The sequence below is a fragment of the Myotis myotis genome, unplaced genomic scaffold (assembly GCF_014108235.1).
Source record: "Myotis myotis isolate mMyoMyo1 unplaced genomic scaffold, mMyoMyo1.p scaffold_m19_p_9, whole genome shotgun sequence".
NCBI lineage: Eukaryota > Metazoa > Chordata > Mammalia > Chiroptera > Vespertilionidae > Myotis > Myotis myotis.
In genome coordinates, this window is record NW_023416401.1 from 62,570,547 (window position 1) to 62,641,972 (window position 71,426).

At 43.5% G+C, this 71,426-nt stretch overlaps 4 protein-coding genes and 1 pseudogene across 11 annotated transcripts in view; 4 read left to right on the forward strand and 1 right to left on the reverse strand.

Moving 5' to 3' along the window:
- Positions 1-864, forward strand: part of LOC118663096 (putative protein ZNF720) — a 10,503-nt gene extending 9,639 nt beyond the window's left edge. The window contains exon 3 of the mRNA XM_036322444.1: positions 453-864. Within this exon, the coding sequence (XP_036178337.1) occupies positions 453-565 (113 nt within the window). The 3' untranslated portion in view covers positions 566-864. The remainder of the gene's footprint in view (positions 1-452) is intronic.
- A 1,940-nt stretch (positions 865-2,804) lies between these two features.
- On the forward strand, positions 2,805-7,647 carry LOC118662453 (putative zinc finger protein 876). Its single transcript, XM_036320958.1, is given in 3 exon segments — positions 2,805-2,813; positions 3,812-4,129; positions 4,132-7,647. Coding segments are annotated over 3 exon segments (1,029 nt in total). The 3' UTR covers positions 4,834-7,647.
- An 18,054-nt stretch (positions 7,648-25,701) lies between these two features.
- On the forward strand, positions 25,702-54,145 carry LOC118663088 (zinc finger protein 682-like). 8 transcript variants are annotated; one of them, XR_004969989.1, is made up of 8 exons: positions 25,702-25,868; positions 37,495-37,687; positions 41,125-41,251; positions 41,863-41,955; positions 45,657-45,730; positions 46,351-50,269; positions 50,730-50,824; positions 52,582-54,145. XR_004969989.1 is itself a non-coding variant. In XM_036322434.1 (7 exons), the coding sequence occupies exons 2-6, from the start codon at positions 37,673-37,675 to the stop codon at positions 50,235-50,237; spliced, it is 366 nt and encodes a 121-aa protein (XP_036178327.1). In that variant the 5' UTR covers positions 25,702-25,868; positions 37,495-37,672; the 3' UTR covers positions 50,238-50,269; positions 52,582-54,145. The 8 variants fall into 8 exon arrangements, 3 of the variants coding, with proteins under 3 accessions (XP_036178327.1, XP_036178325.1, XP_036178324.1); XR_004969988.1 differs by having other exon boundaries at positions 50,730-50,820; XR_004969987.1 differs by lacking the exon at positions 52,582-54,145 and having other exon boundaries at positions 50,730-50,982.
- Positions 36,425-37,369, reverse strand: LOC118662454 (annotated as a pseudogene).
- Positions 54,146-64,571: 10,426 nt separating the features above from the next.
- Positions 64,572-71,426, forward strand: part of LOC118663091 (zinc finger protein 253-like) — a 17,778-nt gene continuing 10,923 nt past the window's right edge. The window contains exons 1-2 of the mRNA XM_036322442.1: positions 64,572-64,696; positions 69,141-69,302. Of these exons, the coding sequence (XP_036178335.1) occupies positions 69,240-69,302 (63 nt within the window). The 5' untranslated portion in view covers positions 64,572-64,696; positions 69,141-69,239. The remainder of the gene's footprint in view (positions 64,697-69,140; positions 69,303-71,426) is intronic.

A 71,426-nucleotide genomic window follows, 5' to 3' on the forward strand; every position in this document is an offset into this window, starting at 1 on the left:
AAGTGGAACTCAAGATTTGAAAACTTTAAATGTTGTCTCCAGTATAGTTAAAGGTTCTGTCAGAAAATAATATTTTGGAAAATAATTTTTTATGATATTCTGGTATTCTACAATGTCCTTTCTTCTTACTTGAGCACAGAGCTGATTGGAAATTGGAGATTCTCCATTGAACCCATGTTTCTTTTTTTTTTGTAAGTTTTTGGTTGTTGTTTTTAATATATTTTTATTTGATTTCAGAGAGGAAGAGAGAGGGAGAGAGAGGTAGAAATATCAGTGATAAGAGAGAATCATTGATTGGCTGCCTCTTGCACATCCCTTACTGGGGATTGAGCCTGCATCCCAGGCATGTGGCCTTGACCAAAATCAAACCAGGGACCCTTCAGTCCCCAGGATGACACTCTACCCAATGAGCCAAACTGGCTATGGCCCATGTTCCTTTTTCTAATAAACAGGTGTGTCTAAGCCAGACCTACTCACCTTTTTGGAGCACATGAAGGAGCCCTGGGAGTTGAAGGGAAAAAAGACAATACCCATCCAGCCAGGTAGGTGGAAATCAAGGAAATAGATGATCCAGGTGAGAGGCCGAAGATCGGGTATTATATAATGGTTTGGAAACATCTGCTTCAATGGGACTGATTTTCGAGAGGGTCACGATTATTTCTATTTCTGGCTTCGAGGGACAGATCCTCTCCATCATCATCTAAGGATTCTCTTTCTGCTTCCATCACATTTGCAGTGAGAGCCAAAGTCCTCCTGTAACAGTGTAAGGGTGGCATGACCTGGCTACTATTGGATTTCTTGGTGAACTTGGGGAAGTCTGTGCATGTTGCTGAGGAATTTTAAATTAAACTAGTTTTAAAGTTCTGTTTTCTGCCTCTGAGTAATTTGGGAGGGAAGTGGTTGAGATACTGTAATTTGGTTCCCACATCCCAGGAACACTGTGGGTCAGTGTCCAAGTTGTCTTATCCTTCCTTTTGCTTGATCAAGTCTTTTCCTAATGTTTCTATTGTATATTTCATTCAGATACTAACTATATTCTTCAGTTCCCAATATCTGTTTGGTTCTTTCTTATACTTTCTGTCTGCTTGCATTTTTATTATTGTCATGCCTAATTGTGATGGCAATAGTTTTTTATGTTTTTTTCAATTGAGCCCTTTTAAAGGTTTTTTTTTCTTATCTTTGTCAGGTAATTAACATATGTTTATTAAATTAGGGCCAACTTATGGAGATTTATTTTGTCCCTCTGGTTGGATTGCTTTTCTGTTTCTTCATAAGCCTTGTGATCTTTTGTTGCGATCCCATTCTTTATAAACTTGATTTATACAGGAAAACAAAAATAACTATCAGCTGTGGTAGGTTTTTAAAGGCCTGTCACACCTATTCTGGAAAGTGTAATTGGTGTGTGTGTGTGTGTGTGTGTGTGTGTGTGTGTGTGTGTAACTCATTAAAAAAATTTTTCAATTGTAGTTGCCAATATAATATTATATTAGTTTCAGGTGTACATCCCAATAATTAGACATTACATAGTTTCCGTGCTGGGGCCACTTAGCGAGAGTTATGGGGGGTACACTGGGGCCAGATCCTGCTTGTTTAAGACATTGTTGTAAAGACTGAAGCATAAGACAATTTAGGCTGTTTGTATGGAATAGCCACTGGAAACAGCTTTGGTGGTCCCACATGTTGATGGGGTGAGGTGTCAGGAAATCTTCAGGGTGTGGTGAAAAGTGTGAGCCAAATTGATGGAGACTCAGCTGTGGCTCCTGTTTGCCAGCTATGTGGGTGAAAGGCTCAGAAAAGAAACAATGGCTTCTACCAAGACTTATGCCTGGGAGAAAGCTCCTTCTACAGCTCTCATCCTTCAGGTCCAACCTGTATGTCCCTGGTGCCATTCAAGCTGCTGCCACAGCACTGGAGCTCACAGGGCATGAATCTGAATAAGTCAGAGCGTGAGCCCTTTAAGAGGAATTGCCTAGGACTCCATCAGCTCTCCGTCTCACTCAACCACAATCCTTGCTAGTTTTTACAGCCAGAGTAATAGGAACATCTCTCTTGGCATTGGAACCCGACGCTTGAGGGCCTTCTGTGGGCTGTGACCCTTCACTCCTCAGATGCAACCTCTGAAGCCGATATGCCACTGGTGATTTTTATCCACCATGTGAGCCCAGTCCATTCTGTGATGTTGCACCTCCTACCAGTCTGGATAAGCCTTCTTTATGTCCTTAGTTTTAGAACTTCATTCAGTTAGGTTTCAGTCAGTTCTGAGAGATGGTTTTCCTGTAGTCCAGTTGTATTTTTTTTTATGTGGTTGTGGGAGGTTGCCAGTGCCACAGTTACCTACACCTCCATCGAGACCAGAAGCCTGCGTGTGTGAGTTTTGTGTAACTTTCCAGTTTAAAACATATTTTGCTTTTATTTAGAGCCCATGATATTTTCCCATTCCTGGGTCAGAAGGGTGAGCAGGTATTGTGGGTAAATGTAACTGGTTTCCCTCTTTGATATGACTTTTTTATTTTGTGCTTTCTGGTGGGTATTGTGGTCTTTGAACTGGCTTCTGAAGTACTTTAGAAGGTAATTGGATCAGTAATTGTTGGTAAGTTAACATTTCCATGGAGGAAGAAAGTTTTTGTGCTTCCTGTTCTTCTGTCTCACTGAAGTCTTCTTACAGGTATTAATTCTGTACATTAAAATTTAAAGAATATTTACCTGCGTGTATTTTATAATTAATTTGTTATATTTCAGCTATATCTTCTCAAGTCACCCAGGGTTTGTTGCCAAAGTCAGGTGTAGAAGTGTCATTCCAGAAAATGTTACAGGTAAGATATAGCAGATGTGGCAAATAATGAAAAAATTTTAAAAGTATATATTCTCTGCTCTGGCTGCTGTGGCTCAGTTGGTTGAAGTGTCACCTAGAAATGTTGTGGGTTCAGTGCTGGTTGGAAGACATGTAGATTTAGGGTTCTATCTCTGGTCTGGGTGTAGGCAGGAGGTAATTGATCCATATTTCCCTCTCATATCAATTTCTCTTCATCTCTCTCTCTCCCTCCCCCCTTTCTTTCTCTCTAAAAATCAATAAGCATGTCCTCATATGAAAATTAATATAAATAAATGAATACATATTCTCTGAAGTAAAATTTCTAATATCAGAAAAGTCACCTAGTCCATTTTGCAAATAATTTTTGAATGAATTAATGTAGCATTTGATTAAACAGTCAAATATTTCTAAAACTGACATATTTTAAAAATGAAGATATAAGTTATAAATGAATTTGTAAACCCCTTAACCAATTTTGTATTATTGTTTCATGGGAAAATATTTCTTTTTCCAGAATCTATAATTTTCATAACTATGGGAGGATATATATATATACACACAACCGTCATGGTATCAGAATAGGTAATTGAGAACAATTGTACATGTGCAATGATATTAGAGTCCTCACTAAAAGTTTTTCTCTCTTAAATTATTATCAGAGTACATATAATGAAGAGAGAAGTCACCAATGTAATGAATCTCAGAAAAACTTTAACCAAGGGTCAAATTCTAATAACCATCAAAAAGCTCAGCTTCCACAGAACAAGCATAAATGTCCTAAAGTCTTTGAAAAAAGGTCAAATATTTTTATACCTCAGAGTATTCATACTGTAAAGACAGAAAGTTTTAGTGAATGTGCCAAGTCTTCCAAGCAATCATCAAATCTTACTGAACATAAAAGTACCCATATTGAGGAGGAGTCTCTCCCGTGTAATCACTACGTGAAAGTGTTTAGTCAGTCTTCTAAGTTAAATATACATAAGGAAATCCATACTGCAGAGAAGCCTTACAAATGCAAAGAATGTGATAAAGCCTTTAAGTGGCAGGCAAATGTTATTTTACATCAGAGAATTCATACTGGAGAGAAGCCTTATAAATGTAGAGAATGTGGCAAAGCTTTTATCCAGAGCTCACATCTTACTCGGCATCAGATCATTCATTCTGGAGAGAAGCCTTATAAATGCAGAGAATGTGGCAAAACTTTTATCCAGAGTTCACATCTTACTCGACATCAGATAATTCATTCTGGAGAGAAGCCTTATAAATGTACTGAATGTGGCAAAGCTTTTAGCCACTGTTCAAACCTTAGCCATCATCAGAGAATTCATACTGGACTAAAGCCTTATAAATGTAGAGAATGTGGTAAAACCTTTATCCGGAGCTCAAATCTTACTCAACATCAGAGGATTCATTCTGGAGATAAGCCTTATACATGTAGAGAATGTGGCAAAGCCTTTACCCAGGGCTCACAGCTTACTAAACATCAGAAAATTCATTCTGGAGAGAAGCCATATAAATGTGGAGAATGTGGCAAAGCCTTTACCCGGGGCTCACATCTTAATCAACATCAGAATATTCATTCTGGAGAGAAGCCATATAAATGTGGAGAATGTTGCAAAGCCTTTCGCTGGTATTCAGCCTTTTCCAAACATCAAAGAATTCATACTGGAGAGAAGCCTTATGAATGTAGAGAATGTGGCAAAACCTTTACCCGGAACTCAAATCTTACTCAACATCAGAGAATTCATTCTGGCGAGAAGCCTTATACATGTAGAGAATGTGGCAAAGCTTTTATCGAGAGTTCACAACTTGCTAAACATCAGAAAATTCATTGTGGGGAAAAGCCCTATAAATGTAGAGAATGTGGCAAAACCTTTACCCGGGGCTCACATCTTACTCAACATCAGAATATTCATTCTGGAGAGAAACCCTATAAATGTACAGAATGTGGCAAAGTCTTTAGCTGGTATTCAGCCTTTTCCAAACATCAGAGAAATCACTCAGGACACAAACCCTTATAAATGTGTAGATGTCAAAATGCCTTCACATCATATTTAAACATTTATAGCATCAAAGGACTCAGCTATGGAGAAGCCTTAGAAACACAGAATGTGGCAAAGCCTTTACCCATTGCTCAAATCTTACCAAAGATATGAGAATGCATACCTGAGAGAATCTTTACAAATGTGAAGAGTATGACAAAGCCTTTAACCTTGCTATAGCTGTACTCAATATTGGGAAATTCATAGAGAATAGAAACAATCTATGTAATAGAAGCCTAAGCAACTTTTACAGCAGAACATCCAGAAGGACTGGCTGCTATGATGCTCACTGACCACCACGGGGCAGATGCTCAACATAGGAGCTTGCTCTCTGGTGGTCAGTGCACTCCCACAGGGGGAGCACTCCTCAGCCAGAAGCCAGGCTCATGGCTTGCAAGCGCAGTGGTGGTGGTGGGAGCCTCTCCTTCCTCCGCAGCAGCGTTGAGGAGCAGCGAGCCAAGTGGTAAGAAGCAGTGAGCAGGCAGGTGGTAAGTAGTGAGCGGTCCTGGACTGCGAGTTGGATATCCGACTGCTGGCTTAGGCCTGTTCCCCGTGTGGAGCAGGCCTAAGCTAGCAGGTGGACATCCCCCAAGGGGTCCTGGACTGTGAGAGGGCACTGGCCGGGCTTAAGGACCCCCCCCCCACTCCAGTGCACAAATTCTGTGCACTGGGCCTCTAGTATAAATATAAAGAATATGGAAAAAATTCCAACCATTGCCCAAAGCTCACTAAATATCATACCAGAGAGAACGCTAACAATGCAGAGAATTTGATAACACCTTTACCCAGTGTTGAAACCTTAATCAATATCACATAATTTATGCTTTACTGAAAGAATACAAATATAAACAATGTGGCAAAACCTTTTACCATTGCTGAAGCCTCAGTGTTCTTTAGAGCCGCGGTTGCCAACCTTTCAAACCTCATGGACCACCAGTGGTCCGTGGACTACCGGTTGGCGACCGCTGCTTTAGAGAATTTATAGTGGAGAGAAGCCATGCAAATATAAAATGTTCAGCAAATATTGTTTTCAGCATTTATAGGTACATCTTAACTGCCACATGAGTATTCTTACTGGAGAAAAACTTAAAATGTTAAAGAATGTGCAAACCCTATACCTGAACCTACAATCTTTCTTCATATCAGAGAATGCATACTCATGAGAAATTCTACCTTTGATATAAATGGTAAAAAATATTTCCTCACAATACATACTTCAGAAAACCCCACAGCATTTGTGCTTGGAAGTGACTTTAATAAAATTAAATGTATAACATCAGAGAATTCACAGTAGAAAGTAGTAAGTCAGTAACACTTTTCAAATATGACTTTAAATCAGAATACTTATTTTAGAGAATCTAGTAATGAAAGTTACATGATTTTTTAGTGTAAATCAGAATAGCAAGGGGATGAATATTAGGACAAATGTAATTGTCTCCACTGAATTCTTTTTTGTTACAACAGTTATAAAAGTTTGTGGCTTTTTTTAAACAAAAGTATTCATGTGATTTCTATCTCAATTCATTTCATGATCTTTGAATGCTTGTAATGTGTATTTCAACCCTAGGCAATATATTGTGCTTGCAATACTTTATTTAGACTATGTGTGGACTTAATATGTTCATTAATAAAGATGAAGTAATTGAAATATGTTACCAGTGATGTGTAATGAATGAGGTGTTGACATGCCATCAGTGTTAATGTTTACCACCCTATTCACCATTGTGGGTAACAATTTGTAATGCAGTGGAATGACATTTACTCACAGGCCTTAAACCTTAAATAATGTGTGAAGAGTTTACCCATAATTTATTTTTTTATTCATTGTACCTGCTGGGAAATTATGATGGTTACAAAAAAATATGTAGTGGGAGTATTGTTGTGAGTTTATGTAAAAGTCTGTGGTGTTTCAGCATTATCATTTATTTTGTGTAGTTAAGTAAAGAACTGAACTCCCATGAATCCCTAGTGTATACAGGCACCAGCTTACAGTGTCACAAATGAATGTAAGTTTTTGATAGGACTTCTCCAGCAGTCCTTGTGGAGTCTTTTGTGCACCCCAAAGCCTTCAGTTTGTATGCCCCTTATGTAAGATTTCTGAAGAGCTAGCCAAACCTTGCTGGTTATGCTTTGAGTTGAACAATCTGGACCTAGCTCAAGAATCCCATGGCACTCCACATAGTGATCCTAATACAAGCCTACACTCTGTGTACTGCCACTCTCTTCCTGCATCCTGTCTTGTCCTGCCTGTGTTAGCCCCTGCAGGCATGCTGTGTACTTCCTCCATGCTTGTGAGTTATAAACTTTTATTTCCAATTTTTCTGTAGGATTTTGAGTAACTGCTGGACACCATCCAGTACCAGTGGGCTTTCCTTACAAATGCTAATTGAACAAAATCTTAAAAAGTATGATTAGAAGCCCTATTTTTTTATTTCTGCATCTTCATAATATTTTATCATATCCTATATAATAAAAGGGTAATATGCAGATCGATGGACTGTGGAACGACCCATCTCTGTGACGCGCACTGACCACCAGGGGCCAGACGCTCAACTCAGGAGCTGCCCGTGGTGGTCAGTGTGCTCCACAGGGGGAGCACTGCTCAGCCAGAAGCCCAGAAGCCGGGCTCACTGCTGGTGAACGCAGCGGCGGTGGCGGGAACCTCTCCCACTTCCGTGGCAGCTCTTAGGATGTCCATGGGGAGCGGGCCTAAACTGTCAGTTGGACATCCCCCGAGGGCTCCCAGGTTGTGATGAACAAGGACAGATCCAGAGACGGAGAGGCATTGATTGGACTGTCAGGCCTTGGAGGGAAGGTAGGGGAGGGTGGGGGTAAGGGGGAAAGATCAACCAAAGGACTTATATGCAAGCATATAGGCCTAACCAATGGACACGGACAACAGGGGGGTGAGGGCATGAGCGGGGGGGGTAGGGGGGTAGGGGGTAACGTGGGGATAAGGACACATATGTAATATCTTAATCAATAAAAAATATATATTAAAAAAAACAAAAAGCAAAAAAACAAAATGTGGAAGGGCAGATAAAAAGGTAAAGTTTTTTTATACAATCAAAGTTAGTGTAAAATACACTATTATGTCTATAAAATGGTTTTGTCGTGGTTACCTCAGGGTAACCACAAATGAAAAACCCACAGTAGATACAAAAAATGAATAGGAAGTCAAAGCATGACAGTCTAGAAAATCATTACTTCCTAAAAGGTCGCTATAGTGGAAGAAAGGAACAAGGGAAGTACAGGACAACTAGAAAATTTTAACAAGTCCTGACCTATCAGTAATTAGCCTCAATGTAAACAAATTGAATTCTTTAATCAAAAGACATTGATTGGCTGAATAGATTAAAGGGAGGAAAAAACAACAGGGCACAGCTATATGCTGCTTACAAGAGACACTCCAGATTTAAGAGCACAGAGTCAAAGTGTAGGGTGGAAAAAATAACTTACGAATGTAGATACCAAAATTCAGCAGGAGTAGCTATAATTAATCACACAAAATAGACTTCATTCAAAAGCTGTAATAAGAGGCCAAAAAACATGGTCATTATATAATGATAAAAGGATCATTTCATCAAGAAAATAGAACCAGCCCTAGCTGGCTTGGTTCAGTGGATGGATAGTGTGTCGGCCTGCAGACTGAAGGGTCCAGGGTTCGATTCTGGTCAAGGGCACATGCCTGGGTTGCAGGCTCAATCCCCAGGATGGGGCATGCAGGAGGCAGCCAATCAATGATTGTCATCATTGATGTTTCTATCTCTCCCTCTCCCTCTCTGAAATCAATAAAAATATATTAAAAATAAAAATGTAGCCGAAACCGGTTTGGCTCAGTGGATAGAGCGTCGGCCTGCGGACTGAAGGGTCCCAGGTTCGATTCCGGTCAAGGGCATGTACCTGGGTTGCGGGCACATCCCCGGTGGGGGATGTGCAGGAGGCAGCTGGTCGATGTTTCTCTCTCATCGATGTTTCTGACTCTCTATCTCTCTCCCTTCCTCTCTGTAAAAAATCAATAAAATATATTTAAAAATAAAAAAATAAAAAAATAAAAATGTAACAATTTCCCATATATATGGCACGCAAAATTGGAGCACCTAAATATATTCAGCAAACACTATCAGACCTAAAGGTAGTCATAAACCACAATACAATAGTAGTAGGAAACTTCAACACCTAACTTTTGACAATGGATGGAGAATCACCTAGAAAACTTTGGACTTGAACCATTCCATCCAACAGCATCAGAATATACATTCTTCTGAGGTACACAGGGAACATCTCCAGGATAGATCATATGTTAGGTCACAAAACATATCTTAGTAAATTTAAAAAATTGAAATAATAGCCTGTATCACATGTGACCACAGTGATAAGACAATGAGGACAATAATAGGATAAAAGATGAAAAATTGACAACTATGTGAAGAAAAGTAAGCAACACACTCCTCAACACTTATAGGTTAAAAGAGAAACCAAATAGCCCTAGACGGTTTGGCTCAGTGGATAGAGTGTGAGCCTGCAGGTTGAAGGGTTCTGGATTCTATTCCAGTCAAGAGCATATGCCTGGATTGCGGTCTCTATCCTCAGTAGGGGACATGCAGGAGGCAGGCAATCAATGATTCTCTCATCATTGATTTCTATCTCCCTCTCCCTTCCTCTCTGAAATCAATAAAAAAATATTTTTTTATAAAAGAAATCAATATTTTTAACCAATGAAAATGGAAACACATCAAGCTAAAATGTATGGGATGCAGCAAAACAGATGTAAGAGGGAAGTTGAAAATCATAAATAGCTACATTGAGAGAAAGAATCTCAAACAACCTAACAGTACCCCTCAAGGGACTACAAAAAGAAGGGGAAAAGAGATCAAGTTAGCAGAAGGAGAAAATAATAAAGATCAGTGTAGAAATCAATGAAATAGAGACCAGGTAAAAGCCATAGCAAAAATTATGGAAAGGAAGGGCTGGTTTTTCCAAAGGTAAACAAAATCGACAAATTGTCCACCTGCTGCTATCCTGCCTGCCCGAGAGGTAGACGCACTTTCTGGTGCTAACCTCTTCTAAAAAATTTTTTATTCTTTATTGATTAAAGTATTACAGATGTCTCCTTTTCCCCCCCTTTACCTCTCCCTGGCCACTCCTACTCCCCAGCACATGCCCTCACCCCCTAGTGTTTGTGTCCATTGGTTATGCTTATATGCATGCATACAAGTCCTTTGGTTGATCTCTTACACTCCTTCCTCTCCCCTGCCTTTCCTCTGAGGTTTGATGGTCTGTTCCATGCTTCTCTGTCTCTGGATCTATTTTTGTTCATCAGTTTATGTTTTTCATTATATTCCACAAATGAGTGAGATCATGTGATATTTGTCTTTCTCTGGCTTATTTCACTTAGCATAATGCTCTTCATGTCCATCCATGCTGTTGTGAATGGTAAGAATTCCTTCTTTTTACTGCAGTGTAGTATTCCATTGTGCAGATGTACCACAGTTTTTTAATCCACTCATCTGCTGATGGGCACTTAAGCTGTTTCTAAATCTTAGCTATTGAAAATTGTGCTGCTATGAGCATAGGGGTGCATATGTCCTTTCTGATTTCTTGGGATATAGTCCTAGAAGTGGGATTTCTGGGTTAAATGGGAGTTCCATTTTTTTTTTTTTAATATATTTTTATTGATTAAGATATTACATATGTGTCCTTGTCCCCACGTTACCCTCTACCCCCCACGCCCCCCACCCCCGCTCATGCCCTCACCCCCCCGTTGTCCATGTCCATTGGTTAGGCCTATATGCTTGCATATAAGTCCTTTGGTTGATCTTTCCCCCTTACCCCCACCCTCCCCTACCTTCCCTCCAAGTCCCGACAGTCCAATCAATGCCTCTCCGTCTCTGGATCAGTCCTTGTTCATCAGCTTATGTTGTTCATTATATTCCACAAATGAGTGAGATCCTGTGGTATTTATCCGCTCTCCAGTTCCATCCATGCTGTGGCAAATGGTAAGAGTTCCTTTTTCTTCTTCCTCTTCTTAAAGAATACCTTTCAGCATTTCATATAATGCTGGTTTGGTGGTGATGAACTCCTTTAGCTTTTTCTTATCCGTGAAGCTCTTTATCTGACCTTCTATTCTGAATGATAGCTTTGCTGGATAAAGTAATCTTGGTTGCAGGTTCTTGCTATTCATCACTTTGAATATTTCTTGCCACTCTCTTCTGGCCTGCATGGTTTCTGTTGAGAAATCAGCTGACAGTCGTATGGGTACTCCCTTGTAGGTAACTGACTGTCTTTCTCTTGCTGCTTTTAAGATTCTCTCTTTATCTTTTGCTCTTGGCATTTTAATTATGATGTGTCTTGGTGTGGTCCTCCTTGGATTCCTTTTGTTTGGGGTTCTCTGCGCTTCCTGGACTTGTAAGTCCATTTCTTTCACCAGGTAGGGGAAGTTTTCTGTCATTATTTCTTCAAAAAGGTTTTCAATATCTTGCCCTCTCTCTCCTTCTGGTACCCCTATAATTCTGATGTTGGTACGCTTGAAGTTGTCCCAGAGGTTCCTTACACTATCTTCATATTTTTGGAATCTCTTTTCTTTTTTCTTTTTCGGTTGGGTATTTTTTGTTTCTTTGTATTTCAAATCTTTGACTTGATTCTTGGGATCCTCTTTTCTGCTGCTGGATCTCTGTAAATTATTCTTTATTTCAGTCAGTGTATGCTTAATTTCTAGTTGGTCCTTTTTCATGTCCTCCATGGTCTCCCTATACTTATTGAGGGATTCATTAAATTTATCGGCGGTTTCCATAAAATTCTTGAAAAACCTTATAACCGTGGCCTTAAACTCTATATCCAATCGTTTGCTTTCCTCCATTTCTGCCATTTGTGACCTGTTTCTTTGTCTCCGCATTTTGGTTGCTTCCCTGTGTTGATAGAGTGGCTTTGTGTGCTAGGTGTCCTGTAGGGCCCAGTAGCTCAGCCTCCCCAGTTACCTGAGGTGGACACTCTTGGTGCACCCCCTCGTGGGCTTTGTGCACAGTCTTGTTGTAGCTATGCCTTGGTTGTTGTAGGATCACTGGGAGGAATTGACCTCCAGGGCAATTGGCAGCGAGAATCAGCTGCCCTGATGATGCTCAGCTGTGTAGCAATGCAAGCCGCTGTGGGGCCTGGGCCTTCTCTTGGAAGCTCTGAGTCTATCTGGCCCGGCTGCGGTTAGGTAATTACAGGTTGCAAATGGCCGGGGCATTCATATGCAAAAGCCTCTGCCGCAGCCTGGGTGGGGCGGGGTCTCAAGGAATCAAAGGGCTGAGAAAGCAGCTATGGCGGAGCCTCAGCCCTGCCCTAAGGAGTCGCGAGTCCCAGTGTCCCGGCAACGGCTGCAAGCACCTCTGAGGGAAAGCCGCTCTCAAGCTCGCCCGCTGCCAGACAGTCCAGTATTTCCCCGTATGAGCCCTGGGTCCCCAGAGACTTCCCGGAACCGGATTTCAGAGCCGTCGGGAGCTTGTGTCTCCCTCCGGATTCAAAAAGACAGCCGCGTCCTCAGGTGCCAGACCCTTTCCGCGCGCGCGCGCGCGCGCGCGCGCGCGCGCGAGCCCTCGTACCTCTGCACGCCACCTCCGCAGCTCCTCCCGCTCGCAGTGTGCTTTTCTCTCCTTCTAGTTGTAGAATTTACACTCAGCCAGCCCTCCTGTAGCTCTGGATGATGTCCACCTTGTGTTTTTGATGCATTTATCGATTGTTGTGGGAAGCAGAAATTTCCCGGTGTTTATCTATGCCGCCATCTTAGTTTCTCCGGGAGTTCCATTTTTAATGTTTTGAGGAAACTCCATACTGTTTTCCACAGTGGCTGCACCAGTCTGCATTCCCACCAGCAGTGCATGAGGGTTCCTTTTTCTCCTCATCCTCGCCAGCACTTGTCATTTGTTGATTTGTTGATGATAGCCATTCTGACAGGTGTAAGATGGTATCTCATTGTCATTTTGATTTGCATCTCTAAGATGATTAGTGACTTTGAGCATGTTTTCATGTGTCTCTTGGCCTTCTGTATGACCTGTTTCGAAAAGTGTCTGTTTAGGTCCTTTGCCTATTTTTTGATTGGATTGTTTTATCTTCCTTTTGTTAAGTTGTAAGATTAAACCCTTATCGGAAATAACATTGGCAAATATGTTCTCCCATGCAGTGGGCTTTCTTATTGTTTTGTTGATGGTTTATTTTGCTGTGCAGAAGTTTTTTTATTTGAGGTAGCCCCACTTGTTTATTTTCTCCTTAGTTTCCATTGCCCTAGGAGCTGTATTGGTGAAGATATTGCTATGACATATGTCTGATATTTTGCTGCCTATGAATTCCTCTAAGATTTCTATGGTTTCCCATCTTACATTTAAGTCCTTTATCCATTTTGAGTTTATTTTTTGTATGGTGTAAGTTGGTGGTGTAGTTTCATTTTTTTGCATGTATCTGTCCAATTTTCCCAACACCATATATTGAAGAGACTGTCTTGACTCCATTGTATGCTCTTGCCTCCTTTGTTAAATATTAAATGAGCATAATGGCTTAGGTTGACTTCTGGGTTCTCTGTTCTGTTCCATTGGTTTATATGTCTGTTCTTGTGCCAGTACCAGGCAGTTTTGAGAACAGTGGCTTTGTAATATAGCTTGATATCTGGTATTGAGATCCCTCCTACTTTGTTCTTCTTTCTCAGGATTTCTGCAGCTATTCGGGGTCTTTTTTAATTCCATATGAATTTTAGGAGAGTTTGTTCTAGGTCTGTGAAATATGCCGCTGGTATTTTCTTGGAGATTGCATTGAATCTAGAGATTGCTTTAGGTAGTATGGACATTTTAATGATGTTGATTCTACCAATCCAAGAACATGGTATGTTCTTCCATCTCTTTATGTGTTCCTCTATCTCGTTTCTCTCTTTTTTTTTAATTAAATCTTTATTGTTCAGATTATTACATTTGTTCCTCTTTTCTCCCCCCCATAACTCCCCTCCTCCCAGTTCCCGCCCCACCCTCCGCCCTCACTCCCCACCCACTGTCCTCATCCATAGGTGCACGATTTTTGTTCAGTCTCTTCCCGCATCTCCCACATCCCTTTCCCCCCCAAGAATAGTCAGTCCATTCCCTTTCTATGTCCCTGGTTCTATTATGATCACCAGATTATTTATTCACTTGATTCTTAGATTCACTTGTTGATAGATGCATATTTGTTGTTCATAATTTGTATCTTTACCTTTTTCTTCTTCCTCCTCTTCTTAAAGGATACCTTTCAGCATTTCATATAATCCTGGTTTGGTGGTGATGAACTCCTTTAGCTTTTCCTTATCTGTGAAGCTCTTTATCTGACCTTTAGTTCTGAATGATAGCTTTGCTGGATAAAGTAATCTTGGTTGTAGGTTCTTGGTATTCATCACTTTGAATATTTCTTGCCACTCCCTCCTGGCCTGCAAAATTTCTGTTGAGAAATCAGCTGACAATCGTATGGGTATTCCCTTGTAGGTAACTGGGTTTCTTTCTCTTGCTGCTTTTAAGATTCTCTCTTTGTCTTTTGCTCTTGGCATTTTAATTATGGTGTGTCTTGGTGTGGTCCTCTTTGGATTCCTTTTGTTTGGGGTTCTCTGCACTTCCTGGACCTGTAAGTCTATTTCATTCACCAGGTGGGGGAAGTTTTCTGTCATTATTTCTTCAAATAGGTTTTCAATATCTTGTTCTCTCTCATCTTCTGGCACCCCTATAATTCTGATGTTGGTACGCTTGAAGCTGTCCCAGAGGCTCCTTACACTATCTTCGTATTTTCGGATTCTTTTTTCATTTTGCTTTTCCAGTTGGGGGTTTTTTGCTTCTTCACGTTTCGAATCTTTGACTTGATTCTTGCGCTCTTCTGGTCTGCTGTTGGGTGTCTGTATAATATTCTTTATTTCAGTCAGTGTATGCTTAATTTCTAGTTGGTTCTTTATCACAACATCGAGGGTCTCATTAGATTTCTTGAGGATCTCACTACATTTATCGGCAGTCTCAACAGTCTTTTCGAGGGCCTTACTAAGTTTATTGGCAGCTTCTAGACAGTTCTTGAGAGACCTTAAAAGTGTGGTTTTGAGCTCTATATCTTCCATTTCTGACATTTGTGTCCTGTTTCTTTGTCTCCGCATTTTTTTATCTTTTCTTGGTGCACCCCCTAGTGGTCTTTGTGTGCAGTCTTGTTGTAATTAAGCCTTGATTGTTGTCGGCAATACCAGGGGTGATTTGACCTCCAGGCTAACTGGCTATGAGAGTCAGCTGTGTCTGCAGTGGGAGAGCTTCTGTGCTGGATCTCTAGGGCGGTGCTAATCTAGCGTTTGCCTGAGGCTATCTGGCAAATGGCTCTGCGCAGGGCTGGGGCGGGGCTGGTCCCCGGGGATCTATAGGGTGGGCGGAGCAAGCAGTTATGGCTGCTCTCAGTTCCGTCCCTAGGTGTTCTGCCTCTCAGAGTCCCAGCAACCGCTGCAAACCTCGGAGAGAAAGCTGCCTTCGAGTTCCGACTGAAGCCAGACAGTCCTGCTTCTCCCGTTTGAGTCTGGGTCCCCAGAGACTCGCCCGGATCTGGAGCTCAGAGTCTGAAACTCCCTCCCGATTGAAAACAACAACCACGCTCTCGCCACCAGCCTGCTCCGCGCGCGCACTCCGCACCTGAGTATTTCACTTCAGCACTGCGCCTCCTCTGAGTCTGGGTATGATATTCTCTTTCCTCCTAGTTGTAGAATTTCCACTCAGCCAGCCTTCCTGTGGTTCTGGATGATGTCCATTCTGTCCTTTAGTTATATCTCTGAAGTGGTTGTTCGAGGCAGCAATCTCCGGTGTTAACCTATGCCGCCATCTTGGTTTCTCTCCCTATCTCGTTTTTCAATGTTCTGTAGTTTTCCGAGTACAGGTCTTTTACCTCCTTAGTTAAGTTTATTCCTAGGTATTTTAATTTTTTTGTTGCAATGGTAAATGGGATTGTTCTTTTAATATCTCTTTCTGTAAGTTCATTATTGGTGTATAAAAAAGCCATAGATTTCTGGGTGTTAATTTTGTATCCTGCTACATTGTTGAATTCATTTATTAAGTCTAATAGTTTTCTGATGGATTCTTTATGTACAATATCATGTCACCTGTGAATAATAACAGTTTTACTTCTTTTCCAATTTAGATGCCTTTTATTTCTTCTTCTTATCTAATTGCTATGGCTAGCACTTCCAGTACTATGTTGAATAGGAGTGGTGAGAGTGGGCATCCCTGTCTTGTTCCTGTTCTTAGGTGACATGGTTTTAGTTTTTGCTCATTGAGTATGATATTGGCTGTAGGTTTGTCATAGAAGGCTTTTATTATGTTGAGGTATGATCCCTCTATTCCCACTCTACTGAGAGTTTTTATAAGAAACGGGTGTTGGATTTTGTCAAATGCTCTTTCTGCATCAATTGATATGACTATGTGATTTTTATCTCTCAATTTGTTTATGTGATGTATCACATTTATTGATTTGTGGATATTGTACCATCCTTGCATCCATGGAATAAATCCCACTTGGTCATGGTGTATGATCTTTCTAATGTAATGCTGGATCTGATTTGCTAGAATTTTGTTGAGGATTTTAGCATCTATGTTCATCAGGGATATTGGCCTGTAATTCTCTTTCTTTGTAGTGTCTTTATCTGGTTTTGGGAACCTCTTAGATGCCAACACACTCTCTGAATGAAAATTTACTGCATCATAACTGATTTAAAAAGTTATCTAACTTAATGGTGTGTCTCACATGCAATGCTATCTTAGATTTGATGAAATAAGTAAATTTGTATGAAGCAGACTATATTTTAGTGATAATTGTGGTCGTTAGGTTTCTAAATCAATCCCATTGAAGACTGATGTAACAGTTTTATATTTACATGCAATTATGTGTTTATATTTCTAAGATTGGTCTCCTGCAATGATTATAATTTAAATGCCATCTTAAAAATATGTGATGGTAAATAGTTTTACCAAACATTTTAGAAATAAAAATAAAAATATTTTGAAAACTACTGATGCATCGCAAAAAATCTCAGGTTTACAATGACAAGTTGCAGTTTTAACTACAAGCCAGGATTAGAGTGTGGTTGAGCCAGTGAACCAAACCCTGTAATAAAAACCATGCAATGAGGAAGAGGAAGAGAGGATGAGGGTGTGGAGTGAACTTTCTCTCCTTGCTATCTTCAACACAGCTCAACTGGTAAAAGACATAAAGTATTGAATGTTACACAGGTCTATCATTTTAATCACTCCTATTTATTGTCTAATCATGACTATAAAAAGTCATAAGTTGTCTGCACATTTATTTCATGAACCCCAGAAAAATGAAAAAAAAAATTTTATAATATAACTTCTGGATTTTCCTTGTTTAACTGAACAGTAACACAGAATCTGACTGATAATTTAGAGCAACAACTTTCAAAACTTAATATTGACTCTAAAATGTGACAGCAGCAGACACCTGAGCTGTAATTAAGATGCAGGGCCCTACAATGTCATTCAGTCATATACACCAGAATCCCTGAGCTAGTTGTTTATTATTATTGTTAGTTTAGGATTTTACTGTTCCTATATATTCTAATTTCTATATTATTTTTGTTAACTCTGGTGTCATAATCAGTAGTGACAATATTGAACTTGACCTGAGCCCTGTCATCCTGGAACCCAGCAGCTGTTAAAGAAGTTCCCCCAAGGCTTTGTGTTTGCAGAAATAGAAACACCTTTTCTTATATTACTTAGACTAGAGGCCTGGTGCACGAAATTCATGCACGGGTAGGGTCCCTAGGCCTGGCCAGTGATCAGGGCTGATCTGCGGGGTGACTGGCAGGGTGATTAGGACCCCCCACTTGCACCTGCCTTGGCCAGCTTGGTGCCACCTGCTCGCTGGCCCCACCCCCTACCGCTGTCACCTCCCTCTGCAGGGCAACCAGCAGGGCAATCAGAGGGCCCCTGCTGGCACCCGCCTTGGCCGACCTGGCACCGCCTGCTCACCGGCCCTGTTCCCTGCCGCCGCCACTAGTTGCCTCCTTCTGCGGGATGACCAGAGGGGCCCCACTGGCACCCGCCTTGGCTGGCCTGGGGCCAGCGGAATGGGGGAAGCTCCTGCATTGAGTGCCTGCCCCTGGTCAGTGCGTGTCATAGCAACTGGTCGTTCCGCTGTTTGGTCTATTTGCCAATTAGGATTTTATTATGTAGGATAGGATTGTGGGCAACCCCCTTGTTTACCTGTATCAAGGTCAAACACAAACTCTATAAATTTCTGTTTTCTGTTATAACTAATTAGCTGAATTTTTTTTGTCCCCCAGATCAATGGAAACAAAATATGTGACATGACTTAATCAAATTTAATTATCTTTCCTTCTCCCCAGTTCTCTGAACTGTGGTTCATCCTTGATCAATACAATTAGGGACAAACCTACTTTCTAGACTAGGCAAACCCAGGGTAAATGTTACCTTCACAATGGTAGGTTAGGCTACTTGCTCATCCACTCTCCCACCCCTGGTTCTTTCTAGCCTTGCTGACCACTCTTTATAAAAGAAGAGCCCTTATCTAGCTAAACTTTGATTTATTTAGTTATTATTTATTTATGTTCTTTGTTAATTCTCTCCCGAGGATATTTTTTCTATTGATTTTTAGAGTAGAAAGGAGGGGGAAAGACAGAGAGAAACATCAATGTGAGAGAGACTTATTGATTGGTTGCCTCCCGCAGGCTCCCAGACAGGCAGGGGATAGAGCCTGTCACCAAGGTACAAGTGAGGTATGTGCCCTTGAACAGAATTGAACCAGGGACCCTTCTGTCTGCGGAGGGATGCTCTAACCACAGAGCCAGACTGGCTAGGGCCTTTGAGACCCTTTTAGATACTGCAGTCAGAGCATTTTCACTATTGAAATAGTCTTTTGTATAAAGTCTCTCTACATCAGCGGTTCTCAATCTGTGGGTTGCGACCCCTTTGGGGGTCGAACGATCCTTTCACAAGGGTCGCCGAAGACCATCGGAAAACACATATATATTACATATTGTTTTTGTGATTAATCACTATGCTTTAATTATGTTCAATTTGTAACAATGAAAATACATCCTGCATATCAGATATTTACATTACAATTCATAACAGTAGCAAAATTACAGTTATGAAGTAGCAACAAAAGTAATTTTATGGTTGGGGGTCACCACAACATGAGGAACTGTATTAAAGGGTCGTGGCATTAGGAAGGTTGAGAACCACTGCTTTACATAAATCTTTATTTTTTTATTTGACAGTGTTAAATATGTGTTCTATGTGTCCTTTAAAAATACAGTCTCTGATTTTGTGATATAGAGTTTAATTCACCAGGTCAAACTAATTCCTATGTTTTCTAGTTTTTTGAATTCTTTAATAATTTTAAGTTTTTAATAACCTACTATTAATTATTTGCATTTGTTTTATTTATTTATTTATTTATTATTATTATTTTTTTAAATATATTTTATTGATTTTTTACAGAGAGGAAGGGAGAGAGATAGAGAGTTAGAAACATCGATGAGAGAGAAACATCGATAAGCTGCCTCCTGCACATCTCCTACTGGGGATATGCCCGCAACCCAGGTACATGCCCTTGACCGGAATCGAACCTGGGACCCTTCAGTCCACAGGCCGACGCTCTATCCACTGAGCCAAACCGGTTTTGGCTGCATTTGTTTTATAACAATATTACATGGAGTCATATATCAAAAACTTCCAGTGATTGAGGAAATACTGTTTTTCTTCTTGTGAATGTGCTCATTTCACTCTCTTGTAAATTTTACAAGCAATATAACTTCTCATGAACAAAATGGATTCTTGACTTTTACCTACAATTGGATTTCCCCCAACATTTTTGAGTTTGATGAACCTTTCACAGCCTTTTGCATGTGAAAATTAAAGCTCTTTTGTGACAGTGTGGCTGAGGGCAATATCAGGTAATACATTCTATCCATGTAATCTACCTTCTCAAGATCCCCACATCTATTTTCAACATTCTATTAAAAATATATTCAGGAAAACAATGCATGGAATGGTTTCATAAAAAGATGGGGTTAAGCTTTAGTTACCTCAAGGTTACCTGTAGAGATCAATATTGAGGATGCATATTATAAATGTAATCAAGTTAAGAAATCTATCAAAATGATTCTTTAGTTTCAGAACTTGAAAGAATCCCTCCTTTATTGAAAACCAACATTTTCAATAAAGATGGGAAAGTTATAACCATTCTTCATTAATAAACAAATATCATCCTATCTAATAAAAAAGAAACATGGTAATTAGCGTATGACCGCTACTCTTCCCATTGGCTAATCAGTGAGATATGCAAATTAACTGCCAACCAAGATGGCGGCCGTCAGCCAGGCAGCTGACGCGAACAGGGAGGCTTGCTTGCTTCAGTGACAGAGGAAGCCAAGCTTCCCCGCCTGCCTTGCCGGCCTCTCAGCTGCACTCTAAGCAACATTGTAACACATATAGAAGCTAAACAAAACCCCAGAAACCTGCTTTAGTCCTGGGCTTCAGCCAGCAGGATTGAAACGTTGTTTCAAATACAGAAGGTAAACAAAGGCCAGAAACCTGCTTTCAGCAGCGGAGGCCTAAGAGCTGGAGCCAAGCCTGAGAGCTAAAGTTGGTCCAGAATTAAAAAAAAAAAAGAAAAAAAGGAGCGGTTGGGAGCTTCAGTCACCCATCAGCCTGAAAACAGCCCTCAGCCCCTCACCCAGACTGGCCAGGCACCCCAGTGGGGACCCCCACCCTGAAGGGGGTGTGACCAGCTGCAAACAGCCATCATCCCCTCACCCAGGCTGGCCAGGCACCCCAGTGGGGACCCCCACCCTGATCCAGGACACCCTTCAGGGCAAACCAGCCGGCCCCCACCAGTGCACCAGGCCTCTGTCCTATATAGTAAAAGGGTAATATGCCTCCCAGCACCGGGATCAGCGGAGCCGAGAGGCCTCCCGGCACCGGGATCAGCATGACAGGGGGCAGCGCCCAAACCCCCTGATCGCCCTGCGGCTCTGTGTGTGACAGGGGGCGGGGCCACAACCTCCCTATCCGCCCTGCTCTGTTCATGACAGGGGAAGGCGCCCCAACCTCCTGATCAGCCCTGCTCTATGCCTGATAGGGGGGAGCTCCCCAATCCCCTGATTGCCTTGCGGCTCTGTGTGTGACAGGCTGCGGTGCCCCAACCCCCTGATCGGCCCTGCTCTGTGTGTGACAGGGTGTGGCGTCCCAAACCCCCCAACCCCCAACGGGCCCTGCTCTGTGTGTGACGGGGTAGAGCCATAACCTCCCCATCGGCCCTGCCCTGAGTGTGACAGTGGCGGCGCCCCAACCCCCTGATTGGCCCTGCTCTGTGGGTGATAGAGGGCGACGCCCCAACCGCCCCCCACAGGCCCTGCTCTGTGTGTGACGGGTAGAGCCATAACCTCCCCATCGGCCCTGCCCTGAGTGTGACAGGGTGCGGTGCCCCAAACCCCTGATCCGCCCTGCTCTGTGTGTGACGGGGTGGTGCCCCAACTCCCCTATCGGCCCTACTCTGTGACAGGGGGGGAGCTCCCCAGCCCCCTGATCGGCCCTGCTCTGTGCGTGACAGGGGGCAGCGCCCCAACCCCGATTGGCCCTGCTCTTGTGTGACGGGGTGGCACCGCAACCTCCCCATCGACCCTGCCTTGAGTGTGACAGGGGGCAGTGCCCCACCCCCCCCAATCGGCCCTACCCTGAGCGTGACTGAGGGTGGCATCGCAATCTCCCAATCCGCCCTGCTCTGTGCATGACAGGGGCGGCGCCCCAACTCTCCAATCAGCCCTGCTCTGAGCCCGACCAGGGGCTGCACCTAGGGATTGGGCCTGCCCTCTGCCACCCGGGAGCAGGCCTAAGCCAGCAGGTCATTATGTCCCAAGGGGTCCCGGACTGTGAGAGGGCACAGGCCAGGCTGAGGGACCCCCCTTCCCCCTGAGTGCACAAATTTTTTTGCACCAGGCCTCTAGTCTTACCTAATAATAGGCAAACATATAAATTAACCATCCCTCCACTACGCCCACCAGCCAATCAGGAGAGTATGCAAATTAACCCACCAAAGATGGCGGTTAATTTGCATACGTGGGTGCGAAGTGGCAGAGCAAAGACGGAAGGCTTCGGGCTGGAGCAGAGAAGACGGAAGGCTCTGGGCCGGAGCGAAGGCCTGGGTCCCAGGTGCTGGAGGAAAACCGGTGCCGGCAGCCAGGGGAAGGGAAGGCCTATTGCACGAATCTCTTCATGCAATGGGCCTCTAGTCCTGTATAATAAAAGGCTAATATGCAAATCGACCTAACAGTGGAATGACCTGTCACTATGACGTGCACTGACCACCAGAGGGCAGGCGCTCAATGCAGGAGCTGCCCCCTGATGATCAGTGCACTTCCACAGAAGGAGTGCCACTCAGCCAGAAGTCCTGAGCTGGGCGCACGGCTGGCGAGTGCAGTGGCGGTGGTGGGAGCCTCTCCTGCCTCTACAGCAGCGCTAAGGATGCCAGACTGCCAGCTTAGGCCCACTCCCAGCTGTCAGTCGGATATCACCCGAGGGCTCCCAGACTGCGAGAGGGTGCAGGCCGGGCTGAGAGACCCCCCGAGTGCACAAATTTCGTGCACTGGGCCTCTAGTTGTTATATATATTATGGGGGAAATTAAAATATAATGAATTTGGAAGGTCTTTAGGAAGGATTAATCTTCACTAAGCATGAGAATCTCCTAGTTGGGGAAGGTGTCTAAAATACTAGTACAGTGAATTAGGCAATGTATTTTACCAAAAGTCAAGCATTACCAAACACCAGTAAATATACATTTAAAAAATCTTAAAATATATATTATCCATGGCAAAGTTCTTATCCAAATCTCAATACTTCAGGGATTATCATGATATTAAGTTTGGATTGAAATCTTACAAATTTTATGAGTAATGATGTTCGAATGTTACAAAATATTAAGTAAAATGTAATGAACATAGAAAGACTATAATCAATGCTTAAAACTTCAGAAACATCACATAAAGAATATGGCAGTGGCATTTTATCCAAAATGCCTTTATCTCATTCTTACTGGACAGAAATGTTCCACATGTACGGATTTGAAAGAAACATGTGTTTCATGATGGATATTATCTCACGGATATTGCCTTAAAGTTCATTGAAGGTTTAAATGAGACCTTTGGAAATTTGATAAGATTGCTTTATTTTCTTTAGGGTTCATCTAAAAGAGGATAGAAATCTCTACCAAATGCTCTTAGAAATATTGTAAAAGTATCCCATGGGTGAAAACAAATTCAAGTGTTTTCCAAAGGGTATATATACTTTACAGGGTTCATTATCCACACTAAGAGAATCTCATAAGTAGAAAACAAACAAAAAATATAAAAAGTATACCGATAAAAACATACAAGAGTTACTCTTGTATAAATATAAAGTGAATTTGAAATTGTATTACATACAGAAATTAATGACAAATGAATTATGTCAAAAAAGTTTATCTCAACAAAATTTTTTTATCATTCTCAAGTGCAGAATATATAAATACCAATAAAATTTATATTTATTTTGTAAAAGTTATTGCTGTACATATTTTAAATAGACGGTGACCTAGCTCTAGCCGGTTTGGTCCAGTGGATAGAGCATTGGCTTGCGGACTGAAGGGCCTGAGTTCGATTCCAGTCAAGGGCACATATCTCGGTTGTAGGCTCCCGGCCCTGGTCAGGGGCATGTGGGAGGCAAGCAATCAATATGTCTCTCACGCTGGTGTTTCTCTCTGTCTTTCCTTCTCCCTTTCAGTCTCTCTAAAAGTCAATGGGAAAATATCCTTAGGGGAGGTTTATTAAAAAAAAAAAAAAGGAATGGCTGGGGGGGAGGTCAATTGGGGAAAAAGGAGACATATGTAAAACTTTAGACAATAGCCCTAACCGGTTTGGCTCTGTGGATAGAGCGTCGGCCTGTGGACTGAAGGGTCCCAGGTTTGATTCCAGTCAAGGGCATGTACCTTGGTTGCGGGCACATCCCCAGTAGGGGGTGTGCAGGAGGCAGCTGATCAATGATCCTCTCTCATCGATGTTTCTAACTATCCCTCTCCCTTCCTTGCTGTAAAAAATCAATAAAATATATTAAAAAAAACTTTAGACAATAAATAAATAAAACCTCAAAATAAATTTTAAAAAATTAGATAGTAACCTAAATTATCACATGCTTCATCCTTCCAGCTTTTGTCCTTATGTTACCTAGTTTATTAATATTGAAAATAGGAAGGAAGCAAAGGGAAGGTCAGACTTTATAAGCATGGTCATCTTGGGAACCTCACCAGTAAGCTGGGAGTTCTCTACCCCGGGAACTCCAGGTTTATTCCCTGCCAATCACTGGGTGAACAAAGGGGAAAAATCTGTGCATGTGCAGTGAAGTTGAGATGACTAGGGAAGGTGCTTTCCTGTCAGTCTAGCCAGGGAACAAAGATTATTGGTCAGGAGGGTGAATCCCAGTGCAAGCCCAAGAACATCTGGGAACACATAATCCCCAGACAAAGGAATTCTCTTGTTCCTCTTGCTTGCTTGCCCTTGCACCCACTTGCTCTGTGACTTGCACCACCCTGCCATGTGTCCCTAGAAGCTGCGTGGCCCATGGCTTTGGGGACCCATGCGCAATGGACTGCAGCTGGGAACACAAGCTAAGCTGGCCAGATGCTGGACTGGATTGTGCTCTAACGTGGAACGGAAACTCTGGGCAGTGGCTTTGTTTCTAGCAGGACTGAAAACAAAAATGGGACTTTTTCCATGGTGGGACAGAGGGGGACCCAGCATTGGAAGGGAACTCCCTTTATGTTACCTCATCAATAATGCTTTCTATGATAACCTCACCCTCCAGTGGGGGCCTCAGGAAATTCTTGTTCCAGTCCCACCCCAAGAGCTCCACTTCCACCAGCAAGAGGTAAGGACATGGAGGACACCCCACCCATAACACAAAAGTCTCTGAACCTGAGCACAAGACTGAGCCCAGGGTGATTGGGGAACAGGAATGGAAATAATGTTCTGATATATGTCCCAGTGATTGGCAGGGAAGAAACCTGTGGTTCCCTGGGGAGAATATGTGATATATGTGATGGCATATTTTGCAAAGGTAGAATTTTGAATTTCACATTCAAGTTTGCATCCTCTGCACAGACAACTGCACTCCTTGCTTCATCTCATTGCTTAAATAAACAAACAAATAAGTAAATAAAGTCTAATTCGGGAGACCTCCTCCACAGCTTGCAATGTCAGTGCCGTTTCCCAGACTCCAGAGCTGGAGTTCAGCGGGCGTCTCTGCCAAGCAGGCGTGTCCACCACTTCCCACTCGCGGTTTTGAGTACATCTGTTTTCAGGCTGTTAAAACAAAGACATTTTTGCTTTCAACCTAAGTGGCCCACAGGACTCTACATATTAAACTGTTTGAAAATCAACTTAAAATGGGCAGGGAGTAGCCCTGCTTCACAAAGGAAACGGAACAGGCTCAGGACTCAGAAAATACAAACTCGGAGCCAGGTGGACGGGAGCCAGGGTCCAGACACTGACCGTCCCGGCGCTGACCCGGGCCGCCCTCCCGGGCGCCCGCTCCACCCTCCCGAGGTCAACGCCCCTCCGAGCGGCCGGCGGGGCCACCGCGTCCTCCCGCAGGCCCTCCCCCGCTCCTCGGCCGGACCCCAACCCCCGCCCCCGCGCGCCCTCGCCCTCCTCCCCGCCCCCCGCGGCCGGCGCCCCTGGCGTTGGCGCGGCCCTGGCCACCGTCCCATTGTCCGCGGAGTCCAGGCCGCCCGAGCCCCGCCCCCGCTGGCCGCTCCGCGCACGCGCCGTTCCTTCCGGACCCGGAAGCGGCCCGCGCAGGGGAAGGTCACTCCGGGTCTGCGACTTTTGGCCTTTGTTGTGCGAGCCCAAGCATCTCCGCGCACAGCCCTGCGCCTGCGAAGCCCGGGGTCGCGGCGGGCCTGGGGATCCCCAAACCGCGTCTCCAACGGGGTGAGTCTCGCCTCCCGAGCCCTGAGGGCTTCGCTTCCGGGTGGAGGGTCCGCGTTAGTTTCTGGTTAAACTCTTTCTGGTCTTTTCTTCTTGGGGCCACTGCACACCGCCCCCCGCGCGTGGCTCTCACGGGCCAGCCATCCAGCCATGCCACCCCAGGCCATTTAAAGTCCGACCCTCCGCTCCCCTCCCCAGCCTCGCAGTTCCCGGCCTGGAGCGCCCGATTCCTCCCCGGCCTGGGAACCTGCAGGCCCCCTTCCCTTTGAAGGCACCCCCCTCCCGCCACCTCCCACTTGCTAAGTAGGAGGCCGGATGCCAAGAAGAGTACACTCTCCAGGGAGCTGGGATTTAGGACAGAAGAACACGGGGTGTCCCAAGAAGAGGTCGCCTACCCCCTGGCGGGGAGTGGCTTTGTGCAGGCGGTGGCTGCGACGGGGAGGCCAGGAAAGCGGCCCGGTGCGGGGGGTGCGGGGGTGCGGGGGATCCAGAGACAGGGCTGCTGAGAAGTCACAGAGGAGCGAGGTCAGCCCACAAAGAGACGCCGAAACTGAGGACGTGGGAGGGCCTGGTAACGCCACGGTAAGTGGGAAAGAGTAACTCGGAAAAGTAGCAGATGGAGAAAGAAAATAGAGAGCCCGGGAGGAAGGGGCGCCCTTGGTTGGCAGAAGTGGGGCACAAAGGCCCAGGCACTTCAGATGGAGAAAGAGAGTCGGAGGAGCCCAGTGCCGAACGGAAAGGGAGGAAGGGATGGCCGAGCAGAGGCAGAAGCAGCGCCGACAGCTTAGCCAGGTGGGGAAGCCAGTGAGTGGGGCGGAGGGGTGTAACCCGAAAGACAAGGTCACTGGAGGCAGAGGGGACCCAGGGGTGGGGGAGAAAGAGGCTGAAATACAGGGAGATGGGGAACAAAGAAAGACTACGGAGAAAGCGCTATGGAAGGTGAAAGAGGGTTCAGGAGTTTCAAGGAACAGCTATAAGGAGAGGAAGAGAGAAAAGGGGGGGCAGAGAGGAGATGCACAGGAAAGGACAACAGTGGAGAGAAACAGGAGAGAGCTAAACAGATTGATGGGCAGCAATACACCTTCATGGAGGAAGAAGGGACCCCGATCTGGATGAGTGGAGAACTGATGGGACCTGAATGATTGAGTTGTAATATGTTGACCTGTGGCTTTATAAGCTGTGCACTTTATTTTTTTTTATTTTTATTTTTTTTAAATTTTTTAAATATATTTCTTTATTGATTTCAGAGAGGAAGGAAGAGGGCGAGAGAGATAGAAACATCAATGATAAGAGAATCATTGATTGGCTGCCTCCTGCACGCCCTACTGGGGATCGAGCCCACAACCTAGGCATGTGCCCTTGGCCAGAATCGAACCTGGGACCCTTCAGTCCACAGGTTGACGCTCTATCCACTGAGCCAAACTGGCTAGGGCAGCTGTGCACTTTAAAATCTGCTTAATTATTTCAGTTATGCAGATGAGCATGAGAATTGCAAAACTCCAGTTCAAAAGGCCCCTGTATTTTATAATTATTTGCATCACTAGATAGCTTCCATTTGCAACCCCTGTTCAGCCAGAAGGGAGAGACTTATCTTGGGTCTCTTCTCATTTCCTAGATTAGAGAGGTGAACTGGGATGAGAAATGACCAAGTCTATCACCACATGATGCTTTTTCAAAGAATATTAAAAGTGTTGGTCTTTTATTTATTTGAAATAGATTTACATTTTTCTTTCTACCTCTCTCGCATTCACTTCATCGTGTTTTTAAAAGCATATTGAAATAAATCTTTGTTTATTGAATTTCTGCCTTTTTTGTAAAAGGTCATTAACTTCTGAAATAAATATTGGTGACATCTCATAACAGCTCTTATCATTCTTTTTTAAATATGACGTAGCTTAAATAAATAAAAAACACACCCAATAAGTCATATTTTTTTAAATCCCCAGTTTTTCCCCTTTTAGTTATATTGTGTTTAGTTTAGTAGACAAACTCTATGTTCTTTCTACTCTTTATCATATGTGGAAACGTCTATTGCAACATAGTAAATAATATTAGGCTATTTCAGTGTGCACTTGGTAAGGATGGCTATGTTCTTAACAGTCAGCACCTAGTTTTAATGAGTTAGTCTAATATTCAGTAGCTCTTTTATTCCTTTTATATGATTTGTTAAATTGAGCTACAATAGTGTTCCCCTCAAGTACCTTTTCTCCATTGTCTGAGGATGTTGAAAGGTGGATTATATGGTCTTGATGCTTTACAGAGCTCATCTTTTAATGATGAAGTAATTCGATCAACATTCCCATAGCTAATATTTATTTCAAAGTTTTCACCAAAATCTGTGTGCGTCATTTTATGTATTTTAAATAATTCACTGTGAATTCCAAAAAAAAAGATGCAGGGAATGCTTGTGTCTCTTTAATAGATCTGGGGACAGACAGTTTGATGGTAGAAGGATGATGACCAGTATCTTTTGGACAGATCAGGAAATTGAGGCAGAAGAGTGAAAGGCTCAGATGCTGGTAGCAGAAGGTCCAGAGTCAAGTCAAATCTTGGCTCTGTGACTCACAAGCTATATGACTTTGGCAAATTATCTACCTGTCTGTGCCTTGGGGTCGGCATCTGTCCTGAATGGGATAATAAAGGCCCCAGCTTTGCAATTAAGTGAGTGAATTTGTAGAAAGCCCAGCACAAGACCTGTGTCACTGAGGTGCTATGTGTGCAAGTGATCACTACAAAGTGATTCTTGTTAGAGCTCCCTGTGCTCATCAGGAACCCACTGGGACTTTCCTACCCTCACCCCCTTCAATCCACCTGCCTCCTACCCCCACACCTGTTCCCAGGTTCTATCTTCCATCACAGGCATCCCATGATGCTGCTGCCCTGGGCAGGAAGTCCCGGCACCCTTGCCTGGTGTTTGAGGCCTTGGTTTTCTGTGGTATTTTTCAAGGCTTCACCCACACCCACCTAAATCTGGCTAAAGTGACTGGAACACCCTGAGCATTTTCACTCTTGGAGGGTTTGCATAGGGTTCCCCTCCCCATGCTCCATGAGGCCACACTCTCCTGGCTTATAGACTGTTGGGCCCAAATATATCCCTTATGGCCCTTCACACCCACAGTTCCCACTGAGCTCACTGTCTTTCCCTCATCTTTCTCATTACCCAGCTTCCCCTCTGTCCATTCAGTCATTGGACAAGACCCAAGGTTCTCTGTGCCAACACCTTCCCCTACCCCCAAGCTTCCCAGTCTCCAGCCCCCTTTCTTACTGTTTCCTGACTTCTGAACCCACCCATCCTCTCCTCTCCATCTCCATGGTTCTCAGCTGGCTCAGCTTCTGGCCTCTGTCCCTGGGCCCTCTTTGAGCCACAATTTGGCCTCCAGTCTGTTCGCCTCTCATGGCCCCAGTGGGGCCTTCCTGCACCCAGAACTGACCCACCCCACCTCTACTTACAGCCCTCTCATGCCACCTGTCTGCTCAGCAAATTCCACAGTCCTCAGTTTAATGAAGACCTCACCAATATGAGTCAGTGCTCCACAAGCCACAGGAGCAGAAGGTTCTAGGGACTAGAGGTAAGGGACATGGTGGAAGGCAGGGTCAGGTGCGCGTGGCCCCTTCACCAGGACAGGCACCAGCAGGTACCAGCAACAGAGGGGCCCGAGGGATTGTAAAAGCTGTTTTCCCCAGGCCTTGGGAGTCTGCGGCAACACTGCAGTGTGAAGGAGTTGAAGGGAGAAGAGGAGGGTGCTGACTGGGAAGTAGTACTGGGACTGGGAAGGAAAGAAAGACCAGCCTGGTCCTGGTTGTGATCTGGGAAGGGCTGCTGGCTCTCATCTGTCAAATGGGGACAATCATTATATCTACCTTGTAATATTGTCATAAGAATTAAATGAACACATACACAGACAGAGCTTGGGACAGTGTCTGGCACATTGGAAGTGTGCATTTTATTTTGTAATTGGACACAGATGTTTCTATTGCTTTTCTATCAGATTGTTTATTTTTTTTCTCTGTTTATGAGATCCATATGGGTGACAGGGCTCTTATCTATCTAATTCATTGCCAGAACCTACTACTTAGTGCTCATTAAATAATAATAGTTTAGTTTAAATAAATAGAGTATTCTAATGAATGACTGGATAGATAGTAAAACAATAAAACATGAAGCTAAGATGGCCCATAGGGCCCCACAACATCAGGCCTCTTTGCTCCTTCTACACTCCATCTCCTGCTCTCTCCCACTCCCTGCATCAGCTGCAGGCACAGGGGCCTCCTCACTGTTCCTTAAACACATAGGCAGGTTTCTGCCTTAGGGCCTTTGCAGTGGCTGTTCCCTTGTTCCCAACTTTCAGTGAGTTTTCCACGCTGTTGTAACATGTCTGCGTTGGGCTTCTTGGGCCCAGATAGTTTTCTGTTTATTTATTTGTTTACATTACTTATTGTCTGTCTACTGATTAGGGTGTCTGCCCCACATGTGCAAGGCCTTGGTCTTATTCCTTTTTTTGTCTTAAAAAGTTTTTTTGATTGATTTCAGAAAGAGGAAGGGAGAGGGAGAGAGAGATAGAAACATCAATAATTAGAGAGAATCATAGATTGGCTGCTTCCTGCACACCCCCTACTGGGGATGGAGCCTGCCACCAGGGCATGTGCCCTGACAGGGTATCCAATGGTGATCTCCTGGTGAGCCACACTGGCCAGGTTATTTTGTATCTTTAATGCCAGGCACGAAGGAGATGGTTAGTAAAACTTGGATGAGTAAATGAGTAGACATAAATGTAAGTACAAATAACAAATAAAGCTAAAGATGAATAATGATTGGAAATATGTGGAGAAAGTGAGAAACATACCTGAACAAGAGTTTTTTTAAATTCCCCTCTCAGAACTTGAAAGCTCTTTAGACAAATACAACAGGAACAAAAAGACTCTGAATAAAACCATGATATAAAGTTAAGAGTGTATATACACACGGTTTCAACTCCAATCCTACCAAAAAAAAATATTTTCCTAAGACCACGTTCAGTTACAAAACTGATGTTATGCTTGGCCACAAAGAAAGTATTAATACACTGAAAGAAGTTGCGTTTTCACAGGGCATAGTCTCCCCTCATGTTGCAGTAAAATACTTTTATGTTGATACTTGAATACTGACCCATCCATTTTGGCAGCCAGTCTCCTCATGTGGCCATTGCACTTGTGAGCTGTGGCCAGTCTCACTTGAGTGAGATGTGCGTTCAGTGGAAAATACCCACCGGAAGCTTCAGAACTTAGTAAGGGAAAATGGATGTGAAAAAACTTACCAAATAATTGTCTTTAAATATTGACTATTTTTGAAATAGAACTTTTTAGTGTAAAAATATATTTAGTTAAATAAAAGACATTGGGTTAAATGAAATTTGTGAATTAATGATTGTTTGAAAATGATAAAGTTATTAAAATTAAAATCCAATCCCATCAGTATAGTAAACAGATTAATGGCTGTCCTGGGTTAGGGATGGGAGTTATAACACTTTTATAGATACACACACAGAGATACACACACACATGCACACACATACACTTTTAGGGGTTTAGTTGTGTCCCTCAAAATTCATAAGTAGAAATCTTAACCAGTATCTTGAAATATCACACTGTTTATAGATAGGATCCTTAAAGAGATAATCAACTCAAAATAAGGACATTAATAGTGGGCCCTCCTCCGATATGCCTGTTGTCCTTCTTAGCAGGGGAATCTGGATACAGAGATATGCATATGGGGAAAAGATACTAATTTTTTATTCCCCAGGACAATGTCAATAGAAACAATGACTTGGGCCTATTGGGCTGCTTATCTGTAGTTAAAAGCATAAATTTCCCCATGAAGATTTAGGGCTGCTCTAAGGTTTTATTATAGTGACTCTGCCATGTTTCAGGAATTTTTATTTATTTCATAAGAATTATGTTTCTTAGACTCTAGCAAATTTGGGAGCTTATCTGTATTCATTTAATCATATTTCTTCCCTTTAAATGTAATAATATGACTGTATACATTTTTAAACTTATGTGTCATAGTAAGTAACTTTAATGTATAAACCCTGTATAAATCAGGTTGAGATTTCCCACCAAATAGTCAAACTCACAGGAATAAAGATTAGAACAAAGATTAATGTTGCCTGAGGCTGAGAGACTGGAAATGGGAGTTGTTATTCACAGATACAAATTTTGATTTATTGAAGATTAATAAGTTTCAGAGATCCACTGTAGAACATTGTGCCTGTTGTTAACACTCTTGTATTGTGCACTTAAAATTTTAATGAAAACATGGCTAGATCTCATGTGAAGTGTTCTTACTGTAGTAAAACAGTAATGGGAACAACAATAAAAATATATTTGGGGGTCAGTTGGAGAAGGTGAAAATGAATGGGGTATTAACAATTTCATCTCTTGACAGGCTTCTGGAGTATGCTTCTTTGGTTTATTTTCCAATAAAGCCGTGATGTAAACATTTTTCTGCTCCTCATATTTTAAGGATTGAGACTCCACTTACCTTTGGACAGGGGATCGGGCAGTGGATTGTCCTGTATACTATGTGGCCCATGGGACGGAAGAAAGTGAAAACCTGGGGACTCTAGGTAGTTTGGGAGGGAATCTGAGGGCAGGCCTCTCACACAACTCTGTTGCCACCATATGATTTCCCTGCCCCCCTGTACCTACACAATACCTATGGACCTGGCCATGCCATTCCAGAACTTCCCCAGCACCAGGAATCCAGCCTGGGATCCTGCGCTTCTAGAAATTCCTAATCCAGTCTCACAAAACTCACAGGTCTCAGGTGTTCTGAGTCTAGTATCTGTAGCCACTGTTACCTAAAGCAGGTCAGCTCCACCAGGGAACTAGAGATGCCATTCCATGGGCCTCACTGGAGTCCTACAGAATCATAACTTTTCAGATAGGGCCCTGATTCCCAAGGGTTCTGCATGTGAATTAAAGCTTCAGAAGAAATGCTTAGCTACATGGTCTCCTTCCATTAGATCACTTGATGAGTTGTAAGAAATAGCATTACTGTGCCCTCCCCCACAGAGTTGGACAACTGGTTTGGGTGAACCTTTTTTTTTTAAGGAATAAAACACTTTTAATGTATTTGTCATTAAATTAAGATTTTAAAAGTGACAATTTAAAGAGTGACTAAGAAGAGTCCCACATCCATCATGGGCTCATGGTTCTAATATCAGAAACAGAACAGAAAAAGCACTGAGAATACGGAAAACAAGTGTGTGTGTAGATATCTGTGTTACACTACTGCACCTGCTTCAAGTTGGCAGCTTGAATAGCACCTTAACCAGGTGCAGGCCCTGCCAGGCACAGACCCCCCTACACCTCCCCACCCCAGCACAGGCCCTACCAGGCACAGTCTAGGCGTGCGCACTGCTGCCCAGGGCCTCCTGGAAACTGTCAGAGGTGCCTTTGAAGGCTCTCTCCCAGAGCCCTGGTGAAAGTGGCCTTTCACTCCCACAGTGCCCTTTGAGGGAGGGGGGGAGTAGGGGGTAGTTTCAAAGCTGTTGTTTTAGTGTGGAATTGACAAGGGTCACAGTAACGGGCCAGAGGTCGCAAACACCCCTGTCCACCTCCACTGAGGGTCCAGCCTCACCTGATCTTTCCTCAGCCCAGACAACCACCCAGGCCGTGTCCTCATAGAGGCGAGGGAGCCGGGTCCCACACCAGCCCTGCCCTGCCGTGGCCCAGCCCAGGCTCCTTCCTCGAACCGGGTGCCTGGGAACCCTTCCAGCTGAGTGCCAGCCCAGCTTGCACCTGCACCCCAGTAGGCTCCCTTGGTCTCTTCCTGTTTGGGGACCGTTTTAGTCCAGACGGCCACAGGAGAGAAATCCTCCGCAGGCCCAGCCGGCGCTGGAGAACAGCAGTCGGGCAGTCATCTGGGGACTCACCCCTCACTCCTGGAGGTGCAGGCCTCAGTCTGGGCGTGTGTGCTGTGAGAGGTCTTCAGTGGGGTCTGCAGCCCCCTGCTCCCCAGTCAGGAGGCCATCAGGAGAGCAGAGCCCCTGCCTGTCCCGGGGGCAGCTGTGCAGGATTTGCTGAGCTCCTCTGGGCACAGAGCAGCGTCCATGCCCGTGAGGCTTCCAGACAGGTGTGGCTGAGGCCAGCTGCCTCCCTGCCACCATGTCCTCAGACTGCCTCTGTTTCCCCTTCCTTCCCTTCATCTGATAGTAGGAGCCCCTGAAGAGCCGGATGTTGGTGGGTGGGAGGGGGGGACAGATTCCATTCTCAAGACAGACCTAGGGCAGAAGTCTGGAAGGTGCACACTCCAAAGGGGTCTCCAGAAGACAGAAGGGAGGAGGGAGCCTGGCGGTAAGGGACCGCTGGGTCCAATGCTCTGACACAGTCTGTGCCCTTCACGGGGGAAGCTGAGCAGCCCTGGCCTGGCCCCAGGTGTGCTGTGTGGGCAGCGGGGCCCACCCCATGTCCCCGGGTCCACGCTGTGGGCTTCCTCTCTGGACAGGTGACTTCAGAGTTTACCGAGAGGCCCTTCGACAGGTGAGCCTTTGAAAGCATCTGCACTCGCCTGCTGACTCCTCCGGCTGCCCAGTGAGTGTGTGGCTGGCGGGTGCTGAGTGGGCAGTAGCCGCGCTCTTAGGGGCCTGGGGCTGGACGCGGACACGGCTCCGTGCTCATTCCACGCAGGGGAGAGGGCAGATCAGAGTGTGAGGGGCAGGGAGACGGAGCCCCGCTCCTCCCGGCGCGCTCCCACAGCCCTTCGTCCGATGCTACCCCACCGCCCCCTCAGTCACTGGACTGCAGGAGAAAGCAGTGAGCCGGCCCTCCTCTTTGTACACTCAACCACCGTGTCTTTAAGACGCCAGAGAAAGGACCCCTGTGAGCGCCCCCCAGCGTCACAGGGTGTGCAGGACTCTGCGTCTAGGGGAGCTTGGCAGGGATGGACAGACAGACAGCTGAGGGAGAGCTGCAGAGAAGAAACAGCGACAAGGATCTGATGGAGTTACAAGGAACCCAAATGGAGATGACTGAGACGCACAGCGCGGGCGGAGCAGGCCGCCAGATTGGACGGTGCAGTGAGGAGGAGGAGGAAAGCATCTCGGAACTGGAAGGAGGAGGATGATCAGGGCTGCCCCAGGCCCAGGTCTGCATTCCTGCCCGCCCTGCCCACGGCCCAGCCCAAGGGAGGTGTGCAGGTTCCACGCAGGCATCTGAACACGTCATCAGCAGGCGCACAGTGGGTGCTTCCTGTCACCTCCCAGTTGGATTCACCGCGGAAGGACCAGTCCACGACCCGGCCACTGAGTGACTGCTGCTCAGTGCCAGGCTGCTCAGTGCCACGGCTGCTCAGTGCCAGGCTGCTCAGTGCCAGGCTGCTCAGTGCCTGGCTGCTCAGTGCCAGGCTGCTCAGTGCCTGCTGCTCATTGCCAGACTGCTCAGTGCCACGGCTGCTCAGTGCCTGCTGCTCAGCGCAACAGCTGCTCAATGCCACGACTGCTCAGTGCCAGGCAGCTCTGCGCCAGGCTGCTCAGCGCAACAGCTGCTCAGTGCCACAGCTGCTCAGTGTCAGGCTGCTCAGTGCCACGCTGCTCAGTGCCAGGCTGCTCTGCGCCAGGCTGCTCAGTGCAACAGCTGCTCAGTGCCTGCTGCTCAGTGTCAGGCTGCTCAGTGCCACGCTGCTCAGTGCCAGGCTGCTCAGTGTCAGGCTGCTCAGTGCAACAGCTGCTCAGTGCCTGCTGCTCAGTGTCAGGCTGCTCAGTGCCACGCTGCTCAGTGCCAGGCTGCTCAGTGCCACAGCTGCTCAGTGCCAGGCTGCTCAGTGCCACGCTGCTCAGTGCCAGGCTGCTCAGTGCCACAGCTGCTCAGTGCCAGGCTGCTCAGTGCCACAGCTGCTCAGTGCCAGGCTGCTCAGTGCCACAGCTGCTCAGTGCCAGGCTGCTCAGTGCCACGACTGCTCAGTGCCAGGCTGCTCATTGCCAGCTGCTCAGTGCCAGGCTGTTCAGTGCCTGCTGCTCAGTGCCAGGCTGCTCAGTGCCAGGCTGCGCCGCGCCTGTGTTTTGCTGAACGTCCTCTGCGGAGTGTCCTTGTGAGCCCTGGGGGGGACGGCGTGCTTCTCGCTCCACCCCACGCTTATCCACCCCACGCTTAACCGTTCAAAACTAAGGAAGGACAATTAGTGTCAACGGGGTTAAAACAAGTACCGTTTGAGCATTTCAAAAAGACCCGAACACCTAGGATTCAGCAAACAGTGAGTAACTAAAAGTAGTGAAAAACCAGTTGCCAGGGTGATGTGTTCATGAGTAGACACGAAGGAAACCCATTTCCCAAAGGGCACCCCAGGTCCGAGAGGCCTGTGTGCCCCCTGCCGGCCTGGGTTAGATTAGGGATGCAGGGTGTGAACGCTGGGCTGGGGAGGACTGAAGACCGTTTTCTCCCCTGGAGACCAGCCTGATCGGAACAAACTGAGGACAAAGCGGGCGAGACCTTCCCGTCCTTGGGAGCAAACTTGCTCCCCGCAGGAAGGGGCGGGGCAGCGACACGGTCCTGCCGCACAGGGCCCCCAAAGTCACTGCCCATCAGAGCCCCTTTACTGGTGCTGCGCCAAATGAGCGAGAGATGGAGCCCGGGCTGGAGGGCAGTGAGCTGCCGCTGGGGGCCTGCAAGGCGCGCGGCTCAAGCAGCTAACTGGCCAGGCTGGTGTCCCCTGTCCCCGGCTCCTTGCTGTTTGCCTCCCAGGCTGCTCTGCTGCCCCGGACACTCGAAGTGGACACAGTGAAACACCTCATTTGCTGTGTTGTGTGTTCCAACCATTCGGATGAAGGAGGCAGGCTGTCTTTCAAAAGTTACTGGCTGCCAGTACTTGCAGGAGACTTCAGTTCTGTCGGCCACCACGGTCCACTGTGGCTGGGAGGTGGAAGCCTCAATGTAGTAGCTGTAGCGTCCATTGTCACATCCCAAAGTAACAGCCGTGTTGACCCAGTCATGTACGCTGTGCCAGCTGAACCACAGGGGCCCGCTTCCTAGCTGATGGCATGTGTAGCCAGAATCCCAATCATAATTCTTGGTGTCCCCGTTCAGCAAGGCATTTCGGCTCCGACTGGCTCCTTCAATCACACCGGCACAATCAGCAATCGTTGCAACATTCTCCCGGGGATCTATCAGGCCCTTCTCGAGAGTGAAGGTTTGGTTTGTAAACATATATTCAAAAGCCACAACGTGAAAAGTCTTGTTCACTGTGTTGTGAGTCCCAAATATTGGAATATATCCGTGGCTGAAGTGCAGGTGGAGGTGCGGACTTGTGGAGTCTGGGAGAGGCTGGGAGAGGAGCAGGTCGGGGAGAGGTGGCCGGGAGTCTGGCCAAACATCATTTTTTTTAATGTTGTGCTCCAGGTGATTCAAAATTGAGGCCAGTGTTTAGCGGAAGGGCTCTCTGCCCCAGTATATTTGTGAAGAGCTGGCTTTGGTCCAGGGGAGGTAACTGGGTGCTCTGTTTGGTTTGAGAGGAGCAGAACAGTCCACATTGTCATTGCAGTGTCAGAATTTGTGCATGTGTTGAAGGGTAGAGCACAGGAAAGAAAGTAGAGAAAAAACTCAGTTTGGTCTTCATGTAGGATCTCATTGTTTCTGAATCTCTCCTGTGACAAAGGACAAGGAAGTGTGACATTTTTCATCATTTCAAGTTCCTTCTGCCTGTGAGCGTGGTGGAAGCAGAGGAAGAGGCTGTGCTTAGGCCTTTGAAAGCATATCCTCAAGACGCAGATGTGATTCCGCAGCATAAGGTCGCCTGAGGAAACCACCCGGAGCAGGAGGAGGAAGAGGACAACATGGCTGCTCCTCAGGTAAATGCTCTGTCTTAGGTCAGTTGTGTTTGCATTTCTTTCTAAAGTTCGTGGGTTTAGAAGCTGCAAACCTTTACTTCTCTACTTTGATGGTCCTTCCTAGTGAGGTGGTTTTCAAGTTCTTACTTAGTTTTTCTTATGATTGTCTGTTACCTCTTTAAAATGCTACTGGCATATGACATTTTCCCGTTTCCCAAGATATAAATCAAGAGGAACCTTCAGAGAAACTTCTGGGTAAATTTTGTTAGGCTTATGCTGAGCATAAAGAACAACACACAGAAGACTGGAAGGTCCTCTGAACCAACTCAAGGATGGCTCTGATTGGCTGCTTTCATAAGCTTGGGACAAAGTGCGCCTTTTGAAAAAGGCCTGTTGGTGGAGTGATTTCCTTTTCCAACTGGGGTGCCTGGTTGTTAGCGCCTGTGCTGTGGGGAAATAATGATGGTGTAGTTCACTGGAGCCACCCCAGGAAGGTCCTTCAACTGCTCATGTGCATCAGCAGTTTCGACATCTATAAGGATGCAGGCCTTTAGGAGGGAGATATTGTCAGCTGCCTCTGGGATTTTGAATGGGGGTTGAGGGGTGGTGACATTTCTATACCGTCTCTAGAATATTTTTCTCTTATTTATTTATTTAAATTTTTATTTTTTAAAATATATTTTTATTGATTTCAGAGAGAAAGGGAGAGGGGGAGAGAGAGAGATAGAAACATCAATGATGAGATAGAATCATTGATTGGCTATCTCCTGCACGCCCCCTACTGGGGATTGAGCCTGCAACCCGGGCATGTGCCCTTGACCGGAATTGAACCCAGGACCCTTCTGTCCACAGGCTGATGCTCTATTCATTGAGCCAAAACAACCAGGGCTATTTTTCTCTTTTTTAAAAAAATATATTTTTATTGATTTCAGAGAAAAAGAGAAACATCAGTGATGAGTGAGAATCATTGATTGGCTGCCTACTGCATGCCCAACACTGAGGACTAAGCCCACAACCCGGGCATGTGCCCTGACTGGGGATCGAACTATGACCTCCTGGCTCATAGGCTGAAGTTCAACTATTGAGCCACACCGGCTGGGCAATATTTTTTTCTTTTGTCGCACAGTTTTCTGTCTATTGTCTCCATCCACATCCCCTATAGGGCATGATGAACTCTTGCCATAAATTAATGACCGTTGTGGGGGAGGAAGATACTTTCTTCTACCTTCAAGGTTCTTTTGGTTGGTCTAATCAGATAGACATGAGACAGATTGCAAGGGAAAATATTGAAATTTAACAGGTAAAATATGTATGGGAGCTCCACATACATGAGAGAGTCAGATACCTCACATTCACAGGTTCAGAGACTGAAAGGGAAATTTGATATATAAGACAGTCTGAGCCTGGGATGAGGTAATGCACTTTTAAACTTCAGAAGATCTTTGACCGGAGATCACATGTTCAGGAGGTATTAGTTTGCCTACCACCTAGATAGGTAAATAGTCATTTTTGGTTTTAACACGTATCACGGGCCAGGCTCCTAATTTAAATTCTTCTAGGTAGTTAAAGGGGAGAGCAGAAGTTTCTTTTGAACCCACAGGGTTTTGGTGCCTTTAGCTCAAAATAATGCACACACCATTGAAACATAATTTAGGGTGCTTTGTTCTGAACCCCTAAGCCTTCAACTTAACAAAAATTATCTTGATTGTTGAAAGTATTACAGATGTCCACTTTTTTCTCCCTACATCTTCAACTTTTGAAAATATTTTCTTTGTGACATGGGAAGGAATTGATAACCAGGATTTCTATTGAGATGGGGTGTGAAGATGGGAAATGTACATTTTAGATTTCGTATGGCTACAACATCAGCTCTGTAGAACAGGACTGAGAAAAATCTACATTTAATCAGGATGGCCTTAGTGGCTCAGAGTAGATCAGAAAGTTCTGAAAAAGAAAAATAATTAGAAGAGACTTGCTCACTACATTGGCAAGAAAGTCTTACTTTTTAAATGCACTGTTAGATTTATAAAATATGGAAGGTATATATGAATTGAAATTTGGATAAAACTAATGTTGGTGATGATGTGTCCTTCCATGTGCTTCAGTTACATGATGTCACTTCCTTTAAACCTGACTTTCACTTGGTGCAGATGTTCTCGAATTATAGAGTTAATATTTTTTCTTTATCCCCAATAAGAGTCTCACAGAAATATTTTTTTAAAATATATTTTTATTGATTTCAGAGAGGTAGGAAGAGGAAGAGAGAGAGAGAGAAACGTCAGTGATGAGAGAGAATCATTGATTGGCTGCCTCCTACATGCCCCCCAGTCTCATAAATTTGTAAGATTTATGGGGTTCAAGCCCGCAACCCCTGCAATCGACTGTGAGTTGAACTGTGATCTCCTGGTTCATAGATAGACATTCAACCAATGAACCACACTGGCCAGGCCTCACAGAAATCTTTTGAAAAATGTGCATAAACAATCACATTCATCTGAAAACTCTTTTTTCTTTTTAGTCTCTCTTTGCTTGTAGGTTGCATTGCAAAATAAACGCTCTCATTTTTGTTTACCCGGCGATAGAAGCTTCGCAGTTGGAGGCTTTTATCAGTCAGGCCTCAGACCTGTGAACTTTTATTGTATTTCGCAGGCATCACAGACACATACTAGGGGAAGTTTAGAATAATACCCCGCCTCTGTCATTTGCTGGATGTTTTACAAAACAGTCTCATGAAAAAGGAAGAATAATATCATTGTTCTCTGATTTCTTAATGAGTTTTGTTAATTAATTTATAGAAAACTGTTAGAATAATATCTAGTACATAGTCAATTTTAGAGAAGAACTGTGGTTGGTTGGCTTACTAATTTATGAGGCCTGTACATTCCATAAAACTCTTCAGTCAAAGTCCTGTATACGAATTTTTTTCCTGTGTTTGTTTACTCGGTGCTAGCTAAAGGAGCAGTTCAGGGCTCAGACACATTGGCGTCCGTAGTTAAAAGTGAGCTGGGGAAACTTGGGGAAACTCAGGCCCCTCCGTAGAACTTCTGAATAAGAATCTGCATTTGTTTCCATCTCCACTTTATTGTTGTACATATTAAAATTTTAGAAGTACTGTGTAGTTTTCACTGAGAAGGAATTCTCAACCTAAGAAATATATATACTTGATCCTCTATGATTCAAATATAGCACTCAACATAGGATATGCCTATGTTGGTGCCTTTATTTTTAAAATTTATCTTCCAGAAAAGTAAAGCTTCTACAGTGGTTTTGTGGATCATATGTCATCCTCCTTTCTCAAAATACTTTAGAGAATGTTAGTGTCAAAATGATCTTATTGGATAATTCAGGATACTTTTAGGTCAAAACTGGTTCCATTAACTCTGTTTTCATATTGGGTCACATGATGAGCTCTACCCATGGCCACTTGAGTAATTTCTTTTTTTTTTTTTTAATTTCAGGGACAGTTGACCTTCAGTGATGTGGCCATAGAATTCTCTCAGGAGGAGTGGGCATTCCTGGACCCAGCTCAGCGGAAACTGTACATGGACGTGATGTTGCAGAACTACAGGAACCTGTTATTCCTGGGTGAGGACCACTTCCTTCCAGAATTTCTCCTCTACACGCAGTGTTTTGTTTTCTTCATTAGTATAGTGTCTGCTTGTAGCATCTGCTTTTTATGATAGAATTTCAGATCTGTGTTCTCAAGGAAAGAAATTGGTGTTTTGCTATTGTACTTGCAAGTGGAAATCAGGATTGGAAAACTTTAAATGTAGTCTCTGGTATGGTAAAGGTGCTGTCAAAAAATAATATTTGGGGGGATAATTTTCTAGAATACTCTGGTATTCTAAAATGTCCTATCCTGCCACTTCTTGAGCACAGGGACCAGACTGGAAATTGGAGAATCTCCATTAAAACTCATGTTCCGCCGAACCGGTTTGGCTCAGTGGATAGAGCGTCGGCCTGCGGACTCAAGGGTCCCGGGTTCGATTCCGGTCAAGGGCATGTACCTTGGTTGCAGGCACGTCCCCACTGGGGGGCATGCAGGAGGCAGCTGATCGATCTCTCTCATCGATGTTTCTGACTTTCTATCCCTCTCCCTTCTTCTCTGTAAAAAATCAATAAAATATATTTAAAAAACAAACAAACAAACAAAAAAAACCCCAAAAAAACTCATGTTCTTTTTTTCTCATAAACAGGTCTTACTGTGTCTAAGCCAGACCTCACTTTTTTGGAGCAAATGGAGGAGACCTGGGAATTGGAGGAAGAAAAGACTGTAGTCATCCACCCAGGTAGGTGGGAATGAAGGAAGCAGCTGACCCAGGTGGGAGGCCAAAGGTCAGAGGAAATCAGACCTTAAACTATGGTCTGGAAAGATCTGTTTTAAGGGAAATGATTTTTTAGAGGATGAGGTTTATTTCTGTTTCTGTGTTAGAGGGACAAATCCTCTCCAACACTTAGATGACTGTCATCTAAGGATTCTCCTTCTGCTCCTTGATCTTCCATCACATTTGCAGTGAGAGCCAAAGTCCTCTTCAAACAGAATAATTTCCTTGTAAATTATTCTTTATTTCAATTAGTGTGAGGGTGGTATGACCTGACTGCTCTTGCATTTTGTTGGGGAATGTGGGAAACTTTGTGAATCTTGCTGAGGAATTCTATGTTAAACCAGTTTTTAAGTCTGTTTTCTGCCTCATGTAAGTAGTTTGTGAGAGAAGTGGTTGAGATACTAGAATTTGGTTCTCACATCCCAGGAACACTGGGGATAGGTGTCCAAGTTATCTTATTCTTCCTTCTTCATGATCAAGTCTGTTGCTGATGTTTCTATTTAAATTCAGATACTGTATTCTTCAGTTCCCAATCTCTGTTTGGTTCTCTTTTATATTTTTAGATGCATTTTTAGTTTTGTCATGCATAGGTTTGATGGTAAAACTTAGTTTTCTATGTTTTTTGCTCTATTTTCCAATTGAGCCCCTTTAAGATGGTTATTTTGAATTCTTTGTCAGGTAATTAATAGATCTTCATTAACATAGGGCTGACTTATGGAGACTTACTTTGTTCCTCTGGTTGGACTATATGTTTTTCTGTTTCTTTGTATGCCTTGTGATCTTTTGTTGCTATTTAAGGTCATGAGAAGCAGATGCCATCCATTTCTTTATGAACTTGCTTTGTATGGGAGAACACAAAGAACAATGAGTTGTGGTAGATTTTTAATGGCCTGTCCAACCTATTCTGGAAAATGTAATCAGTGTGTGTGTGTGTGTGTGTGTGTGTGTGTGTGTGTGTGTGTGTGTGATTTTTTTCAAATACAGGTAGCATACTGCATATTAGTTTCAGGTGTCCACCCCAGTATTTATATAACTTAAGTGATCATCCTAATAAATGTCATACCCATCTGACAACATGCATAATTATTAGAATATTATTGACTATATTCCATGTGCTACACTTTATAGCCCCATGACTATTCTATTACTACCAATTTGTACTTCTTAATTCCTTTATTTTTATCATCCAACCCCAAACCAGCTTCCCTACTTTCAACCATCACAATGTTATCTGTATGTATGAGTCTCTTTCTGTTCTGCTTTCTCGTTATTTTGGCATCCACATGATGTGAATGTTGATATACTTGAAGTTGTCCCAGAGATACCTTACACTGTCATAATTTTTTTGGGTGCTTTTTTCTTTATGCTGTTTTGATTATTGGTTTCATCTACTGTACTATTGATTTCCTTGTAAATTTTTCTTCATTTTAATTAGGATGTGCTTCATTTATGAGTGGTTCTTTTTTGGGGGTTTCCATGTTCTTTTTTTTTTAAGCTTTGGAAGTTCTATGTTCATCTACTCTTCCCCTAAGTTCATTGAGCATTCCTCTAAGTTTTGAACTCTGCATCTAGTAGATTGCTTGTTTCGTTTTTTTTTTAATATTTTTCTGCAGTTTTGTTCTGTTCTTTCATTTTGGACATGTTTTGTCTCCTCATTTTGGAAAGATCTCTGTGTTTGTTTCCATGTATTAGGTCGAGCTGCTACACCTCTCAGGCTTGGAAGAGTGGCCTAATGTAGTCGATGTCTAGTAGCATCCAGTGGCATAGCCTCCTGTTTACCCGAGCTGAGCATTCCAGGTGCGCCCCACCGTATGGGCTATGTATACTCCTGTTGTAGTTGAGCCTTGATTGCTGTTGGAATTTCAGTGGGAGGGATTTATGCCAAGGCTCATCAGTTGAAAAAACTTGCTGTGACCATTGTGGAGGATTAGCTGTACAGGGCTCACCTGGTGGAGCAGGACTTACTTCATTGTGGTCTGGTGCCTGCTGAGTCTGTACCTTGAGCTTATTGCTCGTGGAGGTGGTTTGGTTGGTGCTTCGACATGGTCTGAAGGTGTCTGCCAGGTGTGCTGGCTTGGGGCCTCCATGAAGTGCAGCGCAAAGTCAACCACAACCAGTGCCTGTGTTCTACCTGGGATCACCTGGCATGATCTACAAAGGGATCTGCATATGTCTGCTAATTATGCTGAGGTTGGAGTTTCTAAGGCAAGACCAAGCTATGAACCAAGGCCAGCTGCCACTATTGCCGAGCCTGGGAACACTTGGCGAGAGGTATGGCACACGCTGAAGCCAGATGCTGCTTGAGTGTATGCCAGTCTGTTTATATTTAAAAGCCAGTGAAAACAGCTTGGGTGGGCCTACAAGTTGATGGTATGGGGTCTCAGGAAATCTCCAGGGTGGGGCAAGCAGTGTGAACCAGGTAGATGGAGTTTTAGATATGGCACCTGCTTACTTGCTCTGTGGGGAAAGGACTCAGAAAAGGAACAGTGGCTTCTACCAAAACTTCTGTCTGGGAGAAAGCTTCTTCAGCTCTCATCTTAATGCCAGAGACTTCAGTTCCTCCCTGTATATCCCTGGCTGATTTCGAATTGCTCCTTCAGCACTGGGACTCAGAGGGAGTGAGTCTGAGTATGTCCATTTGCGGTCCCTTTAAGAGGAACTGCCTTGAACGCCAGCAGCTATCCTTCATACTCAGCCACAATCCCCACTGGTTTTATAGTCAGAATTAATGGGGACATCTATTCCCGACCCTGGAAACCTGGGCTGGTGGGCCTAGTGTGGGGCTGGGTCCCCTAGTTCCTCAGAGTTGACCTGTGCAGCTGAAATGTCCCTCACGATTTTTCTCCGCCCTGTGGGACCAGTCCATTCAACATCTTTGCACCTCCAATCAGTCTCAATGAGGCTTCTTCTTTATAAACTTAATTGTAGGACTTCTGTTCAACTAGGTGTCAGGTGGTTCTGAATGATGGTTTTTCTGTAGTTCCATACTGGAGAGAAGCCTTAGTTGTATTTTTGACATGGTTGTGGGAGAATGCCGGTACCACATTTATTTTTACCACCATCTTGACCTGAAGGTTGTATGTGTGTTTTGTGTAATTTCCCAATTATATATAGAGCTCATGATGGCTTCCTATCCCTGATGGATGTCTTCAGTACTGTCGTCGTCCCTCTGGTGCCTGAACACTTACTTTTTTTTTCTTCACAGCTGCCACAATGCATTCACAGTGTATTGCCATTTCCTTAGCAATCTGTATCATTCAAAATAGAAACAAGTCTTTCAGGCGGTCGCAAAAACAACAACAAAAAAAGACCATGAGACTCACAGTACACTCATTTCTCTTCTGAGAAGAAACTGAGAATTTGGAGTTATCCCACAGTCATTTTGTAGTGTGCCAGGGAGGGTGAGCAAGTGTAAGCAACTTTTCTTCTCTCTTTGATATGATATTTTTGTTTTGTGCTTTCTGGGGGCTGTAGTGGTCTTGAGCTGGCTTTCTGAAGTACTCTAGAAGGCAACTGGTTCAGTAATTATTGGTAACTTAACATATCCATAGAGGAAGAATGTTTTGGTGCTTCCTATTCTGCCATCTGAAATCTTTTCTGTACATTAGAATTTAAAGAATATTTACCTGAGTGTAGTGTTTGATAATTAATTTGGTATATTTCAGCTATATCTTCTCAAGCCACCCAGGACTTGTTGCCAAAGTCAGGCATAAAAGATTCATTCCACGAAATGTTCCAGGTAAGATACCGAAGATGTGGCATTGAGAATTTACACTTAATGAAAGTTTTGTAATGGGCAGGGGAATATGAAGAGAAAAAAAGGTGTTATGAGGGATATAAGCAAACGGAGCAATTACCCACATAAAAATCTTGTTGGCAAAAGACTTTTTAGATATAAAACATATTAAAAAATTTTCTACTCTAAGTCACTTATATTGGTACAACATGTGTTTCTGAACGTAAAGTCCAAAGATATTTTTTAAAAAGTACATATTCGTACATAGTCTCTGAAATTAAATTTGTAATATCAGAGAAGTAAGCTAGTCTACTGTGCAGATAGTCCATTGGATGATTTAATGTAGGGTTTGATTAAGTAAAATATTTCTAAAAAAATCAGATTGAAAAAATGAAGATAGAAATTATAAGTATGAATTTGTAAATCCTTAACCAAGTTTGCATTATTGTTTCACAGATACATATTCTTTCTTATTCCAGAGTCTTTAATTTTTATGAGTGTGTTAGGGTTTATATTCAACCATCATGGTTCAGTAGATAGCAGAATAGGTAACTGGAAACAGCTTTGCATGTGCAATGTTAAATGCCATCACTAAAGGCCTTTATGTCTTCAATGATTACCAGAGTACGCATAATGAAGAGAGAAGTCTCCAGTGCAATGAATCTTGGAAAAACATTAAACAAGAGTCAAATTCTGATAACCATCAGACAACTCAGCTTCCACAGAGAAATGATAAGTGTCCGAATGTCTTTGATAAAAGCTCAAATATTGTTATACCTCAGGATATTGATAGTGTAGAGATGACAGACAAATGTAACGAATATGCCAACTCTTTTGATCAGTCATTAAATCTTACTGAACTTAAAAATAATGATATTGGGGAGGAGCCTTTCCGGTGTAATCAGTGTGTGAGAGTCCTTAGTCAATTATCCAATGTATATATGCATAAGAAAATCCGTGCTAGAGAGAAGCCTTACAAATGTAAAGAATGTGATAAAGTTTTTAAGTTGCATTCCCATGTTATTGAACAGCAGACACTTCATACTGGAGAGAAGCTTTATAAATGCAGAGATTGTGGCAAAACCTTTAACAAGTGCTTAAAACTTAATGAATATCAGAGGCTTCATCCTGGAGAGAAGCCTTATAAATGTAGAGAATGTGGCAAAGCCTACAAGTGGTATTCGAGCCTTACCAGTCATCAGAGAATTCATTCTGGAGAGAAGCCTTATAAATGTAGAGTATGTGGCAAAACCTTTAACGTGTTTTCAAGCTTGATTCGACATCAGAGTATTCATACTGGAGATAAGCCTTATAAATGTAGAGAATGTGGCAAAGCCTTTAACTGGTATTCAAGCCTTACTCGACATCAGAAAATTCATACTGGAGAGAAACCTTATGAATGTAGAGAATGTGGCAAAGCCTTTAACCGGTGTTCAGACCTGACTACTCATCAGAGACTTCATACTGGAGAGAAGCCTTATAAATGTGGAGAATGTGACAAAGCCTTTATCCGGAGTTCAAGCCTTACCCTTCATCAGAGAATTCATACTGGAGAGAAGCCTTATAAATGTAGAGAATGTGGCAAAGCCTTTACCAGGTGCTCAAAACTTACTGAACATCAGAGAATTCATTCTGTAGGGAGGCCTTATAAGTGCAGAGAATGTGGCAGAACTTTTAATGACTGTACAAGCCTTATGAAACATGAGAGAAACCATACTAGAGATAAGGCTTATACATGTGAAGAATGTGGCAAATCCTTTAACTGGTATTCAAGCCTGACTCGACATCAGAGAACTCACACAGGGGAGAAGCCTTATAAATGCAGAGAATGTGACAAAGCATTTTACCGGTGTTCAGACCTAACCAATCATCATAGAATTCATACTGGAGAGAAGCCTTATAAATGTGGAGAATGTGGCAAAGCCTTTAACTGGTATTCCAGCTTTACTCAACATCAGAGAATTCATCTGGAAAGAAGTTTTATAAATGTAGAGAATATGGCAAGGCCTTTACCCAGTGCTCAGAACTTACTTAACTTCAGAGATTTCACACTGGAGGAAGGCCTTATAAATGTAGAGAATGTAGCAGACCCTTTAAGCACTGTTCAACTCTTACCAGATATCAGAGGTCTCTTACTAGAGAGAAACCTTATAAATGTTGAGAATGTGGCAGATCCTTTACCCTCTGCTTTAACCTTACCAAACATATGAGAATGCATACCTGAGAAAAGCTTTACAAATGTAAAGAGTGTGACAAAGCCTTCAACCTCTGCTATAGCTTTACTCAGTATTGGGGAATCCAAACTGGATAGAAGCAATGCAAATGTAAATAATGTGGAAAAACCTTTAGCTGTTGCCCAAATCTCACTAAGTATATAGAATTCAGACCAGAGGGAAGTGTAGAGAACGTGGAAAAGCCTTTCCCCCAGTGTTGGAACCTTAGTCCATATTACATAAATTATGTTAGACTGAAACAATACAAATAAAAAGAATGTGGTAAAATCTTTAACCATTAAACAAACCTCACTGAACTTCAGAGAGTTCATAGTGGAGAGAAATCATGCAAATGTCAAAAATGCAGCAATGCCTGTATTTAGCATTTATATCTTAATTGATAAATGAGAATTTATACTGGAGAGAAACTTAAAAATTTAAAGAATATGGCAAACCCTTTTGCAGGACGTACAGCCTTTCTCAATATCAGAGAATGCATACTGGAGATAAATTCTATCTTTGTTATAAATGAAGAAAGATTTTTGTCCAAAATACACATTTCAGAAAGCCCCACAGAATTTACCCTTTAAAGTGACTTTAAAGATCTAGAAAATCTAGCAAAGTGGCTAATCAAAATTAAATCTAAAATATCAGAAAATTCACAGTAGAAAGTAATGTCAACACTTTCAAATATGAGTAAATCTGAATACTTATTTTAGAGAACCCAGTAAATAAAGTTATGTGGCTTTTTAGTAGGAATCAAAGTACCAAGGGTATGGATGTTTGAATAGATGTAATTGCTTACACTGTATCCTTTTTTAAAAGTTATTATTATGACAGTATTTGTGATTTTTTTGAAACAAAGTATTATTGGCTTAAAATCTTAATTCATTTCATAATTTTATAAATGATTGTAATGTGTATTTTGACTAGTGGTAATATAGTGGGTTTGTAATGCTATGTTTAGACTATGTGTGGACTTAATATATTCTCATTGATAAAATGAATGAACATAAGTGTATTAATAGTGATGTGTAATGAATGAGGTGTTAACATGCCTTGAATGTTAATGTTTTCCACCTCATTCACCGCTGTGGGTAACAATTTGTAATGCACTGGAATGATATTACTAGAAGTCCTTTACCCAGGGACCTTTAACCTTATATAATATGTAGAGTTTCCCCAGAATTTATGTTTTCTTCTTTCTGTTGTACCTACAGGGACATTATGATGGTTGCAGTAAAGATCTAGTGGAAGTATTTGTAAGAGTTTAGCTAAAATACTTTATGATGTTTCTGCATTGGCATTTGTCTTGTGTAGCTAAGGAGCCTTGACTTGAACTCCATTCTCCCTCCAGTGCACACACTAGACACCAACTTACAGTGTCACAATTAAATGTGTAAGGTTTTGATATGACTTCTCAAGAAGCCCTTGAGCACTATAGAGTGTTGTATACCTCAGGGTCTTTATTTTGTATGCCGTATATATAAGATTGCTGAAGAGTTTACCAAAACCTTGTTGATTTTCCTTTGAATATAACAATCTGGACCTCAATTGAGAACCCCAGGGCACTCCACATGGTGTTCCTAACAAAGGCATGCACTCTGGGTCCTGCAACCCTCTGCCTGCATCCTGTCTTGGCGTCCCTGTGTAGCCCCCTGCAGGCGTATTGTGTATTTCCTCCAGGCCTATGAGTTATAAACTGGTTTTTGCCAGTTTACCTTGTGGTCTTCTGAGTTACTGCTGGTTACCATTCGGTACCAGTCAGCTTTGCTTAACAAATGCTAATTTAACAAATCTAAAAAAGTATGATTAGAAGCCCTATTTTTGGAATTCTGCATCATGATTACATTTTAGCCTATATATATTTTTCACACTTCCTTTTTCTGAGCCTATATAACAGATTTGCATGGTTTTGATATGTACTGCATGTAATATGTAAGTATAGTAACAAAGATGTGATTTAGGAGTAAGAGGATTAATGAGGAAGTGGGTGTGTATGTGTGTGTACACATATCTTTAGAAAAAAAGGATCTAAATTAGTTAATTTAAAAATATTTGTTGATTTACTAGCAAGCTAGAAATCTTACAGGTTTATAATGTGAATCATCCTTTATACATTACAGTGAATTTCTCCCAAATCTGATGATTCTTGGTCTGAGAATCTCCCACTGCAGTTCTGTCTGTTTACATTTCTGTGTCTCATGTAAGATCTAACGTATGTTTTCCTTGTTCCATAGTGGATGAAATGTTGCTTATATGTCGTGCTTGGAGATTTTAAGAATGGCTTTCATTGAATTCAATGGTGTACAGAAATATCCTGAAAATGGTAATAATTGGATAATGAGCAAATGAAGTCGTAGTTTAATACACTTTATTTCATTCTTTCTATTAAAGAGAAACTATGTAAGTGGACATTCCTTTGGTTATTGTTTTTTACTTATTATGTCACCAAAGTTATTCACTCTTTTCTGTCAGTTTGTTTAGTTGAAAACTTGGTAATGTCCCAAATCATGGTACTGTTTTGATAGTTATATGAAGGGAATAAGCACTTAGGATACTACTTGGTGTGTAATAGATACTCCGTAATTAGGAGGAAAATATTGCAGTGGGAGTGATGTAGTTTTAAGTAGATGGAAAATATTCAGTATGAAAAATTGATATGAATTAAACATGTGGAGGGGATACCTGTTTCCAGGCTGCAAAACTGACTCTAAAATTATTAAGATAAACTGTATTTCTTTCATTTCTTAATTATTTACAGTTCCTTTATTTCTTTTTATTCTCAGTTACATGGACATCAGAGCCATTGTCCTTTGAAGTGCTATGACTATACTATCTCAATACTCTCCCCATTCCACATCATCCTTGCTGATCATTGTAGGTACTGATCAGTAGTTTAGAATTTATATAGTGGTGTGAGAAGCATCAGAATGTGTTGAAAAATTTGGATTATATGTTTTATGAAAAAGACAGCTCACAACTCACAATTTCATGATGAAGCCTTTCTTTCTGAATGTGAATACTGAATACTGGAAAACATCAGAGTAGCATGTGTGTATTTGAAAATGGGAATGATCTTCCTGGTTTCAATATTTGTTAGAATCCTGAAGAATTTTTATTTACTGCAACATCATTATCATCTCCTTTACAGCAGTGGAACCCAGACAAATTCATCTGAATATAGCCAACCATTGATCATTCTTTTAAAAAAATATATATGGTTTTATTGACTTTTAGAGAGGGAGAGGGATAGAGAGATAGAAACAGAAATGAAAGAGAAACATTGATCAGCTGCTCCTTCACACCCTACACTGGGGATCGAGCCCACAACCTGAGCATGCTCCCTGACTAGGTATCGAACCAGTGACCTCTGAGTGCATGGGATGATGCTCAACCAACTGAGCCATACTAGCTGAGCTGTTGATCATTCTTTCTAGGCATTCCAGAAACCATGGTAGCTTTTGATTTGAAATATTTTCTTCATGATTTTGGGTGCAAACTTATTATGTATGTTCACAGCATGGCCATAATTGTGTCTGTTTGCACATATGCCCATTGAGTATCTTCCAGTCTATCACCATGGGCCCAGGATTTCTAGCTGGGCAGAGCTTATAGTAAAAACCCAGTGTCCTGTACTGGATCTTGCACATGCTGGTTAATATGAGAGTTTATGTGCATATGTTGGCTCAGAAGAACAACACAGATATCACATAAAGTATAGATATTGGATACTGTCCTGTACTTCCTAAATAGCTATATGCTTACTGTATGCAGCATTTATATCTACTACTGAAATTTTGTGTTGAGAACTTACTATCTGGGGAGTTGTTCCACCATTTTTATTCTGTACAGCCCAAAGCACAGGGCTGAACACATTCATAGGAACAGTATCTTAGCTAGATGGGTGTTGCTCCGTTTTCTGGTATAAAGGTGAGGAATTCTGAGGAGGTCTAGCAATGCAAATGACAGATAAATCAATTTTTTCTATTCAGCTAGTCATTGCAAAAACAATGAAGCATTCATGGTGCTTACTGTGCAGGAACTTACAGTCTAGAGCAAATGACTAAATGGTTGAATTCAGGATTGTGGGGTCAGTGCCAGGAAGAGATGGTCCGCTGGAGTCTGGCTTATTTTTGGTCAATTTCCTTTTCCTATTATGGGAGAACTGATGTCACTTTTTGAAAGGCTATCAACAGGAAGAAGAGGTGTGTTTATTTTTAGTAGTAGTATTCATATTTCTATTTCTTTTACATAGTTAAATACAAAATAGTTTCAAATACAATAGTCTCAAAAACCCCTCTATGTGTATTCATGAAATTGTATGTTATGCTTTAAAATACACTATTAGTGCCACACTGGCATGGCTCAGTAGTTGTGCATCGACCTATGAACCCAAAAGTTCATGGTTCAATTTCTGGTCTGGGCACATGCCCGGGTTGCAGGCTTGATCCCCAGTGTGGGGTGTGTAGAAGGCAGCCAATCAATGATTCTTTCTCATCATTGATGTTTCTATTTCTCTCTCCCTCTTCCTTTCTCTCTGAAATCAATAAAAAAATATTAAAAAAAATTTCAATACACTATTAGGTTGAACAGAATAAAATAATACAAACCATAAAAGTTAAGTTTTTTTGTGTGCAGGCCTAGGAAAGCCAAAGCTGAAAATAAGAAGCAAGAAGGGAAGTGGAGGACCCACTGTCTGCCTCACAGGTGCCCACAGCCATCCCTTCTGGGTTTTGTCCAGGTCCACAGGCATGTGGCATTTTATACAACAAGAAACAACTCTCAGAAAGAGAAACTAAAAAAATCAATCCCGTTTACCATTGCAGTAAATAAATAAATAAATAAATAAATCAATCAAGTAAGTAAGTATCTAGTAATAATCTTAACCAAGGAGTTAAAAAGCCTCTACTTGGAAAACTATAGGACACTGGAAAAAGAAATAGAGGAAGATACAAACAAGTGGAAGCATATACCGTTTCATTGATTTTAAGAGTTAACATCATTAAAATGTCCATACTACCCACAAGTAATTTCTAGATTCAACACAATATGTATTAAAATACAAATGGCAGAGTTCACAGATCTGGAACAAATTCCAAAAATTCCTGTGGAACCAAAAAAGACTCCATATAGCCTTAGCTATCTTGAGAAAATAGAACACAGTTAGAGGGATGACCACATGGGATATCGAACTATACTACAAAGCCATTGTCATAAAAAAAGCCTGGTACTGGCACAAGAACAGGCATATACAGTAATGAAAAAGAACACACCCCAGAAAATAACCACACCATATAGTTTTGACTAATGAGGTGAGAGCATACAGGGAGTATAGACAGTCTCTTCAATAAATGGGAAAATTGGATGGTACATGCAAAACAAAAAAATGCAATGACCATCAAATTTGTATCATACACAAGAATAAACTGAAAAATGAATAAAATATTTTAATGTAAGCCACACAACCAGAAAAATCCTAAAAGAGAACAGAGGCCATAATATCTCAGACCTCTCACCAAGCAGTATTTTTGCTGATACATCTCCTAGGTTAGGGAAACAAAGGAAAAATATATGAATGGTACTATATCAAACTAAAAAGCTTCTGCACAGCAAAATAAACCATTGGTGTGTGAAAAGGGAACCCACTGTATGGGAGAGCATATTCTTCAATGATACATCTGGAAAGGGGTTAATTTCCAAAACATATAAAGAACTTACACAACTCAACACCAGGAAGTCAACCCAAATAAAAATTTGAGCAAAGGTCCTGGATAGACACTTCTTCAAAGAGAATATACAGATGACCAATGGGTATAGGAAAAAATGATTAACATCAGTAATCTTCAGAGGAATGCAAATTAAAACAACAATGAGGTATCACCTCTCACCTGCCAGAATTGCTACGCATCAATAAATCAACAAGTGCTGATGAGGAGGTGGAGAAAAAGGAACCCTAGTTCACTGCTGGTGGGAATGCAGACTGGTGCAGCCACTGTGGAAAACAGTATGGAGTTTTCTTAAATAATTAAAAATGGAACTGCCTTATCATCCAGCCATTCCACTTATGGGAATATACCCTTAGAATCTTAAAACACCATCAGAAAGAATATTTGCACCTTTGTGTTCATAGCAGCATTATTTCCAATAGCTAAGATCTAGAAACAGCCCAAGTGCCCATCATTAGATGAGTGGGTAAAAAATCCTGTGGTACATTTATACCATGGAATACTATGCAGCAGTAAAAAATAAGGCTCTCTTACCTTTTGGGACAGCATGGAGGAACCTGGAGGTTATTATGCTAAGCGAAATTAGGCAGTCAGAGAGTGACAAATATAACATGATCTCACTCATGTGCAATCTACTGAACAAAATAAACCGATGAACAAAATAAGTCTTGGAGACATGGCTACATGAAACACAGACTGACAGATGGCAGACGGGAGGGTGTTAGGAGGGATGAGATTAATCAATGAGCATATATGAATAGTCCATAGACACAGAAAATAATGTATTGAAGGCCTGGTGTAGGGCAGGAGATGGGTTGAGGGTGGCAAAGGGGGAAATCTGTAATACTTTAAAAAATAAAGATAAGTTTAATAAATAAATATATGAAGGACAGAATTGAACTTCTGTGTGCTCATAGGCATGTGAGGCTGCTTTGTCGAGGACAGTAATCTGAAAATTGCCATGGCAAAGCAAATTCTTGGTCTGAGAGCTGTTTTTGAAGGCAGCTGAACTAAAAGTTATTCTGTTAAGCTTTCCAAGCTTCATTAGGCAGAGGGGCCAATGAGTGCTGAAACCACCATGTTAGAATGAAGTATAGAATCAGATTCAGGAGACATCACAGGGGTCACTCCAAGTAAGGAGCTGATGGGTGCCTTGTGTATTTATATTACACATGGTGATTCTGGGGCGGCGGGGGGTGGAGGAGGTGGGTAGCCCCTGATCCCCCATCTGTTGTTAGGTCATCTGTATTGTTGGAAGTGCCAGACTCAAGTCTGAGAAGTTCCCCAGGTGTGCACATGTGAAGGTTTTGGCAAAAGGAAAAGGAATTAATGGTTGAGGGTGTACAGCCTGGAAGTACCAATGCCAGTATGAGGGAGGACTGATTCATGCTACGCATCCTGCTCCCAGCTCGGCTGAACTCTGAACTTTGGGACGTGGGCTTGGTTGAGATGGGAGTCAGTGCTGGTGAAGGGGGAGCATGTGACGGCAGGATTTGGATTTGCCCCTGGGTGGGGCCCTTGTGGGTCAGACATGCTCATGTCCAGCCTTTGGAGGGGCCTCTAATGGCGCCGGCACTGTGGTGAGTTATAAAAAGAGTATGTCTGGTCAAGGAGGGCAGGGCGTATTGTGGGCCTGGACGAATGAGGGGCCAAAGGAGGCGTGAAATCTCTGTGTCCTTAGGCCACTCTGTCCTTGGGGAAACACAAAGGTGACAGATGAGAAAAGGGCTCTAAAATTAAATGTGTGGACATGGGAAACATGATGGAATTTTAGGCTCTAGTGCATTTGCAAGAACCATTTTGCAATTATTCACCTGCAGTGAGAATGTTTAACCATGGTGGTACACAACCTCATATCCCAGGAGCACCCAAATGACCATGTCTGCACAAGTAAACAATCCACATTCCACGGTGCATGTGAGAGCAGGAGACAGAAACCTTCCACTCTGTCACTGTATAAAGAGGCAGTGTTTCAATAGGGTGTTTTAGTCATAATCACCATCAGACCTGTGTTTTAGGCATGCAGTACATCTCCTTCTAGAGGTATGAAAGCATAACATTCATTACTGTTGATTAAGAATGCAGTTTCATTCCTAGCCAGTTTGGCTCAGTGGATAGAGTGTTGGCCTGCGGACTGAAGGGTCCCAGGTTCAGTTCCGGCCAAGGGCACATGCCAGGGTTGCGGGCTCGATCCCCAGTGGGGGGTGTACAGGAGGCAGCCAATCAATGATTCTCTCTTATCAATGGTGTTTCTATCTCTCTCCCTCTCTTCCTTCCTCTCTGAAATCAATAAAGAAATATATTTTTTAAAAAAGAATGCAGTTTCATTAATAGAATGTCTGATACAATGGCATTTGTGTGACTATTGAACCAAGTACAGACTTAAAAATTTTTTTTTAAATAGCCCTGGTGTTTTGGCTCAGTGGATAAAAAAAAAATCCAGTTCTTTCATTGATATAAAAGAACCTCTTTCTTTACAATCGTAGAGTGCCTACTTTGTACTACCATTATTCTATGGACATTTTTATGAAGAGACAGTCCTTTCCCCACTGTATGCTCCTGTATGTTCTTGGATCCTGTGTTGTGTACAGCTTTCTCCATCTGGTTTGGTTGGTATGACAGGTGCAGGGAGCAGGATTTGAGACTTTTCTTGCTGTTTCCTGCTGTTTTGCTTTTAGGTTTTTTTTTATTATTATTATTGTTTTTACTGGAAGAAGTCACTGTTGAGTGGCTAGCACTCAAGGGCTCCTGACAGCCCCTAGCCAGGGCTTCCCACAGCCTGGATTCCTCAACCTTTTCTTTTCATATATATATATATACTAGAGACCCGATGCACAAAATTCATGCAAGGGGCTTGGCCCTTGCTACTGTGGCGGTTTGCCTTGACCCTCGCAGCCCTGGCTTTGTCTGGAAGGATGTCCAGAAGGTCATTTGGCTGTCTGGTATAATTAGCATATTAAGCTTTTATTATCTATACTAATAAAAGGGGAACATGCAAATTGACCATCCCTCCGCTATGCCCACCAGCCAATCAGGGTGAGTATGCAAATTAACTAAACAAAGATGGAAGTTAATTTGCATGCACAGGCACGGAGGGAAGACTGAAGGCACCTGCCCCAGCAAAGACTGAAGGCTGAAGACTGAAAAAGACTGAAGACTGAAGAGGCTTGGCTTCTCCGCTGCACCTGGTGTCAATTGCCCCAGAGGTGATGGCGGCTGCAGGCCCTGGGACCATCATTGCAGGGCGAGAGCAGAGTGGGTGGCTTGGAGAACTTTGCAGAGTGGGAGGCCGCCAGGAGGAGAGGAGAACAAGAGAGCTGGCGGCTTGGAATTAATTCACAGAAGAAAAAAAATATCATGGAAAAGAAATAGGTGTGACCTGTTTAGATTAAAGTAATCAGGTACACCTTCTCGGTGATGGTGATGGTAACATGTGAGATAGAACAGAGTGTGAAACTGCCTGGGGTCAGAAGCAGCATGTGGCCCCCAAGGGTGTAAGGAGTCCAGTGAGTGAGAGCAGCCAGGGAGTGGGAGATGGGTGGGAAATTAGGTGAAAGAGGGAGCAGAGGCCAGATGCCCACCATGGTTTATTCAGATAAATCTTAAAATAATTACCTTGGCATGCCCAGCCTACATGGCTCAGTGATTGAGCATGGACCTATATACAAGGAGATCAAGGTTCAATTCCCTGTCAGGGCACATGCATGGGTTGATCCCTGGTAGGAGGCATGTGCAGGAGGCAGTCGATCACTTGATTCTCTGATGTTTCCAGCTCTCTCTCCCTCTCCCTTCCTCTCTGAAATCAATAAAAAAATATTTTTTAAAAATTACCTTGCAGCCTGAGTTTTCCCTAAGTCATGTTTAGTTATGTTAACCATTATCATTCCAGGATTACGCGGCGTCTGTGAATGGGATTAACCAGCATTCCACCCAGGTGAACACTGTAATTTGTTGATAAGAATGTAGTTACAATAGGTTGTAGTAATCTACGTGACCCTTGATGTTCGCTAAGGTATGTCAGAACATTGTACTAGGGCTAAACAGTATACTTTGCACTTAAAAAGAAAGTGTTTTCATAATATTTTTTCAGAAAAATAATGTTTATTAGTGTAAGTTGTGAATTTAATAATCCTATACTTTGTTGTCTATGTATGCACACACACACATAAAATTGTTATGTGGGCATAAATGAGTTGATGGAAGATAAATTAAGATTACATATATCATTACCTAGCCCAGTCCTGGACTTATATTTAGTAATATTAGTTTATTTCCTTCATCTTTTACATGTCAGGCACTGCATTAGACACTTTATTTGTATCTTACATAAGACAGTAAATTTATTTTATTTTGCCTTCATCCACATAAGAATGGGAAATATAAAATTATTTTCAAGTCTCACAAGTAACATTATTTTATACTATAAAAGGAAGTGTCTAAAATACCCTGGAAATGTAAGCCAAAATGAAATACATAGCAAGAAGATTTTATAATTTTCTATAGGAACGCTATGAACAAATGTATGCCAGTAATATAGATGACTTCCACAATTGGTGTAAATTATTATACACAGTGGGGCAAAAGTAGGCTTATAGTGGTTCATATGGAAAAAGACATGCAGGTTATGATTATTACAATAGCTTTTTTAACTCTGTTTTGCATATTCACAACCGTAAATCTACTTTTGCCCCACCCTATACATAGGAGGTTTTTACAACAGCCTGGTAACACAGCCAGTTTTTCCCTACCTACAACCTCTTGCCCATCACCTGAGGCAAGGGCGCTCAATCTTGGCTGCTTATGAGGATCACCCGGAGAGCTCTTAAAGTCTCCATGACCAGGCCTCTTCTGAGATCAAACTCAATCTCAGGGGCAGGGGCCTGGCATGTCTGCCTTGAAAGCTCCCTGGGTGGTTTCAGTTGGGCAGGCAAAGTTGAGAATCACTGTGCTAGGGTCCTCTGTGTAGCAATAGAGGGCTATCTTCAAAACTGCATGCACTTGGCTTTTCAAAAAATGTCTGTCCCTTTTCAAATCCTACTCTGCTTTCAAGTCTTCAAAGAATTGGCAGCTGCATTGTGAAGCCTTCCCATTTGACACAGCCTTTGACATTCAATCTGCTCTGTGCATAGCTTTATTATAGCTCACACAGAAACAGTCATTCCTAATGGGAGGAAAAATGAAATATTAAACTGAAGGCAAGTTCCTTGAGGGCAGGGAGACAGATGGATAGATGATAGGTAGATAGACAGATAGAGGTATCCTATATAATAAGACCCTAATATGCAAATCAACCAAATGACAGAATGACCGGTTGCTATGAGCAGGTCCTAAGCTGGAAGGTGGATATCTCCTGAGGGGTCCTGGACTGACAGAGGGTGCAGGCCAGGCTGAGGAACCTCCTCCACCCCCCCAGCCCCCAGTGCACAACATTTGTGCACCGGGCCTCTAGTCCTAATAAAAGAGAAACATGGTAATTGGCATAAGACCGCTACCCTTCCCATTGGCTAATCAGCAAGATATGCAAATTAACTGCCATCCAAGATGGCGGCCTGCAGCCAGGCAGCTTGAAACTAACATGAGGCTTGCTTGCTTCAGTGAGGGAGGACTCCAACGTTCCCCGCCTGCCTTGCCGGTCTCTGAGCTTGCAGTTTAAGAAACATTGTAACAAATATAGAAGCTAAACAAAACCCCAGAAACCTGCTTTCAGTGAGCCCGGGATCTCAGAGCTGGAGTTATACATTGTTTCGATTATAGAACCGAAACAAACCAGATACCTGCTTTCAGGAGCAGAGGCCTCAGAGCTGGAGCCAGAGCTAAAGCTGGCCCAGAATAAAAAAAAAAAAGAAAGAAAAAAGGAGCAGTTGGGAGCTTCAGTTGGCCTGAAAACAGCCCTCAGCCCCTCACCCAGACTGGCCAGGCACCCCAGTGGGGACCCCCACCCTGAAGGGTGTGTGACCAGCTGCAAACAGCCATCATCCCCTCACCCAGGCTGGCCAGGCATCCTTGTGGGGACCCCCACCCTGATCCAGGACACCCTTCAGGGCAAACCAGCCAGCCCTACCCATGCACCAGGCCTCTATCCTATATAGTAAAAGGGTAATATGCCTCCCAGCACCAGGATCAGCGGAGCCGAGAGGCCTTGCGGCACCGGGATCAGTGTGACGGGGCAGTGCCCAAACCCCCTGATCGCCCTGCGGCTCTGTGTGTGATAGGGGGCGGGGCCACAACCTCCCTATCCTCCCTGCTCTGTTCGTGACGGGAAGGCGCCCCAACCCCCTGATCAGCCCTGCTCTGTGCCTGATAGGAGGGAGCTCCCCAACCCCCTGATCACCCTGCGGCTCTGTGTGTAACAGGGTGCGGCGCCTCAACCCCCTGATCAGCCCTGCTCTGTGTGTGACAGGGTGTGGTGCCGAACGCCCCCCCCCCCACGGGCCCTGCTCTGTGTGTGATGGGGTAGAGCCATAACCTCCCCATCGGCCCTGCCCTGAGTGTGACAGTGGCAGTGCCCCAACCCCCTGATCGGCCCTGTTCTGTGGGTGATAGAGGGCGGCGCCCCAACCCCCTGATCCGCCCTGCGCTGAGTGTGACAGGGGGCGGTGCCCCAACTCCCCTATCGGCCCTACTCTGTGAGTGACAGGGGGGAGCTCCTCAACCCCCTGATAGGCCCTGCTCTGTGCATGACAGGGGGGAGCTCCCCAACCCCCTGATTAACCCTGCTCTGTGCGTGATAGGGTCCGGAGCCCCAACCCCCCTGATGGGCCCTGTTCTGTGCGTGACATGGGGTGGTGCCGCAACCTCCCCATCAACCCTGCCTTGAGTGTGACAGGGGGCGGTGCCCCAACCCCCCAATCGGCCCTACCCTGAGCGTGACTGAGGGTGGCATTGCAACCTCCCAATCTGCCCTGCTTGAGCCCGACCAGGGGCTGCACCTAGGGATTGGGCCTGCCCTCTGCCACCTGGGAGCAGGCCTAAGTCAGCAGGTCGTTATCTCCTGAGGGGTCCCAGACTGCGAGAGGGCACAGGCCGGGCTGAGGGACCCCCTCCACCCCCCCAAGTGCACAAATTTTTGTGCACCGGGCCTCTAGTACTATATAATAAAAGCCTAATATGCTAAGTATAGGGTTGTCCAATCAGCTGTTCCACCAATCAAAGTGTAATATGCTAATGATATGCTAAGGCCGTTCAACCGCTCTTTATGACGTGCACTGACCACCAGGGGGCAGATGCTCCAACCAGTAGGTTAGCTTGCTGCTGGGGTCCTGCCAATCAGGACTGAACGAGACAGGACAGGCACGCCCTGGAGCCTTCCTGTAGTTCCTCTCCAGCTGGCCATCCTCCCGAGTCCCTCCCTGGCCCCAATTGTGCACTGGTGGGGTCCCTTGCCCTGGCCTGCACCCTCTCACAATCCAGGACCCCTCAGGGAATATCAGAGAGCCTATTTCAGCCTGATCCCACAGGCCAGGCTGAGGGACCCCACTGGTGCATGAATTCATCCACCGGGCCTCTAGTTTCATATATATATATATATATATATATATATATATATATATATATATATATATAATTTCAGAGAGGTAGGGTGGGGGGGTCAATTGGGGAAAAAGGAGACATATGTAAAGCTTTAGATAATAAATTTTTTAAAAAGTTCACATCTTTTAAAAAAAAGAGAGAGAGGAAGGGACAGGGAGAGAGAGATAGAAACATCAATGATGAAAGAGAATCATCAATTGGCTGCCTCCTGCAGGCCCCACTCTGGGGATCAAGCCCTCACCCGCGCATGTGCCCTGACTGGGAATTGAACCGTGACCTTCTGGCTTATAGGCCCATGCTTAACCACTAAGCCACACCAGTCGGACCTATGGACATGCATTTTAAATTATCTTGGGTATATGGGTGGAATTGTGTCATAAAAATAAGTTAATTTTATTTTTTTTGAGGACTTGCCAAGCTCTTCTCTAAAGCAGCCACATCATTTTATATTTTCACCTGCAATGCACAAGGGTTTTAATTTCTCAACTTTTTCGTGGCATCTCATGGTTTTGATTTGCATTCTTTAATGACTAATAATAGTAAGCATTTTTTCTCATTTGGTGTTTGTTCACTGGTATATCTTGTTTTGATAATTGTCTATTCATTTGTTACATATGTATTTATGTTGGGTAATTTATCTTTTTTGGCTTGTTTTAAGTATTCTTTGTTTAGGTAAATTTAATACAATTTCCCCCTATGTTGTAGATTGTCTTTTCACTTTCTTGATAGTGTCCTTTGATACACAACTTTTAAATTTTAACAAAATTTTATTCTGGGAAGGGTTGAGTGAGCTTTTTGTTTAATATCTAAGAATGCATTGCCCAATCTAATGTTAGGATAATTTATACCTATGATTTCTGGTGCATATTATAAGTATAATCAAGTCAGGAAATCTATCAAAATGGTTCCTTAGTTTCACAGCATGAAAGAATCCTTCCTAGTATCAGCACTAACATTTACAATAAAGATGGGAAAGTTTTGATCCACTCTTCAGTAATAAACACATATCACAGTTATAAATATTGGAGAACATTTTTACAAATATAATGAATTTGGAAGGTGTTTAGGAAGGATGAATCTTCACTAAGCATGAGAATTTCCTACTATGGAAAGGTGCCTTAAAATATACTGAATTGGGCCCTGGCTGGTTTTGCTTGTGGTTAGAGCGTGGGCCAGTGGACTAAAGGGTGGAGGGTTCAATTCTGGTCAAGAGCACCTACCTTGGTTTTGGAATCAATCCTGGGCCCAGTCGGGTGCCTACGGGAGGGAAACCATTGATTTCTTTCTCTTACATTGATGTTTCTGTCTTTCTGTCTCTCACCTTTTCTTCCGCTCCCTCTAAAAATCAATGGAGAAAATATCCTTGGTTGATGATTAACCGGAAAAAAAAAAAAAAGAAAAATAAATAATGAATTGGACCCTGGCTGGCGTGACTCTGTTGGTTGGGTGTCATCCTTACACTGAAGGGTTGCTGGTTTGAATCCCAACCAGGGCACATGCCTGGGTTGCTGGCTAGAACCCAGTAGGGGGTGTGCAAGAGGTAGCCAATCCATGCTTCCTTCTCACATCGATGTTTCTCTCCCCATCTCCCTTTCCAGCTCAGAAAAATCAATAAAAATGTTTTTAAAAATAATGAATTGGGAAATGTATTTTTCCAAGGGTCGAACATTACTGAAGTTCAGTAAATATCTAAAAGAAAGCCTAAAAATAGTGTGGCAAAATTCTTATACAAATTTCAATACTTGGGGGATCATCATGATATTAAGTCTGGAATAAAATCTTACAACTTTTATGAGTCATGATGTTCAACCCTTACAAAATATTAGGTAAGTCAAATGTAATAAATGTTGAAAGAGTATAACAAACGCATAACCTTGGGAAACACCACATAATGTATGTGGGCAGTGACACCTTTAAATTTATTATATGTTAAAGGAATTTTTATCCAAAATGCCTTTATCTCATCAAAAATTCTTATTGGCAAGAAATGTTGCACATGTAGGGATTTGAGAGAAACATGCATTTCATGATGGCTATTATTTCATATATATATATTCCCTTAAAGTTTATTGAAAGTTTAAGAGACCTTTGGAAGTTTGATAAGATTGCTTAATTTTCTGTAGGGTTCATCTAAAAGAGGATAGACGTCTCTACCAAATGCCCTTAGAAATATTGCAGAAATATTCTACAGATGAAAACAAATTCAAGTGTCTACTAGAAAGGTATATATACTTCACTGGGTTTATTATCCACACTGACAGAACCTCATGAATAGAAAACAAACACGAAAAGCTAGAGTATAAAAAATAGATAAAAATACTCTTTCTAGTTGCTCTTGGATAAATATAAATTTGAGATTGCATTATATATAGAAATCAATGTCAAATGAATTACAATAACACAGAAGTCTATCTCAACATAGGAATTTGAGTTTATCATTCCCCTCGTGTTGACTATGCAAAGAATAATATAATTTATATCTATTTTGTAAAATTTATTGCTGTATTTTTAAAGAAAAACACTCACATAGATGGTGAATTACCACATGCTTCCTCCCTCCAGGTCTTGTCCTTATAAAATTTTGTGCAACTGAGCACAGGACAGCACAGGGTGAGTGGGGACCAGTAATGGAAATGGTGCCCTGATAAATGTTGGTATGTGATGGCATGTCTTTCAAAGGTAGAATTTTAAATTTCATACAGGTAGAATTTTTAATTTTACATTCAAGTTCGCATCGTCTGCACAGACTCCTTGCTTCATGAAATTGCTTATTCCGATGGTTCCTCCATCCAATGATCGTTCCCCCACAACTCGCTATGTAAGTCCAGGTTCCCAGAACCCAGAGCGAGAGTTCAGCCGCATCTCTGCCAAGGCGCGCAGGTGTGTCCACTAGCGGTTTTGAGTAAATCCGTTGTCAACCTGTTAAAAAAAAAAGAGAGAGACATTTTAGCTTCCAACAAAAATTTTACATTAAACTGTTTGAAACATCTACTTAAAGTGGGCAGGGAATAGCCCTGCTTCACAGGCCAAAAAGACACAGGACACATGGAGGCGGGGCCCAGCCATAACCCCCGCGGCGCGGAGCCTGCCGTCATCCCGGGGCCCATCCAGGCGGCTCCGGGCCCCGTTCCACCACGTCCTTTCCGGGGCCCTGCCACACCCTTCGCCCGCCGGGCCACACGCTCGAGCCGGCTGAACCGAGACCGAGGCCACGCCAGTTTTGTTGACCCCCGCCCCGGGCGCAGCCGCGCCCTCCCCTCCCCTGGGCGCGCAGTCCCTGGGAACACGGCCCCGCCCCCGGCCCCGCCCCCTCTCCGCGTCTCCGAGCCCCTCCCGCCCGCCTCCCGCAGGGGCCCGGCCACGCCCCCTCCCGGCATCTCCCGACGCGCACGCGCAGTTGTTTGTAAACCCGGAAGCGGCTAAGGCAGAGGGAAGATAACTGGGATTGTTGGTCTTTCTCATTTAAACCCAGCATCTCCGCCCACGGTCCCGTACAGGTGAGTCCGGGGGTCGCGGCGGACCTTGAAGCCCCCACACCCGCGTCTCCAAGGCGGTGAGTCTCTGGTCCCCGTGAGAGGTTGGAGCCCTGAGGGCTCTGCCTTTGCGCTGGGGTTTCCGCGTTAATTTCTGGTTAAATTCTGTCTGCATCCGCCCTGCCTCTGCACTTTCCTTCTTGGGGCCACTGCACACGGCCAGCCTCGGATGGTTTTCTTGCCTAAAACCTCCCACTGGAGAGCCTTCCCACCCCAGGCCATTTAAAGTCCTAGGAGATGGACTCAAACCCTCTGCGCCCTCCTTCAGCCTCGGACTCTCTAGGCCAGTTAAGGCCCGGATTCCTCCCTTGCCTGGGATTCTGCAGCCCCTCCTTTCCAGAGACTCCCCCCTACTCTCCATTTAGTATCTAAAAGGCCAGATGCCAAGGAAGGGCACACGTTTCCGTGAGACGGGATTTGGGCTAGAACAGCACTGGGTGTCCCAGTGTTACCCGTCGGGGTCTGGGCCACGGGTGGTGTGTGGGTTCGTGGCTTCGGGTAGGAAGACTTCACCGCAGGAGCCCGGTGGCTTTGCGAGTGTGTTTATTAAAGCTGGGACAGTGCGATGAAAGGAGGGCTTGGGGTGAGGGAGGCAACAGGGGAGGACCTCAGCCGGCTGCGTTGGCTCTGAGAGATGGAGGTCAGGGACAGAAGTCGGGCAGGAAGGCGTTCCCGGACCCGGGTTCAGGGGGTGAACCTCAGACGAGCTGCTGCTGCCCCGCTTCCTTCCCTTTCCTGTGGCCCCATCGGCTTTTAGGAGGTGCTGCCTGTGGAGGAGGAAGTCAGGGAAGGGAAAGGTGTGGGTGTGGGTGTGGGAGGGGCGTTCTCCTGCTTTCCTGGATCCTTTGCCTTGAGGCTCTGTTTAAAATCCGTCCTTGGCTGGACCTAGGGGAGGTCTCAGGGGAGGGTCTTTACCTAACAGCCATTAGCTTTTCCGATGTGTCCTTTCATAACGCCGATTGATCAAAATGTGGGTAAAAGGGACCAGGGTTCTTTTCTGGTTAGTTTTGTTTTCATGAATGTCATTGAAGGTGGGCTGGGACCAAGGAGTGAGGGCCCTGGGACAGTCCGGCATGTGCAAGTCATTTGCCCCTAAACGTCCTGGGTCAGGGAAGATAAAGCCTGGTGACATATTAGCTGGCTGTGAGTTCCTTCCTCAAAGTGTTGGCCTTGTCTGATGATTTTGTCTCAGTTTCCCCTTTTCCACTTGTCAAGGAATTTCCCTGCCCTGTTACTAGGAAGCAGTGCCTTCCCAGGGGATGCCAGGAAGAGGCCTAATTCAGGGAGAGGAGGATTATGAGAAAGAATAATGAGAAAGAAATCGAGTAGTGAGAGGGCAGAACGGTCAGTGAGGGGTCTATAGAGAGATGGCGAAGTTGAGGATGCAGGAGGGCCTTGTAAAAGCAATGGGAAGTGTGATAAGGAACTCGGGAAAGTAGCAAATGGAGAAAGAAAATAGAGACCCATGGAGGAATGGGAGAAGTCTAAACACTTAAAGGGGAGCAGAAAGAGAGAGGAGTCCTCGTTAGCAAAAGTGGGGGCCACAAAGGGCAAGTCACTTCAGATTGTTACAGGGAAACCCCTGTTTGGGCTCGGGCTGCCAGTACGGAAGGCAGGGTTGAATCATATTAGGCGTTTATTGAGAAGGCCAGCCAACCAAGAAGACAGGGCGCTTACTAGTACAAGCATTCAAATCCTGTCTTCCAGCACGGTGCAGGGGATAGGATTATAAAGGGGAAGGGGTGAGGGGGAGGCTGGGAAGGGATGCAGCTATGAGTAGCCCTGGAGGTCCCCAGACATCAGCTATTGTCATCAGAGGGTGAGATGATGTTGATGAGAGGATGCTTTGACTTCTGGTGGGTCAGTCTGACTCTGCTTATTGGTTCTGCTTGCTGGATTCACAGCTGAGTCACCTCCTTAATCACTTGCAAAGGAGTTTAAGAAAAACTTAACCCCCTATTCACATAAGTATATGTGTTCTAAGATGTAAGATACTATGATTACTTTTCAGATTAACTCAGTGCTCTATCAGATTATAAGTCTCCCTATCCAGATGGAGTCAGGAGAAAACGAGTTGGGTGAGACCAGTGTAGGAATGGAAAGGGAGGAAGAGATGACACAGCAGAGGCAGAAACAGCACTGAGAGCTTAGCCAGGTAGGGGTATTGAAGTTTGTTTTTTTAAAATATGTTTTTATTGATTTCAGAGAGGAAGGGAGAGGGAGAGAGAGAGATAGAAACATCAGTGATTGAGAATCACTGATCAGCTGCCTCCTGCACACCCCCTACTGGGGATTGAGCCCGAAACCTGGGCATGTGCCCTTGACAGGAATCGAGCCCGGGAAGCTTCAGGCCTACAGGCTGACGCTCTATTCACTGAGCCAAACCAGCCAGGGCTTGAAGCTTTAATCAGTACCTTGGAATAGTACCCTTTTAAAAGATAGGATCCTTGAAGAGATAATCAGTTTAAAATAAGAGCTTTAATAGTGGGCCCGTCCTCATGAAAAGCAGAAATCTGGCCCTGGCTGGTATGGCTCAGTTGCTGAGCATTGTTTCAGCTTTGGCCTGTGCACCTAAAGGTCGCCAGTTTGATTCCTGGTCAGGGAACGCATGCAAGTTTCATGTTTGTTGGCTGGAGGCTATGCATGGATGTTTTTCTCACTCATCGATGTTTCTCTCTCTCCCTCTCATTCTCTCTCTAAAAGATCATTAAAACATATATTTTTGGTGAAAAAATCTGGACATAGAGATATGCATAGAGGAAAAAGGTACTAGTTTTTTCTTCCCCAGAACACTGGTGATATAAACTGGCTCAATGTTAATGAGAAATAATGACTTGGACCTATTTACCTGCTTACCCGCAGTTAAAAGCATGAATATTCAGGGCTGCTCTGAGGATTTATTATAGTGAAATCTGTTGTATTTTAGGAATTTCTTTTCTATTTCTTTCATAACAATTGTGTTTGTTAGATTGCATCAGATTTGGGGGCTTTTTCTCTTATTAATTTAATCCTATTTCCTTCCTTTAAGTTTAATCATATGACTATTAAGTTTATAGATTTTTAAACTTATGTGTAATAGTAAGTATTTTAATGTGTTAACCCTGTATAAATCCAGGTTTAGAATTCCTACAAGATAGTCAAACCCACAGGAACAAACTTTTGAGGAAAGATTAGTGTTGCCAGAGACTAGGGGGACTGGAAATGGGAGTTGCTATTTAGGGTTACACATTTTGATTTTTCGAAGATGAATAAGTTCCAGAGATCCTTCGTACAACATTATGCCTGTCATGAACACTATTATATTGTGCACTTAAAATTTTATAGAAAGGGTCGAGCCCATTCGAAGTGTTCTTACCATATTAAAATAGTAACACGAACAACAGTAGGTATTTGGGGGTCATTTGGAGAAAGTGAAAATGAGTGGGTTGTGAATACTGTTATATCTTGACAGACTTCTAGGTTATACTCCTTTGGTTCATTTTCAAAAAAGGTGTAATGTTAACGCCTTTCTTCTCCTTGTCCTTTGGAGATTGAGGTTCCACTCATCTGTGGGCAGTGGGTCAGGCAGAAGATTTTCCTGTTGTTCCACTTGGTCCATGGTAGGGGACGGGGCGAATTCCTGGGGACTCAGGTTAGTTTGTGAAGGTTCTGAGGCAGGCACCTCACACAACCCTGTTGCCACCATGTGGTTTCCCCCTCCCTGTTGCACCTGCAAAAATATCCCAGGACCTGGTCATGCCCATTCCAGAACAACTCCAACACTAGGAATCCACCCTGGGGTCTTGCCCTTCTAGAAGTTCCTAGCCCAACTTCTTACACAGGTCTCGGGTGTGTTGTGTCTAGTATCTCCCTAGCCCACTGCTACTGAAAACAGATCTTGGGGAGCAATGTTACCTCTGGCAGGAACTAGCTAAAGATGCCATTTCATGGGCCTCACTGCTGATTACAGCATCTTAGCTTTTTAGAAGGGGCCGTGGTTCCCAAGGGTTCTGCCTATACATTAAAACTGTAGAAGAAATGCTTAGCTAAATGGTCTCCTCCCATTAGATCATTTGATGATAAGAAATAACATTACTGTGCCCTCCCCCACAGAGTTGGACTACTGGTCTGGGAGGAACATCATTGTTTTAGTGTGCTCCAGGTGATTCAAAAGTGAGGGCAGTGTTTAGCAGAAGGGCTCTTTGCCCCAAGACTTTTGTGAGAGTTCAGAGCCAGGTTTGGTCCAGGGGAGATAACAGGGTGCTCTGTTGGATATGGAGGGGTAGGAGGACAGCCCATATTCTCATTGCTGGGTTGAAATTTGTGCATGTCTGTGGCAGGGGATATCAGGGGTAAACAGGAGAGAAAAAACTCACAGTTTAAGCTTCATGTAGGATCTCATTGTTTCTGAATCTCTCCTGTGACAAAGGACGACGGAGTGTGACATTTTTCAACATTTTAAGGTCCTTCTGCCCATGACTGTGGAAGCAAGACATATTCTCAAGAGACAGGTGTGATTCCTCAACATATGTTCCCCCGTGAAAACAACCCAGAGCAGGAGGAGGAAGAGGACAACATGGCTGCTCCTCAGGTAAATGCCCTGTCTTGGGTCAGTTCTGTGTTTGCATTTCTTTCTAAAGTTGGTAGATTTAGAAACTGCAAATCTTTACTCTCTATTTCTGATGATCTTGCAAAGCAAGTTAGTTTTCAACTACTTAACGTTTTTTTCTTCTTATAATTGTCCAAGTTCCCTCTTTGAAATGTTACTGGCATTTGGTGTTTTGGGGTTTCTGAATGCAGAAATCAAGAGTATCAAGCAGCTGAAACCGGTTTGGCTCAGTGGATAGAGCGTCGGCCTGCGGACTGAAAGGTCCTAGGTTCGATTCCGGTCAAGGGCATGTACCTGGGTTGCGGGCACATCCCCAGTGGGAGGTGTGCAGGAGGCAGCTGATCGATGTTTCTCTCTCATCGATGTTTCTAACTCTCTATCCCTCTCCCTTCCTCTCTGTAAAAAATCAATAAAATATATATTTTTTAAAAAGTATCAAGCAGAGAGATTTCTGGGCAAATTTTATTAAGCTTATGTTTGAGGATAAGGGAGAAAACACAGAAGAAAGGAATGTTCTCTAAACCAATTCAGGGACTTGTGCTGCTTGGCTTTTTTTATTTTTTATTGATTTCAGAGAAGAAGGGAGAGGGAGAGAGAGATAGAAACATCAATGATGAGAGAGAATCATTTATCGGCTGCCTCCTGCACACCCCCTACTGGGGAATGAGCCCGCAACCTGGGCTTGTGCTCTTGACCGGAATTGAACCCGGGCCCCTTTAGTTCCCAGACCAACGCTTTATCTACAGAGCCAAACCGCATAGGGTTGCTTGTTGGCTTTAATAAGCTTGGGACAAAGTGGGCTTTTTCAAGATGGCCTGCTTGTGGAATTTTCCATTTCAGGGTGGGTTGACTTCCTTTACCAACTGGGTTTCCAGGTTGTTAGCGCCTGCATTATGGAGGAACTATGGCAGTGTAGTTCACTAGAGCCACCCCAGGAAGTTCATGTAGCAGTCAAACCCAGATCAACTGCTCATGGGCATCAGTAGTTTCAACATCTGCAGGGAAGCAGGTATTTGGAAAGGAGATAAAGTCAGCTACCTCTGCATTTTTGAGTAGGGAGCTGAGGTGTGATGACTTCCCTATATGTCTCAGGGATATTTTTTTCTTATGTCCCACAACCTTCTCTTTATTGTTTCCATCCAGGTTCCCTATAGGGAATGAAGAACTCTCACCATAAATTAATGACCATTGTTGGGGAGAAAGATACTTTCTTCTACCATAAATGTTCTTTTAGCTGGTCTAATCAGTTACATGTGACATGTATGGGAGCTCCACACACATGACAGAGTCAGAGACCCCACATGCAAGAGAGGTTCCGAGACTGCAAGGGAAATTTGGTATGTGAGACCTTCTGAGCCTGGGATCAGTTAATGCACCTTGGGACATCAGAAGATCTTTGACCGGAGATCACATGTAAAGAAGTATTAGTTTGCCTACCGTCTAGATAGGTAAAAAGTCATTTTTGGTTTTAACCTGTATCATGGGTCAGGCTCCTAATTAAAATTCTTCTGGCTATTTAAAGGGAGAGCAGAAGTTTCTCTTGAGTCCACAGGGTCTTGGTGCCTTTAGTTCAACATAATCCTTAGACATTGAAGCACATTTTAAGGTGCCTTGTTTTGAACCCCTGCACCGTCAACTTATGAAAACATTTTCTTTGTGACATACCAACATGGGAAGGCATTGCTATCCAAGGTTTCTATTGAGATAGGTTGTGTAGAAGGGAAATGTAGGTTTTAAATTTATTTGGCTGCAATATGTGATCTTGAGGACAGGATTGAGAAAATGCATATTTAATCAGGATTGCCTTAGTAGCCCCAGAAAGTTCTGAAAAGGAAAAATTGTTAGAAGAAACTTGCTCACTACATTAATAAGAAAGCCTTACTTTTTTTTTTTTTTAAGAATTCATTTTTCTCTGTTATTGTTGAAAGTATTACAGATGTCTCCTTTGTTTGTTTGTTTGTTTGTTTGTTTGTTTTTCCCATTGACCCCCTCCACCCTGAACCCGCCCCTCCCAGGCCTTTACCACTATTTTCTGTGTCCATATATGCATATAAGTTCCCCAGTTAATCACTCCTCACCCACCTCCCTGGCCCTGCCTTCCTTCTG

Coding starts and splice junctions, on each gene's coding strand:
- LOC118663088 (XM_036322431.1), top strand. Junction 41,252..41,862: donor CAGGAACCTGTTATTCCTGG/GTGAGGACCACT, acceptor TCTCATAAACAG/GTCTTACTGTGTCTAAGCCA. Junction 41,956..45,656: donor GACTGTAGTCATCCACCCAG/GTAGGTGGGAAT, acceptor GGTATATTTCAG/CTATATCTTCTCAAGCCACC.